This window comes from Mercenaria mercenaria, chromosome 17 (assembly GCF_021730395.1).
Source record: "Mercenaria mercenaria strain notata chromosome 17, MADL_Memer_1, whole genome shotgun sequence".
Classification (NCBI taxonomy): domain Eukaryota; kingdom Metazoa; phylum Mollusca; class Bivalvia; order Venerida; family Veneridae; genus Mercenaria; species Mercenaria mercenaria.
The window spans coordinates 25,508,442-25,580,530 of NC_069377.1; the positions used below are offsets into that span (position 1 = coordinate 25,508,442).

Below are 72,089 nucleotides of genomic sequence, written 5' to 3' on the forward strand. Positions count from 1 at the left end.
GTTTACAAGCACTGGCCATTATGTAAGGTGAGTTCTTGTGAAAAACAGTAACATTTATGGGTGACTGTTACCGCCAAAATAAGTAAATATGTTATTTAGTGCAGTTAAAACTATTTAAGTCGCCCTTTGATAATTTAATCAATAACTAGTTTGTGCTGACGCCGACACCTTCTAAAAGATTCTTTGTCCATCAGTCGCCATTATTCTGCTGACTAGTGCAGGTCAAGAAAATTTTGATGACCGAATTGTTGCTGCGCCGTCTGCATACAGGAAATACCATTTCTGTGAATCTGCGCTACTTCGATTAGTCAATGATCTTCTAAGTGGTATGGAGAAAAAGGATTTCACGGTCCTTATTGCGATTGACTTAAGTGCGGCATTTGACACTGTCGGCCACGACATTCTTCTAGATGTCCTAAAAGCACAATATGGCGTCTGTGATACAGCTCTTCAATGGGTAGACTCCTGTTTAAGGCCTCGTACTTGTAGGATTAATATCAACAATGTATATTCATTATACCGCCATCTTGAATGCAGTGTGCACTAGGGCAGTTGCCTTGGTCCTTGGCTGTATCTCACCTACGTTGGAACTCTTTTTGATGTCATTCCAAAATCCATATCAGTCTACGGTTTTATTAATGATCATATAGCAAATAAAAGGTTTCGTCCTACAGCTGTTTCCGTAGAATCACAAGCGATCGGAGACCTTGAAAGGTGCGCAGTTATAATCAATGACTGGATGAATAGAAACAAACTGAAAATGAACACTTCCAAATTTGAATTTATTATGTTTTGTAGCATACCTCAATTGAACAAGTGTTTTACAAATTCCATTAACTTTGCTGCTGATGATGTCAAACATGAAAGCACAATCAGATATCTCGGTGCATTTCTTGACGAAACCTTAAAGAACTTTAAAGATCATGTAAATCACAAATGTCCGAACATACTTAACAAAAGCAGCCAATGAAATTTTAGTTTTGTCTCTAGTTATTTCACATTTGGATTATTGCAATGTCATACTGTATGGTGTAGATAGCTTTGAGGTGCGTAAGATGCAACGTATTCAAAACATGTGCGTAAAACTTGTCCTTAACAAGAGGAAATTTGACAGTTCTAAACAAACATTGTACCACTTACATTGCTTGCCGGTGAAAGCAAGAATTGAGTTTAAGATACTTTCTTTCATGTATAGCTGTCACACTGGCAAAGCACCTCTGTACTTAAAAGAATTGCTTACAGAGTATATCCCAAGTAGACAAGGTTTGAGTTCGTCTGACAATTCTGAATGTCGTAATGTTGTTCCATACAACAAGTGCAAAACATTCAATGATAGAAGTTTCTGTATTTTTGGGCCAAAACTTTGGAATGAAATGCCGTTAGAACTACGTAAAAGTTAATCACTTGACACATTAAAAAAAATCTTAAGACACTGTATTTTAGAGATTTCGCGGCATTGTTTTAAATTTTTGATAACTGTTTTTCATGCGAACACAGCAGGTGATAGTTCTTAAATTTTTGTGAAAGGTTTTACATTTCAACATTTATATCTCCAAGGTTTGTTTAATAAACGCACTTGTTGCTAAGGCTCTATGGGTAGGGTAGTGAGTAGTATTTCTTTCTTAAATACTATATGATGGCACCATTAACTGGGGGGTTTGAACCTCTATATGCAGCTCGTCTGGGCGTAACAGATGCTTTAAGCACTGATATTGGCAATGGGGGTAAAATGACCTCAAGGGGAGGGGTGCGTTCATGACTGTTTATTAGAATAAGGCTGTTTTTATTATTTTTGTCATTATTAATATTTTTATAATAAATATTATTATTATGTACAACGCCATTTAATATATCGTATAAAAATAGGCGTTTAATCAAATTATTCAGTTTCATTTTTTTCGGCAAGTGGTAACGCTGAGAAAGACCAAATATTAAAGACAAACATTATTTTACACTGTTCAGTCTAGATATTATAGAGGAATATTACCAGTTCACATAGGATAGTGATGACAATAAATACAAAGTTGTTTAAGTGAATGAAAAATTAGAGCTATTTTGTAATCCTAGGAAAAATGAAATGCTAGAATCGTATCGTTTCTGGAACACGGACATTGAAGATTATGTCAATTTCAACCGAATTAAGAAAACGTTACAATTGTAATTTCACAGATAAAGACAGACAATTTCGTGACGAAATAGTGCTTTCAACCTACAAGAAGTTTTGCTGCCTGAAAATAAATAAGACTTGGCAAAATGTTTTTAGACTTGTAGAGCTTTCGAACAGTCGCACGAACAAGTTACAGAAATACGGGGTGAAGAAGCACCTAATATGAATAAGGTGAATAAATCAGACTCGCAGTAATCTAAACAACAACCTTAAATTATAGCCAAAACCTGAGAAACAAAAGCCAAAACAAGACTTATGTGTTCGACCAAAGCAAGTAAAACAGAGAAGACTAACAAATGCAGGAATATGTAAATTTGGTGGATACGGTCATGAAATGGGCTAAAACAACTGTCCTGCTTGGGTTCAAATATGCAAATTATGTGGAGATAAATCGTCTTAGTCAATGTACTGACACAGATGATAGTGTTGATATTTTTTGCTTCAAAAGGCAAAAGCACTGACAGCATCAAATATCAAAGCAACAATGATAGTGAATGACATTGACATCAATTTCAATATAGATGCTTGAGCAAATTTAAACACGATAAATAAAAATGTATAGAAATCACGGAGAATGTTTTTTTTCTAAATTGACAATGTGGAATAAATCAATTACAAGGTTTTTAGGAGAAACTGTACTAGAAGTGAAACATCCGAAGAATAGATAAAGTAAAATACCAGAGTAAAATTTGCAATGGATTCAAACAAATTTGAATGTTTGCTAGGTTGTGAAACAGTACAAGCACCGAACTTTGTAACAGTGAACACAGATAATTTCATCGGCGAAGTTGAGCACGACACTTTTCCATGACTTGGAGATCTTGGACAGTTTTTTTTTACAATAGAAAATGGTGCCGTTCCTATCAAATTAGCTGCTAGTTAATCAGCAATAAAAGACGACTTGAAACAAGAACTATAAAAACTTAGTGAAACGTGGAATTATTTGAGAAATCACAGCATCGACTCAAATGTCTGTGGTGAAGAAGAATGGAAATCTGAGAATTTGCATTGATCCACACAGTTTGAATAAAGTTTTAGTACGTGAAAGGTATAGATTTCCAACATTTAAGGACATATCGCCTAAACTTCATAACTCAAAGATCTTCACAAAACTGGACGTCAAGGAAACATTTTATCATGTTAAACTATTACCTCACCAAAATGATAACACCTTTTGGACGATATAGATGGACACGATTGCGTTTTGGACACAAAATGTCAAGTGAAATATTTCAGAGAAAGCCTCATGAATCATTGGAATGACTCCAGGGAGGTTTTACTATTGCAGATGATATCATTATTGCCGGGTGTAGTGAAACTGATGAAAATGCTAAAACTTAAAATGGTGAAAAACTGAAAAATTCTATGATATATGCAAAAAAGAGATCGTGTTGAATGATGAAAAGGATAGTGTAGATCACGAACTCAACAGTACTAGGCATTTGATCATAAATTAAGGAATTCTTCCTGACAAAAAAGAAAGTCGAAGCAGTCTTAAAAATGAAATATTTTGAAAATGTCACTGAAGTGAAACGGTTCTGTGAACTTGTGCAGTACATGTCAAGATTCCTTCCGTCTCTCTTAAAAACACTTGAACCATTGCGTCAACTGGCTAGAAAAAAATGCTGATTTTGAATGAACATCAGGATGTAATGCAACATTTGAAAAATTGAAAATCGAATTACTGAAGCATCAATATTACCTTACTTTAATACCGATGAATAATTAGTGCTACATAGTGACTCTTCGGGAACTTGTTTAGGTGCAGCGATATTTCAAAGAGGGGAACCTATTGAATATGCATCAAGCTCTTTATCTGATTGGAAAGAAAGTATGCAAAGATAGAAAAAGAAGCGATGAGTGTACATTAGAATGTTTCGATCAATTGTACATATGGGCGGAAAGGAATAGTCCGAAATGATCATAAACCGCTTTCAAGAGACAATTTGGAAAAAAAAAACTTTATCACAAGCGCCAAAGAGATTACAGGACATAATTTTCGCTAAACTATTGAATTTCAGATTGTGAAAGGCTCTGACTTAGTTGCAGCGGGCACTTTAAGTAGATCTGAAATCAAAGAAACAGAATAACCTCGTCTTATGAATGTGAATCGACTTGAAAGTTTCACAGATAAAAGAACTGAAGAAATTCAGAATGCCACAAACTGAAATTGAACTGAGGAAAGACTTCCCGCTGCGAGATACATTATCAGTTGAAAAAGGTGTAATTCTAGAAAAGGAAGCCTTATTCATCCCTCAATCTTTAAGAAAGGACATTATTTTACAAATTACATCGAAATAAACCAGCTAAGTACAACAACATTAAAACAAGTCATTGAAAAACTTAAAACAGTTCAGTCAATTTGGAATACCCAGGAAAACCACCAGTGATGGAGGTTCGCAGTACATTTCTTGCGAGTTCAAAGATTTTTGTGTGGAAAATCGAACATCATATTACATCACCGAACCGGAAAAAGCTGAAAGTGCTGTGAAAATAGCCGTATAAATGCTTAATAAATGTGTCAAAACTAATACAGATCCATACGAAGCACTACTTGAACTTAGAAACACACCGCGTTCAGATACTGGTCTCAGTCCTAAAGAAATGGTTTGGAAAACCAGTGCGAACAAGAATTCCAAGGCAAGATAAAATTTATGAGATTAGCCAACAACGAATAGCACGAAAGCACCAAGTGTAACACTCATATGATAAACGCGTGAAGTCGCTACCAAATTTTGAAAGACGAGAAAATTTATACTTTGAACATAATAAGAAGTATATTTGAAAAGCAGGAAAAGTGCTACAAAGAAATTCTGAAAGAAACTATGTGGTTATAAACGAGGATAACCTTGTTCACAACAGAAATTGAGAACATTTGAGAAAGACAAATGTGAAAAGTTATATCCGTGATACTTCGCCACTGAATATGCCAACGGAAACAAACGCTGATAAGGAAACACCAAATGTTCAAAACAATGAAAATAAATCAAGGAGAATGAGCTTAAGACCGAGAGACCAATTAAGAAAACCAATGTACTTGAACGACTATACAACATGACCAATGACTATGACTTTGAAATTTTAATATTGTCTGAATGGATGTATAAATGCATTATAAGATTATATGTCCTTTGAAATTACTACTACAACTGAGCATTATGCACGTTATATCAAGTTTAGGCTTCATAATAAGCCAATTTTTGATAATAGCAAATTTACAAAAAAATAATATCATTATCTTACTTTTAGCATATAAGATTACATTCAAGAAATTACTATGTTAGAGTAATTTACCAAGAGTATTGGTGTAATTGACAATGCTATATTATAAGCTTTCTTCCTTAAAGAAAAAGGGATGTTGATACAGTATTTATTTAGTACATTGCAACCTATGAGTGATGCTGATATGATATAGTGTACTATTACCAAGGGTGTGTGCATAATGGCTGAATAAATAAACGTTAGTACAACGTAGCTGTGTATTTTCGGTCCTGAAGACCCATCAACATTCTACAGATTTAATATGTTTTGATCTTTCATCCGCCCATAAATGTAAATATAAAGAAAAATTAAGATTTTTTTTTGTTCGCACACGGGAGGCAATGACCGTAATAGAACACCATAGAAAAACATATCCGTATAACTTGTCATAACTAATCTTCATTGACAATATGAACCTAATCTTTTCTAATAAGACATAATATTAAAACATTTAGTCTTCTCTAATGTAAGTATAAGGTACATCTTCCGTCGATCGGGGTGTTGATCAGGGAAGTTTTACGGAGGTGTCTCTTAGACCGATCGGGGTAATACAAGACAAATAAAAAATCAAACCAAAACTTTCAGCATTTCTTGAAAAATTCTAACATGTACATCTTTAATGTATTTAGAAAGAATTTAATGAAAAATATAAACTGAAAATTAGGCTAATTACAAAATTTAATGAAACAGTAGCAGACGCCATCGTCCTTTCCTTATATAGAGATTACCAAATATGGTATTAATGGTAAAATTATGTATAACACAATTAAACATGGAACTTAAATTTAATGCACCCTCACAAACACGCACTAGGTTTCATATCATATCAGGGGCCATAAAATATTTCTCTCAGCTGTTATTCACTGTTATTACATATATGGCATTGCCCATATAAAGAACTTGTTTCTGAGAATGATTATATCGGTTGCCGTTTCATTACATAAATGGTATTCAAATGGCTATAACATTTTTGTTCAGTGTTAATCTGTTTATGTTTCACCTAGTGCTTTCTAATAAGAAATATTGCTAAATGTTGCAGTTCCTTTTTAATACTTTAGTAGTATCTATTTATCATCCGTGAACAGTTTTATCTAGTTTGCTTTTTGTTAAAAATATCTCAGTTTTAATAATCGAAATTCGAAATAATTTTACTATATTGCTGAATCCATATCGTCGGTCTTCTCTGCTCTTAGTATAGTTAAACAGGCAGGGCTCATTTTTAGACGATCGGGGTGTTGTCAAAGTTAATATAAAAGTTACCCAGCCTTTTTTTGTTTTTCTGTTCTATTGTCCATATAGTGCCATGATATATACTCCGACCGAGGTTATACACACCGATTTGGTGATGTAATTATCAGACGATTTTTCAAAAATATAAAAGTGATTGAACGATCTATATATCATGTTGTTATGATGTAAAGATAAATCTGTATAAACATACATGTATACGACAATGTAGCAAACTAAGAAAATGAATTAACTTACAGTTACTTCAAAGATGTTCAAAAATTGTGATGAATTGACATGTATATATGCTGACGAATCCGTATTATGAAAGGATGTGTTTGGACAAATATTGCTAACCTATAATCATCACAATGTTTACCAAATGAAACGTGCACAGACTTTTCATGCAATACAGATGTTACGTCGCACATTTAAAGGTACGTAGAAAGCCGGGCATTTTTAGTACCCGACCATTTTAAGCACGTAGTGTTTTTCCCATTTTTATGTAATACTATTTTTTTTTTAATTATACTAAGTCTTACTTAAAACAAACGTTTAACAACCCGGAACCAACCTGGTCTGTTTAAAACAAAGGAGCATGTAGGTAAGTCGATTATTATTCTCGGATTAGGTGTTTATTGTGTTTATAAACCAGTGAAGTGATTTAAAAACACTCGCTCGGTTCACAAATCCCACTCACATGTCTATAAACACCAAGCACACCGCTCCGTATTATATAGTCCCAGTCCGTGACTCTAGTTACCTCCGCTGACGGTCAATCTGAAATGAACTGAAAGTGATAATCACGCAACCAGTTGAACTATAATATCAAACTGAAATGAAATGGAAGTGGTAATTACACAACGAGTTAGACTACGAATTAATTAATTATCTCCCCCACCCCTTATTATTTATTTTAGTTATTTCTAACTGGATTTGATTCAAACTTGAAATAATTGAGCAACTTCATCACTCATATCATATGACTCAAGGGTCATAATTCTTGGACCAATATTTCATGAACAATCCCCCTTTTTATATTAGAATTTCAGGTTAAAGTTTTGATACACATTCACTCTATCTCAGTTATTCCTAAATGGATTTGATTCAAACTTAAAATAGTTGATCCACATTATCACCCACATCATATGGCACAAGGTGCATAACTCTTGCTCCAATTGTTCATAAATTATACCCCCTATAATTAGAATTTAAGGTTAATTTTGATTCACTTTCACTATATATCAGTTATTACGAATTGCATTGATTCAGATTAGAAGAAGTTGTTTCACACCATCCCCCACATCATATGACACAAGGTGCATAACTCTTGCACCAATATTATATGAATTATGCCCCGTTTTGATTAGAATTATACTTATTTAGTGTTTTGATACACTGTATTTTTACCTTTCTTATTACGTAATATTTTTGACACAGACTCAAGCTATTGTGCAATATCTTCATCTACCATTGGACTCATTAAACACTCCAGTGATAGATCCAGTTTCCTCAGATGTGCCCAGTTTTACTATCTAGCATCGAAATAGTATCTTGTTTAACGTATCCTTTCATATTTAATTTGATGGAATGGAGTTTTGCATTAATCGGTAACTTAATACAATACAATAATGACTAGATGGCGTTAAAATGCACTGCACTGACAGACTTGTTAATGAATGGGTTGTACTATAGCTCATAATATTTAGACAGTCATTGTCGCATAGCAGGCCTATATCTTTAGTCCCGAGGTTGCATGATAACTATAATAATTAATGTGCATGCGCTGTCCAGAATAGTGGTATCTACCGGAATCAGGGCGTATTGACGCGTAAACTTAGGGAAACTGGCCTCTTCTCTCATACCATCGTGGCGATGGACTCCATCAGGAATGAGGTGTCGTGAGTGATTAATATAAGTTGTAGAACTTTCTTCACAACTTCTGTATAACATAAACTTTGAAAGTGGTTGAAGTATTATATGTGAGTCCATAGCATCATGTTGCCCAAGACGTTAATAAATACGTAAGATATATAAGTTGATTACTCAAGTAATTTGCGGATAGTTCTTCCAAAAATTCTCGATTGCTTTAAAACTATTACTTATTAGACCATATTTTTATAAACGCTTATCTTTTATTTCATGTGCGCCCTTCGTCATCTTGGTAAACAAACAATTCAAACATTTTCATAAGACAGAGCAAGAGCTCCGTCAAGCGGGGCAATATACGCCAGAAGTGTTACATCAGTGGATTGGAAATTAAAAGAACATCAAAGGACAGGAATAACGAAGGGAAGAAATTCCAAAAAAAAAAAAAATGAAATTCTGAGTCCACAAATTTTTATTTTCAAAGTCCACAAAAAATCCTTACCAGGTACAGGTATGTCAAAATACACTTAAAAACTGGAGGTACCATCCATGTTATACCACAGAAAAGTGGTCTCGGCTTTTCCCTGCGGCCAGTAATAAAAAAGTTTAAAAATAAGCTATTTATGGTGTAATTAAAAAAATTATCGTAAATGAAAAAAAGGGATCTGCCAAAAAAAACAAGAGCGTGCAATGCAGAGCAATATACACAAAGCAAATATTTGATCTTTGACCCCTAAGTGTGACCTTGACCTTGAAGCGAGTCATTCGAAACATGGGCTCTGCATGTCATCTTGGTGTGGTAAACATTTGTGCCAAGTTTCTCTGAAATCCCTCAAGCAGTTTACAGCGCGGACACGAAACAATACGACCTTTGACACTTAAGTGTGACCTTGATCTTAAAACGAGTCATCCGAAACATACACTCTGCACGTCGTCTCGGTGTGGTGAACATTTATGTCAAGTTTCTATGAAATCCTTGAAGGCGTTCAAGAGTTACAGAGCGTACACGGAATTGCTAACGGACGGACGGACAGATGGAAGGACAGAAAGACAGACGGACGGACGGACACCGGGGGTAAAACATAATACGTCCCTTCGGGCGTAAAAAAATGTATGAATGCAAATACCACATGCTAGATACAGAAAATGTCAAATATGTATCTGATTATATTCCATGTATTCAGGATTTACCGGCCGGATCGCCGCATGGTGCAATAGGTGGCGCGGGCTATAATAATTATTTTCCGCTATTTTTCAATCAGTTCATCGGTTATTCCAGCCTGTTGTAAAGCTTTGATATGCATTTGGTGATTATGAAATGACTTGTTTAAGGTATAGGTCCATGTTTCGGAGAAAAAAGTTCGAACGTCATCAAATCATAGAAAGAAAGCATTGTTTTACATGAAAATTTAACAGCGTATAAAACATTTATATTATTCTACAAAACCATTGTCAATTTACTGATATATGTATTGAATTCCGGAAAGGGACTACATGAAGGGGCCACACTTCTGGACAGTTCAGTGCCTTTAAAAACTCACCATTTTTAACAGCTGTTACACGTCTTCGTTTTGATGCATTTACAACATCGTGCGAGTGTTTAAACTTTACATAACTAGGTAAACATCGTTTTTGACAATTGTTTACATTTATTTCTTTACAAATGGTATTCTCATTTAAAGGGGGACAACTCATTAAGAATATTTTAAGTATCCAACTCTGTGGGACAGAACAGTAAACGTATTGGACAGATAAGTTGTGTGTCAAGATGTAGAGATAGGCCCTAAAATTTTCAATGATAGAATTACATTAAATAAAGTCTAGAAATTAATTTCCAAGTCCTTGAAATAACCAAAAATGATTTCACAAATGTGAAGTTTATGATAGTTTTGTTAATATCAATAACAGAAGTTTTAATTTTTAATTTAAAGTTGTGATCCACAAAGAATGACAACTCTTGCCTTGGGCTAGTACTTATAAGTAGAGATCTATTAGTTTACTTCCCTTGCAATTACACAATTGAGTGGAAAATGAAAACTGTTTAAGACACAATATCATATTTTTTTACACAACAAAATCATTAAGGATTTATTCATTTGTGTTTGATTTACCCCTCAAGACATGGTTCCTATGATTCTGTCAACTTACATATGGTAAAAAATTAACTTTTAACAAGCCAATAATAAAACGAAGTACCAGTAGCTAAATAATAGTGCAGATAATACAGTTTTGCTTGTATCAAAATGTCACAATAGATCCACTTTTGTAATACAGAACACCTGGTAGGATTAGTAAAGGTGCAATTATATTGATCTCTATTTCCTATGCCTACAAGATGTTGTTCATTCGTTAAAAAGTCTGTTGTTTTGTGATATACTGCTAAACCTTAAGATGAAAGTGAAAATGAAATATATTTGGGATTGCATAAAATTCGAACGAGTATTACATATGGCCCGTATCTAACTCCAAGATCACAATTACAGATGAAGTAAATAAATGTCTAAATTTATATTCTGTTTAACAAATCAGTATATTACTTGTCACAATTGATAATCACGAGTTAACTGCAATATTTGCAAACATGTTGACTGTTTGTCGGTTCATTTCATTTCTATAACAGCTTTTTCTTCGCCCGAGAGGGTCAGATAAGTACGCGGTGGTAGCTGCAGAATACATCAATATAACACAAATTTCCTTACAATTCGACTCGATTATATATTTACTGGCTCAATACCATTTCAAAACAGAGACAAAGAACCTTGTTCCAAGAACGCAGCTTAAAGTAAAACCCTGCAGTAGTACATGTGTTGTACCTGTGATTATTTTACTAGGCTGCCTTTTATGTTTCCTTTGTATCTTTGTGCATATTTATTCATTATCGCAATAGCAGTGTTGAATAAGTACCATGTTGAAGCCGTAAAAGTGGTAAAATTCTCCCCGTACTTGTACTCGGTGTTATATTTTCCGGCACTTTGGGATCATGAAGTCAATTCAATGTCACGTAGTACTAGTATTTGTAAATTGCCTGTTTTGGAACTAATGAATGTTCCAATCTGCTGCCTTTGTTTGTTTGTTTTTTCACCATAAAGAAAATAGCTAGGAAAAGGTCCATTGACAATGCTTCTATATATCAACCACTTTTATATAACTTATATGCTGAACTCAATGGTAAGCCATTTGGCTCGGAGCCATGATGATACAATGATATCGAAGGGCATAGGACACTATTTCGAGTTCATTCTGATTTGTTTTAGTATTTGATACAAATGTTTACCATTTTGAGACGAAGATGTACAATAAAATTCAATTTCAACAAAATTCAATTGAGCCGTGCCATGAGAAAACCAACATAGTGGCTTTGCGACCAGCATGGATCCAGACAAGCCTGCGCATCCGCGCAGTCTGGTCAGGATCCATGCTGTTCACTACCGGTTTCTCTAATTGCAATAGGCATTGAAAGCGAACAGCATGGATCCTGACCAGACTGCGCGGATCCATGCTGGTCGCAAAGCCACTATGTTGGTTTTCTTATGGCGCGGCTCAATTGTTAATTACCATAAGACACAATCTTATATCCCAATAAAAGTTAAGTTTTGAAATCGGTTGTTAATCTGTCATTAGATTGATTTCTTTTTATTCTAAAATCAAATCTTCACCACGAAAGTAAAGTTTAGAAATTTATTTACATATAGTTTAGTTCAAACAATAGTTATTTCAATAATAATATAAACATACAAAGAGAATCATTATAAAACGAACAATAATAAATAAGACAGATAAACGTTTGTTATATAAAGAATTGAAAGATATATGAAACTAACTCTAATGATTATATAAATACAGCTCTTAGGCGTAGGTTAAGATATTTATTTACTTCATCTACATGTAATTTGGAACAGTTAGCCAAACATGTTATCTCTCAGGCTAGATGTGAGTTTTAGTATCAAACTGCCAGCATCAAACTTTAGACATCAGCGTGTAATCCTTACCTTATCTTTTATGCCCAATTACGTTGAGATGTGCATTTTGCAACAATTTTAATCTCAGCGCGGGAAACAGACGTGCATAAACAGACATGACGTCAGACCTGTTGTAACGTTAGAAAGACGCACACAACATAAAGTTCCATTTCATTTTATTTTTTGCTGCATAACGTTATGAAATTCTCATTAAGTAAAATAATTTGAATCGAGAAATATACTATAAAGTACAAAGTGCGACTACAATTTTCATCCTGTTTTAAGCAAATAATTTAAGATTCATACACAATCATGTATGAGGGGGCGGAGCTATATCTCTCACAGTGTGAAAATATAGATTTCATATTTTCACAGTGTGAGTGATGATATATAAAAATATTTAACTGATAGAATACAGTATTTCATTAGTTAGCATAAAATAAATGACGTTATCTTCAAAAATTACAATGATATTACGTCAATTGCTATATCAAAAAAGCTCCATGTTGGTCAACACTAAACAAAATATGTCTCAAACTTACAACATAAGTTATTCATTCTTCTCATTCAGGCCAGTTAAAATGTAGTTTAAGTGATCAAAAACTTAGAATTTATAAATCTGAAGTAAAACATGTCGAGCATATGAAAACAAATTATGTTAGAGATCAAAGTAATTTTGATAAGTTACTTGACATTTTACATATGCTGATAATAATAGTTCAAAAGCCTTTTAAAAGAAGATTATCGAAACATGTTGATGATATTATTTTAAAATGAAAAACAAATGTTGGGTATTGTATTTGTGCATTTTAACCCTTATCATGATAGACACTCTTGATTCTGCCTTTGCGACCAGTGTAGATCATGATCAGCCTGCACATCCGTGCAGTCTGATCAAGATCAGCACTGTTTGCCATTCAGTCAGTATCTTTTTGGTAAGCATTACTTTTAACAGTTAATGGTACTGTCCAATTCGAAAGATGGACAAGTTCATTATAGAAATTAAGCAGGATAAGGGCTATCTTTTGGAGATGAAATAAAAGGGTGTCTTTCGTTGGGGTTTCATTTTGTAGATTGACGCAATCACGTTATCCCCCTCGAATATCTATGACTTCATAGTAAAGTTTAATGGTTTAATCTAGATCTATATCCATTTCGGTTTTTTTCTCTCTCTTGTCTTCTTTTCCTACCATCTCTCCAATTTTCTGTGAAGCTTCATTGAAAATCTTTTTTATCTCATCAGCTGGTCTGAATTTTTTGTCTTCATTTTTGATACTATTCTGTATTCCTTCGATGAATTTATCAAAGGAACTTACGACAACTGAAAATATTCCATTTGCCCCTCTGTCATCTTTTCCGTCAGATTCATCGCATGCTTTGTACTTTGACTCGAATTCTTTCTGTATAAGTTTTACAATTTCGTGTAAACTGGATAAACTATCTGATGTGTTTCCTGAGGATCCTTCGTTTTCTTGCGATATTTTACGAATTGGTAATACACTGCTAAAAAAATTTTCTAATCTTTGGGAAGCACGTTTTTCGAAATCGGAACCATTTTCAGTGTTAAGCACTTTTTGGAACAAGTCATGATATAATACAGATATTGCTTCTTCATCCCCATTTTTCATTGATTCAATTAGCTGTTCACATGTATCTAGAAACATTTTCGCTTGCAAACTGTTTGAATCTTTAACGTCTTTATAATCATATGATGACGTGTCATCTACTACAGACCGACCTATTTTCAGTAAGTGCGTACAGAAGTTATCAATCTTTTGAATTGCAGTTTTATCTTCTCCATGTCGTTTGATGAAATTTTCATATATTAAATCATAAAATATACAATTTATCCTTTCCTCTGAATTTCTGTCGATATTCTTTGCTTTTGTCTCTTCACTTAGTATGTCTTCAACCTTTTCAATATCAATAAAATGTGTTTCAGATTTTGGAGGTTTTGACATGAATCTTTTCAAAAATGCCAATGGCTCTCTGCGGATCAATTCGACTTGTTCTCTCAAGACATCGAATAACGTTTCATCACAGCCATTGAGAAGATTCATTCTTCTGACAAAATAAAATGGCAGGTTTCGCTTTTGTAGACAATCTGTCATAAAGTCTAAGCATTTAAGCACCGCAACCGGTACATTTTCATTTGTCCAGAATGATTCGTCTAAATCTTCATTCACCCAAAACATAACGTTTTTCCAATGATATGATGTAAGACATTTTGGTTTAGTCTCAAGAAAACATTTCTGGTAAGCTTTTAATACTCGCCAGCACAATAACTGTTGCTCTTTCATGCTATTTGCGAGTATTATTTCAGATAGGGCAAAAGACAGCCTGAAATACGGGTCTCTCTCTTCGACTACCGGTTTACTATACAAGGCTAAAGGTCGTTTTGCTACGACCTGACATCCTGATTCTAGAATATTTTTCAGAATTACTTTCGAAGGCCATTTTCTCGAACGAGTCAACCACTCAACTGCTACCCGTGGCCATCCTTCAAATTTAAATGCTGGGACGAAGTCTATCGACCTTAATTTTGAGAACGCCATTTCTTCATCTGCTTTTTCATATTTAGTTGTCTTTTTAATACATGCACCTACAGACCAACTTTCTTTTACTTCCCCGGGATCTGAACTCAAGAAGTTTTCGTTTTTATTCATAACGTCTAATTTAGAATTTGAGTCATTTTGTTTTGTTTTTGTTGCTGGATAATCTCGTGCGATTTTTTTCTTGTATGCATTTGCACACAATGATTCAGCTAAAAAAGTATCTCGTGGCGTTTTGTTGTCTCTTTTATCAAGGTATGTGGTACCTTGCATCGAATTACCTTTTCCATCATTGGTAACATCATTCTGACGGTCTCTATTCCTATCCGGAATATTTCTTGTTTCACCATCATCTGTTTCTTTGCCTTCGCCTATGTCAAGAATTTTATTTAACATCTCTAACAGTGAGGTGTTGTCATAGTCAGTTAACGATGGTCTGTTGTTAGTGTCAAACGAAGATGATTCATCTTCAGCATGTGATCTCTCAATTTGTTTTGGTAGATTGATCATTCCACCAAGCATGAATTTGGCATTTTTTTCAATTCTTGCCAATTTAAATTTTAATGTATCGGGTTTACCACTAGAATCAAAAGCATTTTGTCCAAACGGATATAATTGCATCTGTTCTTTTCCTACTGATGTCGATCTTGTTACTTTTAAGAACTTTCCGTCATCGGACAGGACATCCTGTGTATCGTACATCAGTAAAACTTTTGAAAACCTGGAAAATTTTTCAAGAAGTACTTTAAGAACTGCTGCTGGAAGGTACACTCCCTCGATCGGATCATTCACGGTTTGGAAGTACTTCTGGTGTTCATTGTTAACTCTTATATGCAGAAATGCTGGGAATGCTTTGTCGTAATCAAATAGATATTCTTTCAAAATTATCTTGTTGGAAAGCATCAAAACGTCCATATCGCCGCAATCGCCGGGTACGGAAACTTTTGAACCATCAATGCAACTTCCCACAGGAATAAGTTCTTCATTTCCAAATATTTCACGGATAAACATGTTCAGTCTTTCTATTCCCTTTAGAATTGTACCAAAGTATGGATCTATTATTGAGTCAATTTGTTTAGCAAGGATTGTGAAGTCAATGTCTTCTTCTCTCTGCTTAATATCTTCCATAATGCCCAGAATATGATGTTCTTGTTCTATGTTGATCTGCGGTAAAAAGATGATAATTTATTTCATGCTTTTGAAATACTAATACTGGAATATATGAATGGATTAAAACTAATATTTATGCTGTTTCAAACAGTGAAAATACCATAACTATTTTCACTGGTACGGAACTAAGTTTGAATGCAAAATAATAATACAAATGATGAAAACCCGATAAATCTATCTTTGCAAAACACACCTCATTAAAGATGGAAATATTTAGACAAATGTAAAAATTTACGCTCCATCCTATTGTGCCGCCACGACATTGTAACATTATGATGCAGTGCACCTTGAAAAAAAAATCATAAAATAGAAAATAGAAACTTTTTTGTCTTACACCTAGGATCGAAATATATTTCACTTGTGAGCACCTCTCGTAACAAGAGCACCGCCTTGCGGGTGCTGACGCTCATCTGATTTTTTTGTATAATAGAAATATTGTCCTACCCATGATTTTCTAAGTCTAAAAAAGGCCATCATTCTTGCAAAAAAAGCAGGATATAGTTATGTTTCTTGATGTACAGCGTCTGCTTATGATGGTGAAAAACTGTTGCAAGTTTTAAAGCAATAGCTTTGATAGTTTATGAGAAAAGCTGACTTAAACATAATACTCAACCAAGAAAACTGATTTTCTAAGTCCAAACAGGGCAATAATTTTTGCAAAAAGCAGGATGGAGTTATGTTTCTTGATGTACAGGGTCAGCTTATGATGGTGAACAAGTGTTGCAAGTTTCAAAGCAATGGCTTTGATAGTTAAAGAGAAAAAGTTGACCTAAACATAAAACTTAACCAAGAAATTTGATATTTTCTAAGTACAAAAGGGGCCATAAATCTTGCAAAAAGCAGGATGGAGTTATGTTTCTTGCTGTACAGGGTCAGCTTATGATGGTGAACAGGTGTTGCAAGTTTCAAAGCAATAGCTTAGATAGTTTAGGAGAAAAGCTGACCTAAACATAAAACTTAACCAGACAACGCCGACGCCGGCACCGATCAAGTGATTCATTTTTTTTTCAAAAAATCAGATGAGCTAAAATGGTGTTCTCTCGTGAAATATATTTCGATCTTACACCCAAAAAAAACCCCACACACTCTTCAATGAATATAAAACATTAGTCCTTAATAATTAAGTTAATAAAAATCTATATTGTTATTCAAATATAAATTCCAAGGAAATAATCGCAACTTATACACAAGAATAACCTGACAGACACAGAAACAGTTAAAAAACATAACTTACATTGATAATAGAACTGGAATTTATCTGCCAGTCTTACTTTTAGAATAACTGACTGACAAATGAAATGGCTCAAATCTAACAAAGATCCGACAGAACAATACATTAGTTTAATTTTGAGTTAATTAAAAAAGATAATATTCGACGTACCTATTCACACAATATAAACTCCTATTTCTGCAGCACACAAGGACAGGAATGCGAAAACTGCCGAAACGTTGATAGAATTTGTTGTTTCTCAGTCGACTTTAAGTTTATTCAGCACACGAATAATAAACATCCCAAACGCCAGCGCATTTTGAAATATGATGTCTATGACAGTAATTTTAATTCATCAGTTTGCTTTAGTAAAACTGGGGACTTTTCTAATTGCAATGTTAATTCACGTCGGTAGTTCTTTTGTTTCCTTATCTTTGGTAAAGAAAAGGTAAGAAATTAAGTTGAAATAAATTTCCTGATAAAATCAAAAGGTGCAGGACATCGAAACTACAACTTTGATACATGAAATGTATTGTTCTAAAAAGGAAATATTCTTCCGTACGAAACGAGTAGTTTTAGAAGAATCAAGTTTGAACCATTATACGCCGGTTTTATAAGGCCCTCCAGATCATACGAAAACAAAGTAAAAGGAAACTTTAAAGATATCAGGAAATTATTGCAATATTTCTTAACAAGAAGACTTTTAAACATAGTTACAGATTATGGGAACACATCAGAATTAGTTGTACTACTTTTCCAATTCAAAAGCGTTTGTCACTGGGTACCAAAGGTAAACTGCCTTATATAAAGGGTAGTTTAGTAACAATTCTCAGTGGTGTATTGGTAAGATGGTAGGAAAGATTTTATTGCCGAAGTATTACAGAATAAATGTTAATGGACGTGGTGTTAAAATCTCACTACCTATCAGATTCGTGCCGTGTTTGAAAAGTAAAACTGTCAGATTACTTAGAGATAATAGACTTACACAGGTGAAATATTACGAAGAAAAACTGAACATATTTAGTGCATGTGATAAAGTAAATATGCCAGACATACCGGAAGTGATTTCAATTTGAGGAGCCTATTTCTCCGTTTGTAGCAAAAACGCATCTAAATTCGCCAGTTGCCTTGACGTTACAAATTACCAACTTCATACAGCTTGCTTTGACTCTAAACTCAGTTTTGTCACAATACTTAAAACACAGATAAGTGCATTTCAAATAGTGCAGTCGGACATACTTGAAAATAGTTCAGTCAAACTTAAACGGGAAATATCGTTCAGGCCGTGGGATAAATACGTTTTTGGCACAGACAATTTCTGTAGTGATTTTTTAACATGAGCTAGAAAATGTAAAATATCTTTTATGTAAACTTAGCTTGTTCAATGAAAAACAAATTGAAAATGAAAAAAAAATGTGCTGAGTTGTTCAGTTCCCTTATACAAGCCAAGGAAAATGAAATCGAGATTTTGTCAAAAAATAATGAGTTGTTGATTAGTGAAATTTCCCTTAAAATTCAAATCAAAACACTTATGGCTGAAAATGCAAATCTTAGGTCAGATGGTAAGAATATCAAGACCGAAATGATTTAATTGAAGAAAAATGTGTTTTAAAAGAAAGAACAACCCCTCCTGGACAAGCAGAAACATATTTAATATAAAAATATTTTATTGCATAAAAAGCTCACTGAAACACCGGGATCTGCACATACTCCTAAATGGAGTCAGTGGCGCAGTGGTTAGCAGGTTGGTCTACAACGCCAGCTGTCTGGGTTCGATTCCCGGTCGCAGCTGATATCCCGACTAGTGTTCAGTGCTGGGTGATATGCTTAAATTGGTACTGTTTCCAGCAGTATCGGCCTAGACTGGATGCTGGGGAGGTAAATATGACATCTGCCGTGGGCTCGGCTGGAAATAAGTTATTCCATCCATTCCAGGTGGGGACTTTCGTCAACTACCCACGTTAAACAAGAACCTTTACCATATTTTAATGAAAAACAAAGTCATGTAGTAAATATACTCTCAGTAAATTTGGCAAAGATGTGACTCCCGCACTTTGGTTCGCGGATTTATATGGCTTGGCTCCTCATGTGTTAAAGTGTTAAAAGTCCAAAGGTTCTGTTAGCATCTCCCGCGGCAGTTACAATAATTTAAAATCAAATGACAAGGAGAGTAGAAATATACTCTTTGCACTGTTAGTGACCAGTCTTATCACGAGCTTACTGTTGTGTCTGATCTGCCCACATTAAATTCTGTCCGCCAAGAGAGATTAAAACTTAACTCTTATTTTTGAAATTTCACGTTGCCCGGGGAATGTTTCCGGTTATTATTATTATTATTATTATTATTATTATTATATTATTACTATTATACCAGATTTGTTGAGCGCCCTTTTCATATGAAATATACGTTATACAAGGGCGCTTTACAATTAAACATGTGACATATCGCAGATACGCAGGAAAATAACAAAACATGACATATGCAAGCATAAAACTGAAACTGAATAATTTAATTAAACGTTTTTTTATAGACGATATATTCGATGGCATAGTACATAATAATAAAAACATAATAGTTATTACATCAATATCAATAATGACAATGATAATAATTACAGCCTTACTGTAACAAACAACCATGACCGCATCCCCTTGAGGTCGTTTTACCCCTATTGCCAATACCAATGCTTAAAGCACCTGGTACGCCCAGACGGGCTGCGTATAGAGATTCAACCCCTATCATATACTGCATTAGATAGAAATACCACACACTTCAAGTGAAACTCAAGTCTTGCAAAAAAAAAAACACACATAGAACGTCATAACCCTTAAAATGTGACATGATGAAATAAAAGATGAATTGACAATTTAGTTAATTACATGATGCATTGTACAGTTAAGAGGTCTTCGTCAGCGACGAATGACTTGCCGTAGTTCTGTATCACAAAAATAACAATGGCATATTTATTATGTGTAGAAACAGTCACAGTTGGTATCTATGTGTTGTAGAAAAATTTGAAAAGGTGTGTTTTGAGAGCTCTTTGAATGAATTAAGTGATGAACATTTTCTGAGATTGTCAGGGAGAGAGTTACATAGTTTTGCGGCGGCAACTCTGAAACTTCTATCCCCGTAGGAGACCAGTCGACATTTTTGTGGCACAAGGGTTGTTGCTGCACTTGCTGACCTCAGATTTCTAGTTGGCACGTACACCTCCAGTTAGACATTCACATACACCGGCGACTGTCCGTGCAAGGTCTTGAATGTTTGAATGAGAATTTTGTATTTGATTATATCTTGTATTTGAAGCCAATGAAGATCTTTAAGGATTGGTGTTATATGTTCAAAACGGGTTGATTTCGTAATAAGACGTGCAGCTGTGTTTTGGACATTTTGCAGTTTGCTCGTTGTTGATCTGGGCACGCCGTACAAAAGAGCATTGCAGTAATCTAATCCTGAGGTCACAAGCGAGTTTATAAGGGTTTTGGTGGCATCAGTTGTCAAATATTGTCGAATACACTTCACCGTTAAAAGAAATCACGGAGTACATTAAGTCTCACCATATAGCTGATGGTCAAGCAATTCCAATTAAAATTTCTGGTGATGGAACAAAAGTCAGTCGGCTGTCAAGTTTTGTGACAATTTCGATAAGTATAGCGCGAGAAGTTGAAATTAAGCGGACTACCTTTAACTTTTTGACCAAGACTTTGATCGATATAATGTTCCAGGACGATTTTTACCGGGGTTTGATGTCTACACGCTAGTATTCGGTGTCTTGGCAAAATTGTGTATTATCACCGTTTTCATTTTCGAAATGTCTTTAGAAGACGATATTCGATATTATTTCATGCAGAATTATACATTATAATTTTTACCCTACCACAACAACTTGAAGTTAAGGTATCTAATGTCGCTTTGTCGCGGAAAAAGGAACTGACACGAAAAGAAAAAGTTAGGACTTAAAAACTACAAATTCAGTCGACAAGTTGACATTTGCACGACAAATGTCGCGTTACAAACTTCGACTTTGCAACTTTTCGAGGAAATATATTTGCTCGAGAAGTTGAAATTAGTGAGACGATTGTTGTGTTAAAAACTTCAAGATTTCGACTATTCACGGGATTTTTTTAGCGCGGCATGTTGAAATTAAATGCTTATATTCAAGTTGTCGCATAATTGTCTGGTCCAACGGTCGGTTGCGGAAACATGATTCTGTAGATATTGGCGTGATCAGGCCGGTAGATCTATATTACGCATTCTGGTTGGTACATACATATATCACATTGTATTTTCCACTACATCCAGATAGAGTAAATTAATTCTGTACGTGCATTCGTGCGTGCGTGTGTGTTTTCTCATATGCATACCCACTAGAAAAAATGTAATCTCTATGATAACAAATTAATAGAAATATTTCCTCAACAATATTTCAACCTTTAACGGTTCTTATCTAGGTACAAGCAATTTTCGAATCTGAAAATATCTAACTTCTATGTTACGTCCAAAATGAGATGATTAACGCTGCAATTTCAGTAGTTGTCCGACAGGGCCATGATGCAACATTCTTGCATACTTTTTACACTGGATCCGTCCATGCATTAACGGGAGAAAAATTGTGTGCAAACAAGGCAATTCACGTGATGCTAATACCAGATTTTTATATTTTAAATGCTTTCCCGGGGACGTTTATGTATTTCTGCGCATATTGACACCTGCATCTGCGTCTTGTTTCTTTTATGAAAACCTCTTCTTGTAGCATAAAAGATGCATTCTAAACCGTAGAATGATTTGCTGTATCAGTTACCAACGCAAATTCCGCTGCCCCCAACACTGTTCGTACTCGATTCTTCCCTTGTTTACTCCCCTTTTAGAACTCAGCGTCTTTTTAGTTTTTGTAGATAACTGTGAATGTTTAAGAATCGCGTGTAACTTGTGCGATTGATTGTTTTCAGGGATCATATTTATGATTTTGGTAAGTATCAGTCGGTATGTTTTTACCTAATTTCTCGGAGAATCTTTACACTACGTTTGTACTCATCTGTACTCCAAATGTGTTCATTCTCAATTTAAATCGAATGTAAAGTTATTATTCTTTAAACTGTGCTCCTGTTCACCGAATCGTGAAGTTATATGAACAATTATTGGTTATTTCATGTTTTTAATAACGAGAGATCAAAAAATCATTTAAAATAAACCCTTCAAAATGTACTCTTGATAGTGTTGTTTATTTCTGGGCCCTGCATGGATACGGATATTTAAAACATGTTTACCGTTTCCAAGAACAACAGAATGGTAAGTAAAAAATGTACCGGAATCGTAAAGTCATCACATATGAAAACAATACATTTAGTCGTCGTGTGATGTTTCTATGCAAGAATAGCGACAATACACGTTTGTTTTGTGTATTTACGTCTGCAGAAGCCCTTGGGACCTTCGGTCTCGGTCACAAACAATCCCGCGGGCTTCTGCTGTTCTTTTGTGGTGGTCTTAAAGAAAATACTGAGGCGGAATATTTAGATGTAGATAAACATATTTAAAAAGAGATCATTGGAAGAATGTTGCGAATAGAGAGATTGTCCCAGACTCTGTTGCTTGTAACAAATAAACCTTATTTGAATCATTCTCATCACCTTGGATAAGATGGGATAAATATACAGGTGAGCACCATGGAAGTGTGTAGGAATATTTTACTTATACTCGCAACAAAGTTGTCTTTACATTTCATTGTTGACGTATCCTTGAAATGTGTGTATAAAAATTTGCACATGCTGAAGTATCATCAGCAAAATGATATAATTGTGATATATAATGCTGATGACAGAACAGTCTCTCTACGAAGATAATGACTTTAACTTTTCTGTACTCTAGACCTTTGAACTACTGTCCAACAAAACAATGGGATTTATCATCTGACCACTTACAACCAACCTATGAATTTTGACGATTGTAGGTCAAATCAACCTTCAGTTACTGATCGGAAACCGAATTATTTCATCTTTAAGAAAACAGACCTCAAAATCAATAAGGGTCGGCTATTGCTAACGTCTAACCTGCCTACCCAGTTTTAGATTTGAGGTTCCTACGTCAAAATTCTATAGTTATCAAATGGAATCCAAAGTGTCAGACGGAGAGACGAACAGTTCAGCCACTAAAGATGCCGCCCTGTTCCACAAGGGGGTGGGGCGCATAAAATGTTACAAAGGTGGGTGTATATGATACAATTTAAGAGAAATAACAAATTGTATGTACATGTAACATAACGGTAAGACGCTTCGCTGAAAGTATTAATAAATTTCGGTACAGTGAATTAGAACAATGACAAGTAAATTTATCCTCTGTTCCAGTCAGTTGCACGGCGGTGAAAATGAAATAATTAGTTTGAGATTGTAAACAAAATGCAAGGAAAGCATAGGGATCATATCAAATTTAAGGTAAAAAAAATGACTATTAAGTACACAAAAGTCTGAATTAATGCCTTGTCTAACATGTCGGTATATATTGACACTACTTGTCGTCAATACTGATCGTCAATGCTCTGCTTCGTTTCGCTTTTTCAGTTATATAACATAACAAATGGGATATTTAGCATTTTAATAAAGATATGGGATTGACCACGCTCGTTGGCGATGTAAAGGCTTATCTAATCAATCAATTTTAGCATTGGCAGGTGTATTGACTGAAAATTTACTGAAAGAATAGCAAACAGTGCAGACCATGATCGGCATGCAAGGCAACAGGCTAAAGGTTAATCATATTTATCTTCTAGTCATCCATCCGCGTCTGTCTATCAGTTTAACAGTTTAACTGCATGTCATTTCGACTCATAGTCAAAATCGTACAGTAATTATCAATTGTCAAAAAACAATATTTCGTTTCCGCATCGCATCGTATCGTTTAAGGACTTAAAAACCTTGATACAAATAATTGCCTTATTAAATCGGCGGTGTGCAAAATCAGAAACTTCCAGCCTATTGTAAAAGGACCGGACAACAAACATGAGATGTGTCTCAAAACCTCTTAGAATAATTTTACAATTTTACCTGTTGACACAGGATATAACGAAGTAAAATATTCCTGTAAAAAGTAACGATTTGATAAACTTTGTCGCACATGTGACTTTAGACTACCGTTTAATTTCAAAATGAGATCTGAATTACAAAGGCAAACTTTAATAAACTAGTTGATTTAATTTAACAATATTTATTTCTATACATTCATGTACACACACAGTAAAACATTGTCAAGAAAACTATAATTGAAAATAAAGCCGAAAAGTAAAATAAAATAAGCATGGTTAATAAGCCTTTGAAAGAATACATCTTCTTACAGTACGCAGATTATGATAACGATTACCTTATTGAAGAAGTTTATGCGCAATATATTGAATAATATTATTGCAAGCATCAATATCACTACATACACCATTAAAGCGTATAAATGCATAAATATATATCCATTGCAAAGTTGCATAGGGTATATCGCTGTGTAATGTAGAGAAAGTCAAAAATTAAAGTCAGCTCTTTACCTTCTTGATTTACATTAACAAGATTTAAAGCTATATGGGTGTATCCCCATATCTAACTTAGAGAAATAAACAATATTAGAATTAAAGCTGACCTCTTTTACTTCCTTGTAAAAACATAAGATATAGAGCTGCATTGCGAAAAATGTCTTAAGACTCCCTTAACAGAATTTGACCGGTGGTAACGTCAAATATTAACGTTCATCTCTACACTCAGTTTGCCAAAGGAAACACATTATAATGATTATACCAAAGCTTTATTAGATTGAAGACTTGTCTCAGACTGGCATGCTGATGCCCCTATCACTTTAAAACCCTTAATTTGGAGCAGCCAAAAAACAAAAACAGTATCTAAACTGCCTGCATCAAGCTTGCATTCGGGGTCTGTTAACTTTTTTTATAAACTTTAACTTGAGGCAATTAGGAAAACTCATTATCTCTAGCTTGAAGTTAAAGTCTCAAACTGCCGACAACAAACTTCTAGTCTGAGACTTACATCCTATAGCTTTAAGAAGCTAGAAAACAAAACATCTCTCCTCCTTACAATAACATTCATTGCTGGACTCGTGTCCTTTTGAAACAATTAGAAATCACATTTACCATGTTTTGTTAAAAACTACTAATTAATGATATTGTTGAATAATGAATATGTCAATGTTGCTGCATGCTGTTATTGAATGATTGATTCACCTTTAGTTTTTGATCGTTGAAACTGGTCATGCAAGTCTAAGCATGAGTCCTATCTATGCTGTTTGTCTCCTAAAATATCAATCAATACTATGAAATGATTTAATATCTTGGTCATGCAAGTGCCTGGCTTTGACCAAAACGGTTACTTGGTTGAAATATAACTTTATGGCTTTAGTTTAGTTTAAAGTACTTATTCCCAAGAGTATACACTTATTGTTCGACTTGCCGATCCATTTTCAAAACTATTGCCCGATGTTTTTATATACTTCTTCTCCTTTAGTGGCAATAAGGTTTGCAGAAGATTAATGGAGAGCTTTATGTTATCCGTTGATTTTACTTTTGAAGAAAACTAAATGAGGCTTAAGTTTTGGTTGTGGATTTATCCCGCTACCAAAGTTACAAGTGTATTTCTATCAGCCATATAGCATCTTTATTTTATTCCGAATTACATCCAAATGATGTTCATGTGCTACACAAAATAGTCCCATTCATGAACAATGCGGATGAATTATCAATGAACAAGTAGTTCTTATTCAACCTGTATCCACTCACACTGACCATTTAGATTGTATTAGATCCATCACTGATAAGGTATTCCAGCACATGGTTACATCACAAGCTAGGTCAGGCAGAGTTCATGTTCGATATGAGGCACATTAAATTTGTATTTGTTTTTCATTCATGTATATTCATAGACTGGTATTTAAACAGAAAATAAATCTACCAAAAACCCGAAACCATCAGGCATTTCAGGCTTTGATTTTCATTGAGATTGTTTTTCGTGGATTGATGCTACCACTAAATGCGAACAAAATTGCCCCCATTCAATATACAGGATTTAACAGTAATAATCAATACTTTAATCAAGATCTATATCCATTTCGGCTTTCTTTTCTACCTTGGTTTACCTTCCTGTTATTGCTCCAATGTTCTGTACAGTTTCCTGTAGGATTTTCCTTATCTCATCAAATAGATTAAAAGTTTTGTTTTCATTTTTGGTACTCTTCTCTATTCCATCCATTAATTTTGCAAATGCACCGTTGGCAATTAAGTTAAAAGATATTCCATTTAGCTCTTTTCCGTCATGTTGGTGGAAACTGGAACAAACATTGCTTACGTTTTTCGAGAGTCCGTAGTCTTGCGGTCTCTTCACAACTGATGATACAGTACTTAACACATTTGCAAAGCTTTGCGATATAACTCTATCGGAATCTGTACCATCTTCGTTGTTAAGCACATTATCCATTACTGTTAGAAATAAGTCCATTGTTTCAAAAAATCCTTCTTTGCTGTAGTTTTTCATTGATTCCATTATATTTTCAGATGTATCTAGAAGCAATTTCTCTTGCGAACTGTTTGAATTCTGAACGTCTTTAGGGTCACATGATAACCTTTCATCTTCTTCAGACCGCCGTTTTTTAAGCAACTCTAAAATGGCTTTAGGAAACTGAAATCCAGATTTGTCGGATTCATACATAAATTTAAGCAAAAAGCAATTCGCGATGTCCTCTGAACGTCTGTCGATATTATTTGCTTTTGTCTCTTCACTTAGTATGCCCTCAATCTTTTCAATATCCATAAAATGTGTTTCAGCTTTTGGAGGTTCTGATATGAATCTTTTTAAATATGCCAATGGCTCTCTGCGGATCAAATCGACTTGTTCTCTCAAGATATCAAATATCGTTTCATCACAGCCATTGAGAAGATTCATTCTTCTGACAAAATAAAATGGCAGGTTTCGCTTTTGAAGACATTCTTTCATGAAGTCTAAGCATTTATACACCGCAACCAGTACATTTTCATCTGTCCAGAATGATTCGTCTAAATCTTCATTTACCCAAAACAAAACGTTTTTCCAATGATATGATTTAAGACATTTTGGTTCAGTCTCAAGGAAACATTTCTGGTAAGCTTTTAATACACGCCAGCACAATAGTTGTTGCTCTTTCATGTTTTGTGCGAGTATTACTTCAGATAGAGCAAAAGACAGTCTGAAATACGGGTCTCTCTCTTCGATTACCGGTTTGCTATACAAGGCCAAAGGTCGTTTTGCTACGACCTGACATCCTGAGCCAATAATCTTTTTCAGAATTTCTTTCGATGGCCATTTTCTCGAACGAGTCACCCATTCATCTGCTACCCGTGGCCATCCTTCAATTTTAAAGGCAGGTACGAAATCTATCGATTTTAATTTTGAAAAAGACGTTTCGCGTTTTGCTGTTCCAGACGTTTTAATGCATGCACCTACTGAATGACTTTCTTTTACTACTTCAGGGTCTGAACTCGTGGCGTTTTTGTTTTTATGCTTATTATTTATTCGTTTTGTTCTTGCCGCTGGACGATCTGTTGATAATTTTCTGTTATGTGCATTACCACGCAATAAATCAGTTGAAAACATATCTTGTGGCGTTTTGTTGTCTTTTTTGTCGAGGTATATTGTACCTTGCATCGCATTACTTTTTCCATCTTCAGCAGCATCTGTCTGACTGTCTTTATTCGTATCTTGAATATTTCTTGTTTTATCACTATCAGTGTTTTTGCGTCCGCACATGTCAAGAATTTCATTAAACATCTCTAACAGTGAGGTGTTGTCGTGTTCAGCTAACAGTGATCTGTTGTTAGTCGCAAACGTGGATGTTTCATCTACAGCATGTGTTCTTTTAGATTGTTTTGCCAGAGTTATAACTTTACCGAATGTGCATTTGCCAACCTTTTCCATTATTGTCAAATTACGTTCTATCATATCTGGTTTATCACTGAACTCAAAAGCGTTTTGATCATCTGGATATAACCGCATCTGTTCTTTTCCAACTGATGTTATTCTTATTACTTTCAAGAACTTTCCATCTTCGGACAGGTCATGTTGTATATTGTAATTAAGCAACATTTTTGATAAGAATGACGACTTTGTATGATGCTCTTTAAGAACAGCTGCTGGAAGGTACACTCCCTCGATCGGATCTTTCACGGTTTGGAAGTACTTCTGGTGTTCATTTTTAACTCTAATACGCAGAAATGCTGGGAACGCTTTGTCGTAATCAAATAAATGTTCTTTCAAAATATTCTTGTTGGAAAGCATCAAAACGTCCATATCACCACAGTCGCCGGGTACAGTAACTTTTGAACCATCTACGCAGCTTCCGACAGGAATAAGTTCTTCATTTCCAAATATATCGCAACTACATAGTATATTCCATGTTTCAATATCTCTTAACAATGTAACAAAGTCTGGATCTATTTTCGAGTCAATTTCTCTAGCACGTGTTGTGAAACCACGGTGTTCGTCGTTAGGCTTAGAATCAGTCATTATGTTTTGAATATGATGCTCCCGCTACATCAGTCTGTTGTACAAAGAAAATGAAATATTTTACAACCTTTATAACATGTATCATTGTTTAATGGAATAAACTACACGTGTGGATTTTTTAATGATAATTTTAACTAATTTCAATTTAGATCATAAGAATTTTGAAGAAAAGTATCATTTTTCTTGCGACATGTAAAGAGAAGGAAAACATAACAAAGAAAAGAAAGAAAAAAAACAAGAGCTGTCTATGATGAACAGTCGGATATTACTTATCAAATTCGTTTAGACTTATGACCCAATTGACTGACCGCAGGGTGTAGTGCTACTGTGTATTAAATCGTTAGGAAAAACGTTGTCAGCTACAGAGCAAGTACGACTTCTGTCATATTATAAAATAGGAGTAGGTAAAGTTTGTGTTTGTCAGCTACAGGGATGAATTTTCAAAATTATCTAGTGTTTTGATAATTTGCAAGGAGTTTCAGATGGTTCATGCCCGTATAAACACAAAAAAAATAGCATTTATTTCTTAAATATACAGATTTTGACCTTCTTTGTTTAACTTGCAATCAAATTGAGCCATGTTAGAATCTTATTGTCGAATGAAAATTGTCTTCATATCAATGCATATTCAGCTTAAAACTTTGCCTTGGAAAGGCTGTGTTATAGCTATTCCTGTTAGATTTTTGTCAATGAGTATATTTCAGTAGTTTTGTGCATAGAAATATACACGTTTATTAGTAAAATTTTCGTTTATTTAAAATTGATTTTAAGCATTTTAAATAGATAAAAAATAAGCCCGTCTCCGACAAAGCTATGTTACGCGAAGCTTCGTCTGGTGTTAATGCTTTTTTAGATAACATTGCTATTTATTATTGCACATTGTAAAAGCCTCGGTCAATCTTTGGAAAAACCTCTATAATGTATGTGTAATGATTACTGATGAAAATAATATGTAAAATAATATCTCTTATAACATTTACCTTGTGTTTAAAGAATAACTATAAAAGAATGACATTTTATAAAACTTACCTAATTCAACTCCAGCATCTGCCTGCAATTTTTTAACAAACGTTTTTTTAGAATTGTCGCGAATGCAAAAATTAATGAAAAGGTGAACAGACTTAAACAGTCGATATGTTTTATATAGAATATTAATGATATACATTCCATACGTCCATCTAATTACTCATGCTAAGTTGATTCATTTTCTAGTAAAATCTCAATGCACTTGACTACGCATACAATTTTCAGGAATAAAATGCTTTTTCACAAAGACACATTTCAATATTTTTTTATCAATGAAAATTTATCTTATTTATTTAACCTATGTTGGAGGCTTAGCATGACGTTAAACTGACTATTTATACGTTAGATCTGGTGTTTTAAATAGCAATGACTGACTGATTGTGTTTTTTTTTATTTCCTTATTTTTTTTGGTGAAAGAAAGATTAGAAAATCAAGAATAATAAATTTCCTTATACAATTCAAAGATACAGGATATTAAATATTTAACGTACAAAGTTTGATTAGATTTTAATCAAGCAAGTTTGAAAGAGATAATTACTTTTTTTTAAAACTCTTAATATTCTGAATTAAAATTCCGCAAAAGTTTCACTTTTGACCAATCTTTTACAAGATATTCATTGGCCATCGTTCACAAAAATATTTACCTTTAGATGTTTACTTCAGATTTAAAAAAAAAATCTTAATCACGTAATCATACTAAATATACATTTATTAGGGGTGTACTATTTTTAGCTCGTCTGATTTTTGAAAATAGTCTACGATAGACTTCTCTTGATCGTCGGCGTCGGCGTATAAGTTAAGATTTAGGTCCACTGTAAAAGCAGTAGTTTTGAAACTTTGCACACTTGTTTAATATCATCATTAGGCCAGTAAGTAGATCAAGAACAATTACTCGCACATGCAGTTTGGCGGAATTATGGCCCTTTTATGTTAAGAAAATCTGGATTCTTGGCTGGATATTTTGTTTTACTTTTTTTTCATAAATACTGTAAGAGATATATAGATTCTTGTTTATTGTCATTAGTTTACTAAGTAGGTACAGAACCATAACTACCTCTTGCATTTATCAGAATTGTTGCCCTTTTTAACTTAGAAATTTGACATCTCTTTGCTATTTTTGTCTAGATTCACTTTATATAAAAACTGTAAGAGATATAACTAATATAAACTTTGTATATTTGTTTATTAGCATTTGGTTACTAAGAAGGTCAGTCAAGAGCCATAATTAGCTATTGCCTTTGTCAAAATTATGGTCCTATATGTAACTTAGAAAATTGCTATTTCTTTCTTGGTTATTTTGTTCAGGCTTACTTTTTTAATACTATTGTAGTGCCCCTAGCGGTGCTGTACTTTGGGTGGGGGTAAAATTGTAAATGAACAGACCAAGGGCAAAGGGCCAACAGTCAGGGGACAAAGTCCTCCAATTCCTATACTATAATGGGTTACTCGTTTTATTTATATGGGGGTAATCAATAAGTTGAATAAACTAGGGTCTGGTCGCGACCCCTTTAGGCTGGTATCGCCTAAGGCAAGGCTGGTAGCGCCCGAGTATAAAGGCTGGTAGCGCCCGAGTTCAAAATTATTTCAAAGTTCAAATGAACTGTTAAATAAACTACTGACAATGTTCCTTTCGGCTTCAAACAACTTTTTATTTTGAGGAGCCTTAACAATAATTATTAATCAAGACACAAATAAAAAAAAGTCAATATGAACAATCGGCAAAAGTCGCGAAGCAGACGGACCGAAACACTAGAATTTACAGAGTTTTTCTAAGAGAAAAACAGCCACATACAGCTAATAAATATAACTGTATAATTTACTAGTAATAAGTACCTTGATGTTTCAAAGTTAGAACAATTTTGTTACAAGTTTTGAAGTAAAATAATTTAAAGATCTGAGAGAGACCGAAAATACAGCCTGTGTGTACAAGAGACGGAGGCAAAGTGATAATTTCAGCGTTCTACTAATTAACCTTTTGGTATGCAATGGTATGCAAATGAGGATGAATACCTGAATCTAAATTAGTCTGAATAAGGTCAAAGTCGGAAATACCCGGACAGGTCCGTAACCGAGTTGATGCTACGAACTTACTTCGGCCGACCATGACGTCATTCGGGATACGAACGTTTCCTTATATGCAAATAAGGCGGAGCTTAACCTCTAAGCAAAACAAAACAGCTAAAGTCGGACAATTTGTAAAAATGAAACAACCTAGAACGCTGGGAATCATCACTACATGCCAAGTATTTAATATCAAATACTTGACAATAAAAACCTAATTATTACTGCAGAAAATGAAGCGATTTCGGTCCGTCTAAACAGAGATTTAGTTACCCGGTGCATACTTACAAAAATCCAAGATGGCTGACAACTGTCAAAATTTCAACTGACATAAACTTTTATGAAGCTTTACAAAGTCAACAATGGACATTACATGAAAACATCGATTTAATTTAATACAGCAGGTACTTGTTGATTGAACTGTTGAATAATTCAGACTGACATTGCGTACTTTTACAGAAAATCCCTGCGAAAGCTACAGTTAAAATGTTTCACTACTGATACAAACACCTGACTTGAATATTTTGGAATGTAGTTTAGTAAACAACAATTTAATAATGCATCTGGTTATCTGTCAATGCCTAGAAAGGTTACAGAACAATAAACTGTGATTAAAGTGTAGTTGACAGATAGCCTAACAATTTTTGAAATAAAAATGAAAAACTACAGATAGGCCGTAAAAGCAGTGCCAAACCATTGCCTGAAACGAGGTCGTGAGGCATCATGCCTCACAATACCCTCCCTACTAACAAAATTTCGTCCTCGAAATTGAAAAAAATACAACCTATGACATGAAGTACAAAAATAATAATTACTTTGCGGCAATAATGATGAGAATCATACTAATTAGCAACATACATTAAATACAATTAACAAGTATGCACCGGTAACCTATAGATACAGCAATATAATTATTTACATTAAACAGTGTGGTTCGAAATATTTGTACTGCCCTTACCAAGTACTGGTTTCAATAACTTTTATACATTTGCACTAGAATTACTTTTAGACAGAAGGTAGAACACACATGTACAGATTGCATTTACATATTTCCAATTAATTAATTCTGAAATATATATAAATTATAATCAATTTGATAAAATTTCATAGATGCTACATTTATGCTTTACATTTAAAATTTTTCATATGTACCATTAACAACATTCACCAGTACTGAAATAATTTATATAGACACATAAATTGGAACCTATAACAAACATTGCATCCCATATTATACATGTTACAGGCAGTACTATACTTAGTAATAAACAACATTTCGGACAAGTACATAGGAGTTTGCCTGAGTAACAATTGAGCAATTTGTCCTTTGAGCAATAAAATGTATAACAATAATAACATTATAACAGCCTTCTTAACAATAAACAACAATTGTAATAGTACTTAATTTTATATTCCAGGGCTCCGTGATACTCAACAGTTGAACTTGAAATGTACTAAATGTTTATTTTTGAATGGAATAACCATTAAGTTATAAATGATTACTTAATCATTGGCTGACCGTACTAAGTACTAAATGAAGTGACAGAGTAAAAAAAAAATCTACTTTCAAGTTATAAAAGTTAAAATACCGGAGTTAATCTATTACTTTATTATCTCGAAGGTAACATTTACCAAAAAAAAAAAATTCTACCATAAACCAATTGTTACCGTACAGAATATTGATACCAAAAGGGTTTACAAAAATTGTGCTAATAATGGCATTTCTTGAAAACACTAGTATACTATTTAAAGAGTTAAGTCCTACAAAAAAATATGTCTGAGAAAAATAACAACAACCCAGAGCCACAAATTAAAATACACTTAAAAATTGTCTAACAGACCCTCTAAGTCCTGTAATATCGGTAAAGTACTGTCCAAGTCTATGTCCTCTGTCTGTACCTCAGTCCCAGACTGTTCTGTCGTCTGTGTCCGTGCTGTCCTGCTAACCCGCAGCTCATCTGACAGAGTACATGTCGTACGTAATGTCAGTGTGCGTCCGTCTGGTAGTGTAACCTTTTCCAGTCTGGTGACCGTCAAGTCCTGTGCCTCAAAGGACACGTCCACGTCGTCTGGCCCAGCACGTCTAAGTCCGTCAAGTCTGTGCTGTGCCGCAAGTCTGGCCATAGCTCCCGTTAAGAAGTCTGAGGGTGCATCCCTAAACAGAAGTCTAGGGTCAAGTGCGGACCTAGCTTGCACCCTCACCTTCTTAGGCGGAAACTCTGTTCTCTGTCGTACGTCCATTCCGTCTATGACCGTAGTCTCGTCAGGTCTCGGTCTAGGGAACGTATGAAACTCTGACGTCTGTCCGTCATGTCGAGGGTCAAGTGGTATATCTTTTAAAATAGAATTACAAACTAAACTAACACCTGCTGCTGAGGGAATGTCTGGCGTCGTCGGCTGGTTCTCCTAGTATTTCTGGTCCGTCGGTGTTGTAGTAACGTCCTCATACCTAACCGGCCTGGACAGTCTTGGGTTAGGAAATGTCCAGTCCAGCGCCAGGTTAGGTAGAGTGTCATGTTGTTCTGTCGGTGTCGTCTTTAGTGGTGCCGGAGTCTCTGGTGGGTCCATCCCGGACAGGAATTCTTCAATGTCCTCTGGTATTGTCGTCTGGTCCTCCAACGCGTCGAATTGGTCCGTGGGTCTTGTCCGGTCGGTCGTCGGTTGTTCTGGTAAGGTGACTGGCTGGTCTGGGTTGCCAGTAATGTCTGCGGTAGCAACCGAATGTTCTGTAGGTGGCACCCTGAAACCCGCATGTTGTAAATCTTCCAAGGGTGTTGGCCTGTAAATGGTGGACCTTACAGAAACATTCGGTGCAGGCGTCTCAGCCTCCTCGAAGTATGGTAGGAAGACCTTCCTTACCACCTCCAAAGTAACTCCCTGCTCATACTTGTGTTTCGTCACCAGGTGCCTCCTCTGGACATCAGATCTCTTTTTGGGGATTACAAAGTTACAACCTGTAATCGTACAAACCACTTGGGGTCCATGTCTGTCGTCTCTATGTCTAACCAGCTGGTCTATGGTGTCATATGTAATTCGGCACTGTTTACAGCGAAGGACTGATCCACATGCTGACCTTTTAGACATTCTGGAAATACAGGAAAAAATGGGAAAACCCATTAAGTGCATGTAATTTTAACTATTAAAGCACATAAATTTATTTATCAAAAATCATAAATATTGTATTTACTATATTGACTGGTTCGAGTTTCAGACATATTTATACTCCTCCATTACTTTATCATTAATTTTTTTAGGAATTTCTGTTTATTTATACAATTCTGCTGGTTAGTCTGTATTTTACAAAAATTCTACAGCTCAACCGTTAATGTAAACATCCATACAAAAATATAAATAAAGCTGTATTTGGCTGTGTAGGTACGACACGGTAAATCGGTATGGTATAGCACGGTAACTCAACGTGGTATGGTACGGTATGTCTGCATAATACATCAGTACGGTATGGTTATCCTTTAACTAAGCCTGATAATCAATAATCTTGTGGAAATATTCAGTATATGCGGTAGGTGTGGAATTTCCTTCTTTTTTTTCTTCTTTCTTGGAGCCCCGTACAAAAAAAAAAATGGCACTTGTTATGTGTCACCTCAAATGTGGTCATTTGTATAATGAGGCAGTTTGGTCTACATCAGCTTGGTTTGTGGTTTATGCCTCTGGTAGCGAGACATTACTATGGTAATACTGGTTTATTTAACACATTGTCTCTGGAAGCGAGACACTATTTTTTTTTCGGCTTCATGGTTTGTCATACTTGCTATAATAATAGAATCATTATAATTTTTATACAACAATGAAATATGGTAAAAACACATAATAATAATAAGGCTTACAAAAGAACAGTAGGTCTCCAAATTGTATACAACATACAGTAATACAGATTTTGAAGACAACATGCAAAGGTGAAACCACCTTAAAAAAAATAGTCATTTCTGTACTGTTTATTTATTTATTCATTACATCTTACTCATTGTAAGGTTTTAACCGATTGTGATGAACATTTAATAATTTGCCAGTCTTTACATTTTTTATTTGTAAAACTAAGGTGGAAATGACTTTCATCACTTTGAAAGGACCTGTCCAACGGAAACTTAGTTTTGGGGAACGGCCTTTGTGTTTTGTAAATACTTTTGCCCAAACAAGGTCATCTTGTTTGTATGGAATCAAATTCAGTCAAGTATCATATGTATTTTTCTGTTGTTTTGCTGCTAATAGCATGCTATGGCGAGCTTGGTCATGGCATTTTCTTAAATACTCTTGGAGGTGTCTTAGTTATTGTTGATTTCAGTGGCGCCTTGGCAGCTCTAGAAGGCATTTTTCTGCATTGGCACTGTACACATGATCTACAGTGATGAACTACATCGTCTTTACAGTTTACCCAGTAAAAATTACGTTTTAATCTCTGGTAAGATAGTTTTTCGCCCATGTGGCCTGATGTCTTGTGATCATGTATGTGTCTCAGTACGGTTTCTCTGGCACAATATGGAACTATTATCTGTGCCTGTTCCTCTCCTAATTTATTGGTGTGTAACCTATACACAACATTGTTGTGTAACTGTAAACTGGACCACTGTGAGTAATATGTTTTAAATTCACTACTTAAATGAGAAATGTCTTCACTAGTTGGCCTTTCTTGTTTAGCTAGAAAGGACTTTAAAGGACCTATGTTGGGATCTTCCTGTTGGATTGTCGACCAATCCACCCCTTGTGTATCCTCCAGCGGTCTTACAGTATTCCTCAGGGGATCAGAATTCTTATTGAAACCTTCAATTTGCATCTCGGTAACATTTATCAACAGATCACCTTCCAGGGCCCTTGGTTGGTCATCTGTAACTTCACTCTGATTCTTTCCTGTTAAACCATTCCGTTCTCTCTCATGCAAACTCTGAATACATTCAAGGTAAGGTTGACTGGCAATCCCAGAAACACGAGATCCGATACATTGATTTGAATCTTGCTCTGTTTCCTTATCCAAGTGTTCCTGTTTTTCACAGTGTTTGCAAGTACCACATGGTCTCCTGGACAATGCATCTGCATTTCCATGACGAATTCCACTTCTGTGTTCCACTTCAAAATCATAAAGACTAAGTGCGTTTATCCACCTACTCATCTGTCCCATAGGTGTTCTGAATTTCAAGGCCCATGACAGAGCCGAATGATCTGTACGTATCAAAAAATGTACACCGTACAAGTAATTCTGGAAATGGTTAACTGAGTCAGCAATGGCTAAAAGTTCTCTGCGGGTCACGCAATATTGACGCTCTGCGCGATTTAAGGTACGACTGTAATATGCAATGACGCGAATAGAATCGCCTTGCTTCTGTTGTAGTACACTACCTAAACAATATGAACTACAATCTGTATTTAGTATATATGGGTCATTGGAGTTTGGGTAACCCAGAACCGGTGCCTCTGTCAGTGCTCTCTTCAATTTGCCAAAAGCCTGCTGACAGTCTTCAGTCCAAATGAATGTTCTGTCTTTACCGGTTAACTGGTGTAAAGGATGGGCAATATTTGCAAAACCCTTTATTAGTCTACGGTAGTACGAAACAATCCCTAAAAATGAGGAAACTTGTTTAGCACTCTTTGGTACAGGCCAATCTTGAACGGCCTTGACTTTTTCATCATTAGGAGATATTCCATTTTGATCTACTATATGGCCAAGAAAATGTAATTTTATCTGAAATAGGTGAACCTTCTTAGGCATTATTTTTAACTTGGCCTTTTCAAGTCTTCTGAATACTTCCTCTAATTCAGTAATATGTGTCTAAAAGTCAGTTGTGAAAACCAAAATATCGTCAACATATATGAGTACAGTCTGATACTGAAGGCCTGACATTTTGCATTCCATTAATCGCTGAAAAGTAGCTACTGCATTGGTAAGGCCGAAACTTAAAACTTTGAAACGGTATTGGCCTTTCTGGCACACGAAACTGGTTTTATTCATGTCATCGGGATCCATCTGTACTTGATGGAAACCGAAAGAGCAGTCTAAAGAACTATAATATTTTGCGCCTTTAAGGCAGTCTAAACAATCTTGTATTCTTGGCAGTGGGTAGCTGTCCTTAAGGGTCACAGAGTTCAACCTCCTATAATCAATAGCCAGTCTAATTGAGTTATCTGCCTTGCGAACCGGTACAATGGGTGCTGCCCAAGGGCCATTACTCTCTTCAATTAGCCCGGCTTCAAGTAATCTGTCTACTTCACTATTAACCTCCTCCTGTACCTTTTGTGGTAGTCGTCTTGGCTGCTGCTTTATTGATGGTGCCAGACCCGTATTTATCTTGTGTTTAACTAGGTCTGTATTTCCTAAATCTGATTTAGATTTGCTAAATATGTGTTGATATTTGACCAATAATTCCTCAACACGCTTTGGCTCCATAGGTTTAAGGTTTGACCTGCATTCGTCCATTACAGGTTTTATGTGCTCTGGTAAAATCATGTTCTCTGTGAGACCAACACTGACTCTGTTTATTCTCCCAGTTTCTCCAGGGTGATTTACAGGTAATACAGGTGAATAAGTAGCAATATTCATTGATTTCCATATAGTGACTGGTTTTTCATTTAAATTTATCAGCCACAGAGGTACATTTCCATTCCCTGTATCTACAAGGGCTTTGGCTACCATAACACCTTCCTGGAGTAGTCTCTCTTCATAATTGTCAGTTAACCCTGTTTGAAAATGTGGCAATTCTTTTCCAAAGGTACCCTGTATAACAGTTTCACTGTATGGCGGTAATTTCATGGTCTCAATGGCTCTAATTCTGTAAACCACTGGTAGATTTTGTTCTTCTATACATTCTATAATTTGGCCTTTACACTGGACTTCACCATTTCCCATATTCAAGGTCAAACTATGTTTGTGCATAAAGTCCCAACCAATAATACGTGGGGCATTAACATCTGCAACCAAAAAATCATGTTCAAATTTTTGCCATCAATACTAAGATTTAATGTCACAAAGCCATAACTGGATATTTTTCCCCCATCTGCACCTCTGAAAACAGAAATTGTAGTAAGGAGAGGTGGTCTCTTATCTGGTGGTATCAATTTCCAATTCTCAAGTCTTAATATGGTCACTGAACTCCCAGTGTCTAAAAGTGCATATAATGAAAAATCATTAATTTTCAAGGGCATGAAATATGTACCTAATTGTCTACTTTGAATTGGAGGGTTTAAGTTTATAGGATTTGCCTCCCTTAGTCCACTCATAGTATTTGTAGGGTTTAAGGTCGACGGAATTGTCTCCCTTGGTCTATCAATTGATCCTTGTGAAAAATTAAATATAGCTGAAGGCCGGATCTCTCCCTCAGCTAATAACCGTTTCCCTGATTCTGAGGTCTAGTATCTTGACTACTTTTGTTCTTGTATTGATTTCTATACTCTTGGGTACCTCTATATTGTGGGTTGTGGAATTTGTTATAAGGAAGATTCCTGGAATCCTTTAACTGAGGGCAATCGCTTTTATAGTGACCTGGTAGTCCACAACCAAAGCATACACCGGTGGCGGTATTCTGCTACCAGGGTTATCTGACCTGTTATTTCTGGTTTCCTTCTTACCCTGTTCGTTTTCAGTTTGGGCTATTCTCTGATACATTTGAGTTTCTGAACGTCTCTCCAACTCATCTACTCTCCGCAATATGCCATCTAATGGTTCATTTTGGACCATTCGGGAATAAGAACTTCGTCTTGTATAATTTAATTCAGATTCTACTGCTAATCTTAGGGCCTCAGACATTGTTTTGGGGCCTCCTACTATGTCATTTGCTAGGTCATCTAAAGACTCATTGCACTTTCGAATGCGTGCCCTTAATTTAGCTACATGTAACTTTCTCTGATTTTGTGGCTGGAACCGTTCTACTAGATGTGATACTATATGGTCATAGTCTCTCCTTCTGTGCAAGGGGATATCATTTAATATTTCAGTGGCATTGCCACGTAGACTCACAGCTAACTGGAGGGCCTTCTTATCACGGGTCCAATTATTTAGGTCACTTGTCATTTCAAACTGTGTCAAATAAGAACTAAGGTCAGAAGTACCATCGTAAGTGGGTGGTTTAATGTTGCTTGATGGCTTAGTAGTCATACTTGTCATAATTGGGGTTTGTACTGGGTACTGTAAAGGTTCGAGTGGCATGTTTAAAGACAATGGCCTTCCAACATCTGTATTCCTAGGTAAAAAAGCATTGAAGCATCAACACGAGTATCACGGGGACCAAGGAGCCGTTCTGTACTGGCCCCTACAGTAACTCGACTCCTCACACCCTGATATCCCGTCAAAGGTTCATCCAGCAGGCCAGCCTCTGAGTGCTCATCAGAGTGAAACTTTTCCCTTTGTTCCTGACCCCCGGGGCCCTGGCTTCTCCACTGGATATGATGCAGGACTTGCCAGGATGGATAAAACCCTGGTCTTCTGAAACTCGTTCCTCCCCTGTGCGCCTGCGCCAGGTCACTTCACCGGAAGGCGTGCCAAATACCACCGACTGTCTGCCGGCTGGTACCCAGTTGTCTTCATACATATCACCGCAGTCCATCGACCGTAATCTCGACCTTGACGTTGCCTCCGTCTCCCGGGCGTTCGATAGAGTACTGTCGGTGGTAGAAGCCTGGGTAGATAAGGTATATCTGGTTCGGTTTTGAACCTGGGTACTGGGTAGGTAATCATGGTCTATGACATGCTGTGCTTCAGTCGATGGTATATCAGCTGGGTCCATGGTAAGTTCACTAAGTGTTTCCATCATGGACTGTAACTAAGTCTATTTTATTTAACAACACACACACACACAAAAATATGTTTACTCTTACTTTTTTTTCTAGAACAGTAAATATAGAATATTTACAGAATTTAAATATTGCATGTTTTAGCGCTTTATTATATCACAAATACATATGTGCACAAATGTATTTGTATAAGTCAAGTTTAACAATGTTCTTTAAAGCTAACTTGGTAGCAGTCAGCAATTTAACTGGCTCTAAGGACTGGTTTTCTTAACAGCCTGGAAACAGCTGTCTCACACTTAGGTTAGGATGGTATAGTTACTGTAACTAGTATTAATGAAATAAGTTTGTTACCTAAATCTTGTAATGGCTTTAGCGCTATACCCTGACCTGGTACCGGTCACAATACTAGCCTGGAGACGGCTACAATATATAATAGAATGGTTGTTTAGATATTTAATAAGCGGCAGGGCGCGGCTCTATGAAATGTACCAAGAACAAAGTACACCAAGCTCAACGCGCCAACAAAACAACACAAAAAAAATCTTACTAAAGTCTGGTAACGACTTTACCAAGGCAAGGTCTGGTAATGACCCTTACAAAGTCTGGAGGCGACTTTCACAACAAAACAAGTCACTGGTGGTTATACTAGCTTTGTACTAAATTTTTAACAAAGGCTAAACTACTCCTATATCTACTGACTTTCTTACTCACCCAGGCTTCGAAACAGCCTTAAGTTGCTATCTATTACTTAAACCTGGACTGAAATCTAAATTTTATTTTAGATTAAACATATACAATATTTTATTAAAAAAAGAATAAGGGTGCAGTCTCCACAAATAAATCAGCACTGGCTTTTGTAAATAAAGTCCTAGACTCCTAAGTATACTATGGTGGTTTAACAATCAATACACTCTTCACTGTACTGTAGTAAATATCTAGGTCAAGTTTACAAATGTTTACAAAATGTCACGCTCGCTTATCGATTGATACCGGTAGTAAATAAGGTCACTGGTTATGTCGATGTGTGGTCCTTTATCCTGCTAAGCTGCCACCAAATTCTGTAGTGCCCCTAGCGGTGCTGTACTTTGGGTGGGGGGTAAAATTGTAAATGAACAGACCAAGGGCAAAGGGCCTACAGTCAGGGGACAAAGTCCTCCAATTCCTATACTATAATGGGTTACTCGTTTTATTTATTTGGGGGTAATCAATAAGTTGAATAAACTAGGGTCTGGTCGCGACCCCTTTAGGCTGGTAGCGCCTAAGGCAAGGCTGGTAGCGCCCGAGTATAAAGGCTGGTAGCGCCCGAGTTCAAAATTATTTCAAAGTTCAAATGAACTGTTAAATAAACTACTGACAATGTTCCTTTCGGCTTCAAACAACTTTTTATTTTGAGGAGCCTTAACAATAATTATTAATTAAGACACAAATAAAAAAAGTCAATATGAACTATCGGCAAAAGTCGCGAAGCAGACGGACCGAAACTCTAGAATTTACAGAGTTTTTCTAAGAGAAAAAAAACAGCCAAATACAGCTAATAAATATAACTGTATAATTTACTAGTAATAAGTACCTTGATGTTTCAAAGTTAGAACAATTTTGTTACAAGTTTTGAAGTAAAATAATTTAAAGATCTGAGAGAGACCGAAAATACAGCCTGTGTGTACAAGAGACGGAGGCAAAGTGATGATTTCAGCGTTCTACTAATTAACCTTTTGGTATGCAATGGTATGCAAATGAGGATGAATACCTGAATCTAAATTAGTCTGAATAAGGTCAAAGTCGGAAATACCCGGACAGGTCCGTAACCGAGTTGATGCTACGAACTTAAACCGGCCGACCATGACGTCATTCGGGATACGAACGTTTCCTTATATGCAAATAAGGCGGAGCTTAACCTCTAAGCAAAACAAAACAGCTAAAGTCGGACAATTTGTAAAAATGAAACAACCTAGAACGCTGGGAATCATCACTACATGCCAAGTATTAAATATCAAATACTTGACAATAAAAACCTAATTATTACTGCAGAAAATGAAGCGATTTCGGTCCGTCTAAACAGAGATTTAGTTACCCGGTGCATACTTACAAAAATCCAAGATGGCTGACAACTGTCAAAATTTCAACTGACATAAACTTTTATGAAGCTTTACAAAGTCAACCATGGACATTACATGAAAACATCGATTTAATTTAATACAGCAGGTAATTGTTGATTGAACTGTTGAATAATTCAGACTGACATTGCGTACTTTTACCGAAAATCCCTGCGAAAGCTACAGTTAAAATGTTTCACTACTGAAACAAACACCTGACTTGAATATTTTGGAATGTAGTTTAGTAAACAACAATTTAATAATGCATCTGGTTATCTGTCAATGCCTAGAAAGGTTACAGAACAATAAACTGTGATTAAAGTGTAGTTGACAGATAGTCTAACAATTTTTGAAATAAAAATAAAAAACTACAGATAGGCCGTAAAAGCAGTGCCAAACCATTGCCTGAAACGAGGTCGTGAGGCATCAATCCTCACACTATGTACAGCGTTGAAACTTTACATATATTTTGTCATCGCTAAGTTAGAAAGAAAGCCAAGAACCATAATTCTTTCCTTGCATATTGCCTTTCGTCAAGCACTTACAAGCAATCGTTGGCTTCCGCAGGCGATGTTCTTGTAAACCTAATGCATAGCACTCTTAATACACATACACATGTTTTTATATTTAGGGATATATATCAAATAAGTCCGGAACTGCATTTTCATCGGAATGCGAATTACAGTTTAACATACCCTCAAGCAGTTCTCAAGACATTGAGCAAAAACCGTTTGCTCTACTGACAGACGAACATACCTACAGATCAACGCGACCGGTTTGTGCAAAGCAATGTGCCCCTGCTTTTTTGAAAGGGGCAAAAAATATGACGACCAACAGCAGCTTATAAATCCTGATATTTGGTTGGTGACTGGTCATATAGGGGTCCGTAGAAAGTGATATTAACTGTAAAAAAGTGATATTCTTGTAAAACAAACTTTATCAATATTTGTCTTGTTATTATTTTAAATGCAATTGGTTTAAATACAATATTACAGCGTCATATTCTGTACATTTTCGTTTCAACTTCTCTAAAATAAAAAATCTATATGTCATAGAATACTAAAGGCGGTTGACTAAATATTGTTTTCTTATGAACAAGAGTATAACATTAGCTTTATTTAATACTAGCCACAAACAGCCTTTCCCAGTGTAGTCATAATATTAAGATAAAGTATTATGATACCGGTGTATATGCAAAACTTGGATATTTGCTTCATAATATTTTTAATGGCAAGATTAGTGCAAAAAGCTACGAAGACTGATTATATTGCTAACCATTAAGGGGAACATCTCAGCAGATCTTGAATATTAAGTAGAACGTGGTAATAGTCTTGTGCTAAAATCACTGGACAACCGCTATAGATTTGCAGCTATAGAATCTTAAACATAGTAGTTTTGAACTTAGCTAAGTAGACAAGAATGTGTCTGTAGGACACAAGGTGTGCCCCCACTGGTACATTTGTCACAAATAAGGGGAATAATTCAAATATTTAAAGTCTTAAGGGGGTATAGCCTCAACAAACAATTTATATGATTCATTATTCAAGGCTATATACTTTTTTAGCTATGAACATCATAAACAAACAAAACTCACTTTTTTGCTGTTTCAAGGGCCCTAACTCTGTAATTAGAGCTAAAATCTCAAGACGAATGTCTAGTGCGCAAGGTCACATAATGATAAAGACTCAAGCAAGGTTTCATGAATTTACATTAAATGCTTTTTGAGGTAGGCACGTCATATTTTTTTTGGACAGACGGACAAGACCAAATCTATATGCCCCCTTAATTGAGCGTTGGCGGCACAAAAATCTTAAGAATTGCATCAACTATGATGACATCAAAAGTCGACAAGAAATGCTTTCCTATTCTAATTTTAAGGCAACCATGTACATACTATCTTAAACAGATTTTGTTTTTCTATCTATCTCTGTATTTGTATTTTATGTATTAGAACTTCTGTTGCATAGACTCTACGGGACTGATTGTCTAGTTTGTTTGTTTGTTTGTTTTTTGTTGTTTTCTTTTTTGGAAGTCACACACACATAATTTTTCGGTGAAATGGAGAATTGCGAATTTCCATTATTACAATTAATCCAGCTGAATTGTATCCTCACATGAAATATTTGAACACCCAAAGCAAGGTTTTGTTTCGGTAAGGGGCAAGTGAGCGACCTTAACTACTGGTACCACCCCAATTCCAGCAGTTCTACTAATTCAATAGGACAATATCATCTAATGTACATAAGCAGGCAATTCCTTGTTACACTGGCCTTGTATCTGAAAAGCCATCGGACCAGTACATCACCTAGTATGCCAATACCGCATTAAGGCCCACCGGCCCTGTTTTATAACCTTGCATATGTTCCACTGAAATCTTAAATTGGAATTAAGATTAAAATAATTTTATGTTGTGCAGCGCCATTGAATGTTCATGCAGTTCGCGTGAACGTCAACGTTGTCTGATGACACGAACAATAATAGCAGCCTTATGCTGTTCATATATGTTTAAATTCATTGCAAATCTGTTACTATAGTTAGTAAAATAATGAAAAAATGTAGATATATCCAATGGTCCGAGAGCTCACGGACTTTTATTGCAACAATTGAGGCCAAAAGAAGTTTTTACTTTTTTGGAAACAATATTTCATATCCTCCATGAAAACCCATTTCTTAAGTGTCAAAGCCGTGCCTATCTATATTTTGTTTACTTATGTTTGTGATAGGAGAGGTAAAACTCACTTGCTAAAATTTAGGGGGTAGGGTAAAGTTTACGTCTACCAGTTTTTTCACTGTTTAATTACAGTAACTATCTTATTGTCAGTAACTGTATATATGTCAACCAATGTCAGCAAAAAGAAATTCATCAAAAAGGAATGAAGGGCAAACTTGATATTTAAGGTCAAAGGTCAAATTCATGTACAAATCACAAAAATTGGCATATTTGAAATTTATTTTCATTCTTAAAAATTAGTTTGTTATCATAAGTCACTCAGTTTTACTTATGTAATGTGTATATATCAGCCAAAGTCAGAAATGCAAGTCTTATTGCAAAACGTCAAAGTCAGCCCTTTCAAGTTCATTTTCATGCAAAAATGTGAAAAATGTTACATTTACTTTTTTAATCTGTTTAAAATGTATTCACATTATTAGTCACTGAAGATAATTTGTTTTAATGTCTGTATGCCAGGCAAAGTCAGCAGTGCAGATGTAACCCCAAAACTGCCAAGGGTAAAGCTTATATCAAAGGTCAAAGGTCAAATTTGTGTGAAAAATTGCCTGAATAGCTTCCTGTTTGAAATATAAATGCTATTTCTAATCGTTATTAGTAATTGCTCGTGATTTATTTTAATGTATATATGTCCCACAATGTCAGTAATAAAGATATCGTCTGTAATTAGAAAAGTTCAAATGTGATATTAAGGGTCAAAGGTCATTTTCATGTAAAGAAAATAAAAAATTGCTCTTTCACTTTTCTTTTTGTTGATAGTATTTTGTCGATATTAGTCAACGATATCAGGTCATTTTAATGTATAAATGTTAGGCAATGTCTAGTAGGCACATATAATTTCAAAACATCCAAGGTCAACCATAGTATCAAAGGTCAAAGTTCAAAAAAGTGAGTAAAATGTTTCAAAAATATCACCTATTTGTAATAATTTTTTTTGTATAAAAGTATTTGTTTTGTCATTTTAATAACTAATCATTGTTCATTTTACTGTATATAAATCAGACAATGTCATGGAAGAGAAAATAAGTCAAGGTCAAACCTGGTATTGGAGGTCAGGGGTCACTTTTGTATAAAAAATCACAACCTTTACCATACTTACTCATTACTTTGATCAAAAATAGCTTGTTGTTATAATTCACTGTTAGCAATTTACTTTAATGTATACATATCAAGCAAGGTCAGCAATGTAGGTCTTATCCTTATAAGTCAAAGGCAAACCTATTATCAAAGGTCAAAGGTCAAATTTGTGTAAGAATTCGCAAAATAACACGAATAATGCAAAGATTCTTGGTTGCGGGTTTATCCCGCTACCAAAGTTAAAGTGTATTCTGACAATCATAGCATCTTTATTTTATTCCGAATCTCATCCAAAAGATGTTCATGTGCTACACAAAATAGTCCCATTCATGAACAGTGCGGATAAATTATCAATGAACAAGCAGTTCTTATTCAACCTGTATCCACTCACACTGACCATTTAGATTATATAAGATCTATCAATGATAAGGTATTCCAGCCCATGGTTACATCACAAGCTGGGTCAGGCAAAGTTCATCTTAGATATGAGGCACATTAAATTTGTATTTGTTTCTCATTCATGTATATTCATAGACTCGCATTTAAACAGAAAATAAATCTACCAAAAACCTGCAACCATCAGACATTTCAAGGCTTTGATTCTTTATTGTGTAGGTTATTTGTGTCACTACTAGTAAAACTGATCATTTTAAAGTATATACAACTGACAATATCACTGTTGAAATAATAATGAAAAAAAGTCAAGGTCAAACCTGACATTAAAGGTCAAAGGTCATTTTCATGTAAAAATTCATAATACAGCATTTTTAATTTCTTCTTCGTTACAAATTATCTTGTCATTTTGTTCATTGAAAATAATTCTGTCTTATGTTTATTTGTAAATCAATGTCAGCAATGCAGATCTAATTTCAAAAACAGTGATTGGTATAGCTTATATCAAAGGTAAAAGATGAAATTTGCGTGAAAGATCGCAAAAAAAAAAATAGCATTTTTGCAATACTTTTCATTGTTTAAAGGTATTTTGTCATTATTAATATCTTATGGTTATTCCTTGAAGTTTCATACATGTATATATATGGGTCAATGTCAACAATGGAGATATCATAAGACATGAGTCTAGATCAGCCCAGATGTTAAAGTTTAAAATTCATTTTCGGGTAATAAATTCAAAAGATAGCACTGTTATTTTATCTCTTTGTTCAAACATATCTTGTTATAACTTGATGTTAATTCATTTTAATGTTAGCCTTTACTTACTTACTTCCTTACTGCCTTCCATCTTCTTATGGCCGTTTTATGTTTTATGATTAGATGCGGCAATGTACTGCACCGTATTCTGCAGGCCGCTGATATCTCTCCACGGCTTGGTCTCAAATGGGATGTCTGTTGGCTAAACGTTCTGGCTTGCTTCTTCCAGATAGGAACAGCTCTGCAGAATGTGAAACGGTGTTTGTTCCTCTGATCCGCACTGACATTTAGCTTTCTCTGCAACTCACAGCTTCTTCATATGTTTTCTCAGGCCACAGTCTTCAGTGCGCAGACAGAAGACAGTTAATTGCCTGTTTAGCTTGTGTAGACAGTCCTGATTTGGCAGGAACCTCCATTTATGTTCTTCCAGTCTGACGCAAAGCTATTCTCCCACAGAGTCTGGGCTTCTCTGTATGAAGTTGGAGGTTAGGGCTGTATTTGCCTGATTGCTGTCTTTGCAAGTTTGTGCGCAGCTTCATTTCCAGCTATGCCCACATGTGCAGGAATCTATCGAAATGCTACATTGTTGTTCTCAGACAGGAGATTGATGTTTTTCAACAGCTGTCTGATTAAGTTGACTGATGGACCTGCTGAGAGAGCCTGAAGAGCTGACTTGGGGTCTGTTAGGAATATATTATCCCTTTTCTCCTCGCTCATACTGTTCGAGTGTCGCCGATGTGAGGGCTTGCATCTGGATCTGTAGTTGGAGCATCTCTTCCCCACTGTATGAGAGAGTATGAAGGAGGAGCTGTCTGAAAATTTGATGTAGGCACCTGCCCAAGCTTTCTGAACTGCCTTTTCCACTGATCCACTGGTATATTCTTGGGTCCAAGAGTGTGCTGGATAGCGGTTATTGATCATTTCTAGCGTAAGAGATTGTTGGTAAACCTGGTGTTGCTTTCCCTTTTCTTCTGCTCCTGGCACCTCCAATCTGATCTTTGGAGCACATTGTCTGGGAACCTATTCATTGGGCTCGAGCGGCTCTGCCTCTGTGTCCAGTGCTGCTGCTTTCCCTTTTTGCAGTTTTTTGACGATGTGGTTAAGACTCTGTCTTTTCAGTCTGTTCTTGGTTCTGCTCTCAAATTTTGAGTGGAGTGGGTGGGATGGTAGTCTCTTTGCCTTCTCTGCATGGACAAAAGCTTTGTACTCTCGTCTTGTCTCTAATGGTTCAGGGTTGGCTGTCTTTTCTATTTATTTTATTTGAGTTGTTTTCATTGCCCCGGGATTATCCTTAGACCTGAAATTTAACTTTGTCCAGTTTATCTTTACAGGTTTTGGAAGCAGGTACTTGGACTTGCAGAGGATCTTTGCATTTACTCCCTAACTTGTTCCAGCCATTTTTTTCATAATGGCGAGTTTTTTGAAGGCCCTCTCCTTCGACATTTAATGTTAGATTTGACCTTGACTAATTTTTCATTATTATTTCAAGAATGATATCATCTGTTATATATACTTTAAAATGAATAATAATTAGTTAATAGTTTTTAAATACCCTCAAAACATAAAGAAAAATTATTGCAAAAATACTGGGTTTTTTGGCTAATTTTCACGCAAAGTTGACCTTTGACCTTTGATAATAGGTTTGGCTTTGCCTTATATGGATAAGACCTACATTCCTGACCTTGCTTGACATGTCTACATTAAAATAAATTGCTAACAGAAAATTCTAACAAGAGCTATTATTTTTTAACAAAGTAATGAGTAAGTATGCTACAATTTGATCTTTTACACAAAAATGACCCCTGACCTTTAATAACAGGTTCGACCGTGACTTATTTTCTCTTCCATGACATCGTCTGACATATATACAGTAAAATGAAAAACGATCAGTTACTAAATTGACAAAACAAATACTTTTAAACAATAAAAATCATTACAAACAGGTGATATTATTGCAACATTTTATTCACTTTTTTGACCTTTGTCCTTTGAAATTATGGTTGACCTTGAATGTTTTGAAATAATATGTGCATACCAGACATCGCCTACTTTTTATACATTAAAATGAACTGATATTTTTGATTAATATCGACAAAATATCATTAACAAGAAGAAAAGTTAAAGAGCTATTTTTTCAATCTTTTACTTGGAAATGACCTTTGACCCTTAATATCACATTTGAACTTGTCTGATTTTAGACGATATCTTTATTACTGACATTGTCGGACATATATACATAAAAACAAATTACGAGCAATTACAAATAATGATCAGAAATGCTGTTATATTTCAAACAGGAAACTATTCATGCAGTTTTTCCCAAAATTTTGACCTTTGATCTTTGATATAAGCTTTACCCTTGGCAGTTTTGGGGTAAACTTTGCACTGCTGACTTTGCCTGACATACAGACATTAAAACGAATTAACTTCAGTGACTAACAATGTGAATACATATTAAAAACGTTAGAAAAAGTAAATGTAACATTTTTCATATTTTTGCATGAAAATGAACTTTGACCTTCAATTATCAGAGTTGACCTTGACATTTTGCAATAAGATTTGCATTTCTGACTTTGACTGATATACACACATTACATATATAAAGCTGAGTGACTTATGATAACAAACTAATTTTTAAGAATAAAAATAAATTTCAAATATGCCATTTTTTGTGATTTGTACATAAATTTGACCTTTAACCTTAAATATCAAGTTTGCCCTTCATTCCTTTTTGATGAATTTCTTTTTGCTGACATTGGTTGACATATATACAGTTACTGACAATAAGATAGCTACTGTAATTAAACAGTGAAAAAACTGGTAGACGTAAACTTTACCCTACCCCCTAAATTTTTACAAGTGAGTTTTACCTCCCCTATCACAAACATAAGTGAACAAAATATAGATAGGCACGGCTTTGACACTTAAGAAATGGGTTTTCATGGAGGATATGAAATATTGTTTCCAAAAATGTATAAACTTCTTTTGGCCTCAATTGTTGCAATAAAAGTCCGTGAGCTCTCGGACTACAACATCTATTATTCTAATTGGTTGACAAACCAAGATCGAGCCCTTTTAGTAAAAGAAAAATTCTGTAAACTTTAAAATTCTATGGATTATAAAAAGAGCTGTCACAGGAGAAAGTGAGGGTGAGAATTTTGATGCTGGATAGTGAAATAGACATATCTGTGGAAGCTAAAGCTATCACCGGAGCGATTAAGGTAGCTCTGCACGTTTGATAAACCGGACGTGACGGCGTAACGTCATTTATCCGGAAAACGTAGAATAATGCCTGGATTCGGAGTAGTCGGAAACGAAAATCAGTTTATGAATTAATGGCAATCAGTAAGTAAATTTATTAAGATGGCACTGTTACTATCTTTCTTCAGTTAAAATACGATATAAAAACATTTGACACTTGATATAATTCAAAATAATGTCTTAAAATTAGCTCGAAATAGGCGGTTCACTTTAATCATAGCCAACTATCTCAACAACAAGCACATGGACCTTTACATTTCATTTCACCATATTATAGGCCATTTATCTATTTACGACAGTGAAAAGTTTCATTAAAATCTACATTTTAGAAAAACTTCTGTTCGCAAAAATGTTATGAAAGTTGCGATTTTCCCATAGACTCCCATTATGAAAACATGCGTGAGGTCGAATTTTTTTACATCAGTCTAGCAAAAAATGAAGCACATGACCCTATCTTTTTATTCGCTGAATGTTCTTACTGTGTTCCGAAGTTTTGAAAAATCGGAGTTTAATCAAAGTCTACACTGTAGAAGATATTTCGATCCTAACGTGCAGAACTACCTTAATGCCTGATGCAGGTCCAAGTCAGACCTATTTTAGTAATAATAGAGATAGAGTGGAAGTGTATCAAAACATTAACGAAGTATAAATTGGACATAATTCATGGAATATTTCAGCAAGTGTCATATGATGTGGGTGATAATGTGGAACAAATACTTCGGTATGAATAAAATTTAGTAATAACCGAGATGATAATAAAAACGATACAGAGCATAAAATGTTTATATAAAAGTCAAAATTAAAATAGAGCATTTTTCATGGAATTTTTGAGCCAGAGCTATGTAACTTGTATGATGTGATTTCTGTTATATCAAATGCATTAATAATAATAAGGAGAGATTGAATGTGCATCACAACTTCTGAAATTCTAAGTAAAAGGGCATAATTAATAAAATATTAGTGCCACAGTTATGGACCTTGTGTCATACATTGATGTAGGTGATAATGGATCAACTATTTTAAATTTGAACCAAATACATTTAGTTACAACAGAGATAAAGTGAAAAAAACATGAAAATTAAAATGAATGTAGAATCTACACAAAAAGGAGGAAATAATTTATGAGTTATGGACCTTAAGTTATATAAAGTGGGTAACGATGTCGAGTTTGAATCAAAACCATTTAATTATAACAATAATATAGTGCCATTGATTCAAAATTATCCTGAAATTCTTGTATAGTAAAATTGTGGCATAATTCAGGACGTATTGGACCAGAATTATGACCCTTGTGTCAACAAGTGGAACAACTTCTTTAAGTTTGAAGCAAGTAATAACAGATATCATGGAAAAGCATTAAAACAAAAACCAAGATGTGGATACGGAAACTGGAGCGAGTAGTATAGCCCAATAATTTTATTACTTTATCAAGAATTTGCATCGAAAATTTATGCATGCAGCAGCAGTTCAATAAGAAGTCATACTCTTGAACTTTTTTTTTCTTTCTCTTGGTTGATTTCTTACAATACAAATTATCAATGTTGCTGAAATGTGAACAGCCACCTTAAAGCATAGATAAAATGTACATGTCTAATAAGCTTATTTTGACAAGAATGAATGATATAAGCATGACGAACAGTAACAAAATATAGTTGTTTCTACAGTCTATTACAAAATTATTACAAATAACAATATTAATTGGTACATCTGGCAAATTCTATGCATAAAACCGTGATTCAATATAATAACTAAATAATATTATACATATTTAAGCAATTCATATCATGCTTTATTACAATTTTAATTAAGAAGGTGTAAAAACTACTTTCAGCTCAACGGTTATGTAAATATTATGTATTTGTATTGTAATGTTCAAAGGCCATTGAAATTGTAAAATACATTGAAGAGGCAAACCTGTGATTATTTTATTATCCAACAATTCAAGCAAATGGTTGGTCTGTACACAGTATATTGCAAAAATAAGTCTACAGAAAAAAAACCAAACAGGTTTTTAGGTAAAATGATAAAAAATATATTATTGAACATTAAGAATTATCAGGTTTAAGTTTGCTTGCAACAGGAACACTCATGGAATGTAGCAGTATAAAAATATTTGCTACCCCATTGAGGTAGCATTAGAAAGAAAAAAACTATAATTTTGTCAAAATATGAAATATACAACATTGCAACAACATATAATGAGAATTTGACAAAAATATGAAAACAAGATTCTTTGGACAACAATTTTTCAAACAATGGCCAATGACTCCATGAATGCATACAACCCATATGGAGTGTTTAAACTAATCAAAACATGCTTCTGCTGTTTTGTTTTAATTCAATTTTTCAATTCTAATAAATGTCTTACATAGAAAGTTGTAGATCAAATATAACGGTACTGTTTCTTTAAGTCCCTGAAAGTTACTCAACTTGACATCACAGGACTGGTAGCATGTATTATCAGAATAAACACGATATGTCCTTTAAGAATTAATGACATGGTAACCTGGTATTGCACAAGCAGATCTAATGTAGTTGCTTTCATTTGTACTTGTAACTTCTTTTAGAAAAACTATATTCCTTAACAGTGTATCAATTTTTACAATATACCAGTATCGTTACAATTTTTCAGATATACAAATATGTTAACTATAAGGCAAATTCATAGCTTTTAAGACTTTTTGGGCATATTCATGTACTGCCGAAAAAAAATCGTTCATTGAACTAATAAATTTCAAAACAGTATATTGCCAGTCAGGTATAGAAATAACTCATTTTCTCGTTCAAAACACATGTCCGCAGCAGTTCATTTTTTCCGGAGCATATTCAAACTACACTTTCAGTAAAACATTATCCTCATCCGCTATGCCCTTGTTAATTGGAACATGAAAGTATTTCCTTGTACAGGGTTACATGATATGAGCAAAGCTATTTACCCTTGCATGAATTATTTGTTTCCAAAGTAACACAAAATTTCTTTTCGTGAGAATATTATTTTCAAGGCACACTCAATGAAATAAAATTATACTACATCAGTAAATACAGCTAAAAGCAACACGAGAATCACGGGCTAACAAAAGTCTAATATAACAAAGGTGAGGACCAAATGAGAAAAAGAGCAATCGTGCATTAACGGCAAAATGTGCAAAATGTGCGTAAAATGGTTATGAGTATCCACAGAGTACTTAATGGTTTAAGTTTATTTCTCCATAGGTTATATCACAAAACAATAAAAGGGAAATATACAACAATTGACAATGTTTATATTTAGAAAGTGTTTTATCAAAGGTATAATCTAGCGAAAACATTATGAAAATCGGACTTCAAACAAAAAAGATATTGTCAATTTAATATAACGGCAGCCATTTTGGACACAGTGACGTCGTAGTTCTTGCTTTATAAAAGGCATTTATATACCAAATATGGGTATTAATGGTAAAACTATACATGTATGAAAAACAACCAAATAAGTAGCTTGAATTTAAGGTATCCACTTTTACACACGAACTAAGGTTCATGTTATGTTATGGCTCTCAAAAAAGATTTTATTAGTTGTAATTCGCTAATTTACCATATAAGAAAAGCATGGTGATGTCACTGTGTCCAAAATGGCTGCCGTTTTATTATATAGATGATATTCAAATGGCTATATCTTTTACGTCTGTAGTAAAATACCGTTTTCGTCACTTTTAATGTTTCACTTAGTTCTTACTAGTAAGTTTCACTTAGTTCTTACTAGTAAGTTTCACTTAGTTCTTACTAGTAAGCAATGTTGCTAAATGTTGAACATTTTCCCCTTTGTAAGATATAAGCCGGGGGGTGTACATAAAATGTTTCAAAGTTGGATGCATATGATACAATTTAAGAGAAATAACAAAATGTATGTACATGTTACTTAGCGGTATGATGACAAGTAAATTTATCCGCAGTTCCAGTCACAGTCACTCCTTCCCAATCGACCCCTGTCAACCTGTACAGCCAATATATTTTCGCTTTTTTAAACAAACTGAGCACGTGTTTCGATCATACAACAACTTCTGTTGCAATTTCAATATGTTTAAAAACAAGAGGGTCATGATGACCCTAGATCGCTCGCCTGAGTAATATGAGCTACATGTTTTAAATATCAAACTGATGCTAAATATTAAGAAAGTAGGTCAGTAGGTCACATTCATGGTCACTGAAAGTCAGTTTTAAGATCGGTGTGCAAAACTGTACATGTCATCCAAATTTCAAGCCTGTATCTTAAACAAGAAATATCTTTAAAAATGATGGTCGGCGAATTGTAATAAGGAAAGAAGTTTATGAATTTTTCATCTAACATTCATCTTTCATCTTACAGTTTTCAAATTGCAAAACTAAACACCGCACTTTAACAATTTAAATGGTTCTCTTTTAATTTTTCGCAAAGGTTTCGTAGGATTGCAATTTTGTTTCGTTTATCCTTAGACGAATAATTACAGCAGTAGTTTGATGAAAATTCATGAAGCGGTTCATGAGAAGAGGTCATTAAACGTATTTATATTTTTAACTAAATTGGTCCCTATCCCCATTTGTAACAAAATAGCAGGAGACCTTACGATATTGTTACACATCGGGTTTGATAAAAATCCATTACATTTTAGTGGTTAATGCGAAGAAAGGCATATCTACTTTTAGCTATAGTGGTCCCTAATAGGGCCCAAGTTCCTATTTGAATAAATTTGGAAGAGGACCTTATAATGATGCTCCAGACCAAGTATGACAAAGATCCACCAAGCTGTTCATGAGACGCTGTATAAAGGCATTTCTAGTTTTAGCTCTAGCAGCCCCTAAAAGGGGTCAAATGTCCCAGCTGAACAAAGTTGGCTGCGGGCCTAATAAAGATGCTACAAATCAAGTTTGATTAGAATACATGAGAAAAAAAATCAATTAAAGGATTTTTTTTATTTAATATTTTTATTTATTTCTAAAATAGGCCAACTGATCCCGCTTTAACAAATGCATATTCGCTATTCATGAATCTTTGGACAATGACGTCACACCTATAAAAAAGTGAAGGTCAAGCAAAACATACACTTGTAATAATTTCAATATTTCTGTTTCATAAGCAAAGTTTGACCGTAGTCATATCACATAGATAAGCTGTATGCAGCGTACCTTCATTTCAGTGTAATGAGATTCAGTCATTATATAGCATATACATAATAAAACAAATTTCAACTGAGTTAAATATTTGCATACCATACTAAAGAAAAATATTCATATATAATAAATCAGTTAAATAATTTATAACAAATATATCAAAGCAAACAAGTACTCAGTTTAATATACAATCTGAATAAGTCACAAAAGCAAGAAACCTTTTCATATACAGACGACAATTGTAACAAGAAAAATCTTTTAAAAAGCACTTCTCTACATAAAAGACTCTTATCACACCCTTATTCATGTGATACGCAGACCGTATTCAGCTCTTTCTTTAATTTGATATATGTTGGTATTTGAACAGGTTTTTATCATATTTATTAAACTTACTTATCATTTTGAGATATATCAATATTCTTGCTAAATATACTGAGCCAAAGTTAGCTTTAAAACTTTGAACAGCGTCGTTTAGGATAAACGCTTTGTCTACATTTCACTCAGCGTAGCACAATCAACAGAGTGAAAGAAATTGACACTCTCGTCCAATCAGGCATAGTGTTGCATAAATCTTCCATTTTGATAAATTATCTATAATGCGTTATCAAGTAGTTTGATCTGCAACTGAAGTCACGTGGCATAGGTAACAAATTCGTTCTTAGACGGCGTTCGCCGAAAAACAACAGGTCAGTAGGTCAAGGTCACAGTCGAGTGACCTCTTATCACTTGGAGTCATCAGGTAATTATAACTTAACAGTCTAGGAAATATGATCTGATAGTTTTTGAAGTATTTTTCCTAAATAACTGATATAAAAAGTGACCCCAAGGGCGGGGCCTCTTTTCACCCCAGGGGTATAATTTGAACAATCTTGTTAGAGATCCACTAGGCAGTGCTACATACTAAATATCAAAGGCCTAGGCCTTAGACTTTCAAACAAGAAGATTTTGATTTTAAAAAAATCCTATATAAATCTATGTTAAACTTGGGACCCAAAGGCATGGTCTCTTTTCATCCCAGGGGCAAAATTTGAACAATTTTGGTAGTGAGGAACATAAAGCAATGTAAACATACCAAATATCAAAACCTATGCCATGCACTTTCAGGCAAGAAGATTTTTAAAGTATATGTAAAACTAGTCAATCTTGGTAGAGGACCACAAGGCAATGCTTCATACCAAATATCAAACGCCTAGGACTTGTGGTTTCAGACAAGAAGATTTTTAAAGTTTTTTCCTATACAATTCTATGTAAATTTGGGACCCCCGGTGCGGGACCTCTTTTCACCCCAGGGGCACAATTTGAACAATCTTCATAGAGGACCATTAAATGATGTAACATGCCAAATAACAAGGCTCTACGCCTTGCGGTATTTGACAAGAAGATTTTTAAAGAGTTTCCTTTCGGTTGCCATGGCAACAACATATAATGAGAATTTGACAAAAATATGAAAACAAGATTCTTTGGACAACAATTTTTCAAACAATGGCCAATGACTCCATGAATGCATACAACCCATATGGAGTGTTTAAACTAATCAAAACATGCTTCTGCTGTTTTGTTTTAATTCAATTTTTCAATTCTAATAAATGTCTTACATAGAAAGTTGTAGATCAAATATAACGGTACTGTTTCTTTAAGTCCCTGAAAGTTACTCAACTTGACATCACAGGACTGGTAGCATGTATTATCAGAATAAACACGATATGTCCTTTAAGAATTAATGACATGGTAACCTGGTATTGCACAAGCAGATCTAAAGTAGTTGCTTTCATTTGTACTTGTAACTTCTTTTAGAAAAACTATATTCCTTAACAGTGTATCAATTTTTACAATATACCAGTATCGTTACAATTTTTCAGATATACAAATATGTTAACTATAAGGCAAATTCATAGCTTTTAAGACTTTTTGGGCATATTCATGTACTGCCGAAAAAAATCGTTCATTGAACTAATAAATTTCAAAACAGTATATTGCCAGTCAGGTATAGAAATAACTCATTTTCTCGTTCAAACACATGTCCGCAGCAGTTCATTTTTTCCGGAGCATATTCAAACTACACTTTCAGTAAAACATTATCCTCATCCGCTATGCCCTTGTTAATTGGAACATGAAAGTATTTCCTTGTACAGGGTTACATGATATGAGCAAAGCTATTTACCCTTGCATGAATTATTTGTTTCCAAAGTAACACAAAATTTCTTTTCGTGAGAATATTATTTTCAAGGCACACTCAATGAAATAAAATTATACTACATCAGTAAATACAGCTAAAAGCAACACGAGAATCACGGGCTAACAAAAGTCTAATATAACAAAGGTGAGGACCAAATGAGAAAAAGAGCAATCGTGCATTAACGGCAAAATGTGCAAAATGTGCGTAAAATGGTTATGAGTATCCACAGAGTACTTAATGGTTTAAGTTTATTTCTCCATAGGTTATATCACAAAACAATAAAAGGGAAATATACAACAATTGACAATGTTTATATTTAGAAAGTGTTTTATCAAAGGTATAATCTAGCGAAAACATTATGAAAATCGGACTTCAAACAAAAAAGATATTGTCAATTTAATATAACGGCAGCCATTTTGGACACAGTGACGTCGTAGTTCTTGCTTTATAAAAGGCATTTATATACCAAATATGGGTATTAATGGTAAAACTATACATGTATGAAAAACAACCAAATAAGTAGCTTGAATTTAAGGTATCCACTTTTACACACGAACTAAGGTTCATGTTATGTTATGGCTCTCAAAAAAGATTTTATTAGTTGTAATTCGCTAATTTACCATATAAGAAAAGCATGGTGATGTCACTGTGTCCAAAATGGCTGCCGTTTTATTATATAGATGATATTCAAATGGCTATATCTTTTACGTCTGTAGTAAAATACCGTTTTCGTCACTTTTAATGTTTCACTTAGTTCTTACTAGTAAGTTTCACTTAGTTCTTACTAGTAAGTTTCACTTAGTTCTTACTAGTAAGCAATGTTGCTAAATGTTTAACATTTTCCCCTTTGTAAGATATAAGCCGGGGGGTGTACATAAAATGTTTCAAAGTTGGATGCATATGATACAATTTAAGAGAAATAACAAAATGTATGTACATGTTACTTAGCGGTATGATGACAAGTAAATTTATCCGCAGTTCCAGTCACAGTCACTCCTTCCCAATCGACCCCTGTCAACCTGTACAGCCAATATATTTTCGCTTTTTTAAACAAACTGAGCACGTGTTTCGATCATACAACAACTTCTGTTGCAATTTCAATATGTTTAAAAACAAGAGGGTCATGATGACCCTAGATCGCTCACCTGAGTAATATGAGCTACATGTTTTAAATATCAAACTGATGCTAAATATTAAGAAAGTAGGTCAGTAGGTCACATTCATGGTCACTGAAAGTCAGTTTTAAGATCGGTGTGCAAAACTGTACATGTCATCCAAATTTCAAGCCTGTATCTTAAACAAGAAATATCTTTAAAAATGATGGTCGGCGAATTGTAATAAGGAAAGAAGTTTATGAATTTTTCATCTAACATTCATCTTTCATCTAACAGTTTTCAAATTGCAAAACTAAACACCGCACTTTAACAATTTAAATGGTTCTCTTTTAATTTTTCGCAAAGGTTTCGTAGGGTTGCAATTTTGTTTCGTTTACCCTTAGACGAATAATTACAGCAGTAGTTTGATGAAAATTCATGAAGCGGTTCATGAGAAGAGGTCATTAAACGTATTTATATTTTTAGCTAAATTGGTCCCTATCCCCATTTGTAACAAAATAGCAGGAGACCTTACGATATTGTTACACATCGGGTTTGATAAAAATCCATTACATTTTAGTGGTTAATGCGAAGAAAGGCATATCTACTTTTAGCTATAGTGGTCCCTAATAGGGCCCAAGTTCCTATTTGAATAAATTTGGAAGAGGACCTTATAATGATGCTCCAGACCAAGTATGACAAAGATCCACCAAGCTGTTCATGAGACGCTGTATAAAGGCATTTCTAGTTTTAGCTCTAGCAGCCCCTAAAGGGGTCAAATGTCCCAGCTGAACAAAGTTGGCTGCGGGCCTAATAAAGATGCTACAAATCAAGTTTGATTAGAATACATGAGAAAAAAATCAATTAAAGGATTTTTTTTATTTAATATTTTTATTTATTTCTAAAATAGGCCAACTGATCCCGCTTTAACAAATGCATATTCGCTATTCATGAATCTTTGGACAATGACGTCACACCTATAAAAAAGTGAAGGTCAAGCAAAACATACCCTTGTAATTATTTCAATATTTCTGTTTCATAAGCAAAGTTTGACCGTAGTCATATCACATAGATAAGCTGTATGCAGCGTACCTTCATTTCAGTGTAATGAGATTCAGTCATTATATAGCATATACATAATAAAACAAATTTCAACTGAGTTAAATATTTGCATACCATACTAAAGAAAAATATTCATATATAATAAATCAGTTAAATAATTTATAACAAATATATCAAAGCAAACAAGTACTCAGTTTAATATACAATCTGAATAAGTCACAAAAGCAAGAAACCTTTTCATATACAGACGACAATTGTAACAAGAAAAATCTTTTAAAAAGCACTTCTCTACATAAAAGACTCTTATCACACCCTTATTCATGTGATACGCAGACCGTATTCAGCTCTTTCTTTAATTTGATATATGTTGGTATTTGAACAGGTTTTTATCATATTTATTAAACTTACTTATCATTTTGAGATATATCAATATTCTTGCTAAATATACTGAGCCAAAGTTAGCTTTAAAACTTTGAACAGCGTCGTTTAGGATAAACGCTTTGTCTACATTTCACTCAGCGTAGCACAATCAACAGAGTGAAAGAAATTGACACTCTCGTCCAATCAGGCATAGTGTTGCATAAATCTTCCATTTTGATAAATTATCTATAATGCGTTATCAAGTAGTTTGATCTGCAACTGAAATCACGTGGCATAGGTAACAAATTCGTTCTTAGACGGCGTTCGCCGAAAAACAACAGGTCAGTAGGTCAAGGTCACAGTCGAGTGACCTCTTATCACTTGGAGTCATCAGGTAATTATAACTTAACAGTCTAGGAAATATGATCTGATAGTTTTTGAAGTATTTTTCCTAAATAACTGATATAAAAAGTGACCCCAAGGGCGGGGCCTCTTTTCACCCCAGGGGTATAATTTGAACAATCTTGTTAGAGATCCACTAGGCAGTGCTACATACTAAATATCAAAGGCCTAGGCCTTAGACTTTCAAACAAGAAGATTTTGATTTTAAAAAAATCCTATATAAATCTATGTTAAACTTGGGACCCAAAGGCATGGTCTCTTTTCATCCCAGGGGCAAAATTTGAACAATTTTGGTAGTGAGGAACATAAAGCAATGTAAACATACCAAATATCAAAACCTATGCCATGCACTTTCAGGCAAGAAGATTTTTAAAGTATATGTAAAACTAGTCAATCTTGGTAGAGGACCACAAGGCAATGCTTCATACCAAATATCAAAGGCCTAGGACTTGTGGTTTCAGACAAGAAGATTTTTAAAGTTTTTTCCTATACAATTCTATGTAAATTTGGGACCCCCGGTGCGGGACCTCTTTTCACCCCAGGGGCACAATTTGAACAATCTTCATAGAGGACCATTAAATGATGTAACATGCCAAATAACAAGGCTCTACGCCTTGCGGTATTTGACAAGAAGATTTTTAAAGAGTTTCCTTTCGGTTGCCATGGCAACAAGAGTTCTGCAAAGAATTCAGTTCTTTGAATAATTTTGAAAGGGGGCTACCCAAGGATCATTCTTTTGGAGTTCCATTAAAATTGAACCGGTGGTTTAGGAGGAGATGTTGTTTAAATGAAAGTGTGGGCGGACGGATGACGGACGCCGTACGACGGACGCCGGACGATGAGCGATCACAAAAGCTCACCCTGAGCCTTTGGCTCAGAGGCTCAGGCGAGCTAAAAGCAAAAAAGTATTTCAGTAGGTCAAGGTTACAGTCAAGTGATCCCTAAGTACTTACGGTCATCAGGTAATTATAATTAAACAGTCCAGGAAATATGATCTGATAATTTTTGATGTATTTCTTCCTATATAACTCATATAACAAGTGACCCCTGTGGTGAGTCCTCTTTTAACCCAAAGGACATAGTTTGAACAATCTTGTGAGAGATTCATGAGGCAATGCTACATACCAAATAACATAGACCAAGGCCTTGAACTTTCAGACAAGAAGATTTTAAAAAATGTTTTCTATATAAGTCTATGTAAAACTTGGCACCCCCAGGGTAGGGCCTCCTTTAACCCCAGGGGCATAATTTAGATATTTTTGGTAGAGGACCACAAGGCTATGCAACATACTAAATAGCAAATGCCGAGGCCTTGCAGTTTTAGGCAAGAAGATTATTGAAGCTTGTTTCTATATAACTCTACAAAGGTTGGCCCAGAAAATCGTAGACTTTTTTTATTATTTCGAAAATAAGCGACGCATAAAACAATTATTTTAGCTGATGTTTTTTCATTGTATACTCTACAGGACTATAGAGCTTAAAATTATATATCTATCATATTATTTGAGTATTTTTGGAATAATGGACAGTCATCAGTGCTGATAAGCGCACGCTCAATTTTCCCACTATAAAAAGAAGTGGCTTCCTTTTAAATTCGTGTAACTTACCCGATATACATCTCACAGGATTAAAATTTACATCGTCGTTAACGGCAATGTGTGGCGCGTAATTATCTTGCATTTCAAATCTTTGACTTTACCAACATTAAAACAATGACATAATTTTGAAAGTAATGATTGCACACCATTTCAGATATTGTGACGTCAGATAATTTCGCGGCGCAGAAAATATTGATAAAATTTTGCGTATATCGCGGTACATGTATGACCCATTCACTAGTAAAACGGGGAATGGAAAATTTGGGAAGCTTGGCAAATGTTAGCAGGACACTTGTCTTTACGTGACAAAATCATTTTAAGGAAGGTTAGACGAGTGATTCAAAGATCAACTTTAATACTTTCTGCGCCGCAAACTTATCTGACGTCGCCATTTCTGAAATGGCATGCGACCATTACTTTAAAATTTACGTCACTATTTTAACAAAAGTGATGTCAAAGTCTTGAAACGCAACATAATTACACACCACACGTTGCTCTTAACAATGATATTAATTTTTATCTTGTGAGATGTATATTGGGTAAGTTACATTAATTTAAAACGAAGCTGTTTAATGGAGTGGGAAAATTGAGCGTGCGCTAAACTAGAACTGACTGCCGAACATTATTTAAAATGTACTCAAATAATATGACATGGTATGATATTTAATTTTAAACTCTATAGTCCTGTAGAGTATACAATGAAATAACATCAGTTAAAATAATTATTTTACGCGACGCTTATTTTCGAAATAATTAAAAAGTCTACGATTTTCTGGGACAATCCTCGTATGTAAAACTTTGGACCCCTTGGTGGGACCTCTGGGTAGAGGACCACTAGGCAATACAACGTACCAGATATCAAAAGCCTAAGCCTTGCAGTTTCAGACAAGAAGATTTTTATTTATTTTTTTCCTATATAAGTCTATGTAAGAATTGGGACAGGGCCTCGTTTTACCCCAGGGTAATAATTTGAACAACCTTGGCAGAGGACCTCAAGACAATTCTACATACCAAATATCAAAGGCCATTTGTCTTGTGGTTTCAGACAAGAAGAGTTTTACAATTGTTTGCTATGTATGTCTATGTAAAACTTGGGAACCACTGGGTGGGACCTCTTTTCACCTCAGGGGTATGATTTGAATAATCTTGGTAGAGAACCACAAGGCAATGCAACCTACCAAATATCAACGCCTAGGTCTTGCAGTTTCAGACAAGAAGAGTTTTAAAGTTTTTTTCCTATATAAGTCTATGTAAAACTTGGAACCCCCGGGGCAGAGCCTCTTTTCATCCAATGGTAATAATTTGAACAATCTTGGTAGAATACCACAAGGCAATGCTACAAGCCAAATATCAAAGGCCATTTGTCTTGTGGTTTGAGACAAGAAGATTTATAAAGATGTTTTCCTATATAATTCTATGTATACTTGGGAACCCCTGGTTGAGGCCTCTTTTCATCTCAGGGGTATGATTTGAATAATCTTGGTGGAGAACCACTAGGCACTGCAACCTACCAAATATTAAAAGCCTAGGCCTTGCAATTTCTGACAAGAAGATTTTTAAGGTTTTTCCTATATAAGTCTATGTAAAACTTAGGACCCCCGGGGCAGGGCCTTTTTTCACCCAATGGTAATAATTTGAACAATCTTGATAGAAGATCACAAGGTAATGCTACATGCTAAATATCAAAGGCCTAGATCTTGTGGTCTCAGACAAGAAGATTTATAAAGTTGTTTTCTTACATAACTCTATGTAAAACTTGGGACCCACAGGATGGGATCACCTTTCACCCCAGTGGCATAATTTGAGCAATCTTCATAGAGGTCTTTTAGATGATGTTACATGCCAAATATCAAGACTCTGTGCCTTGCGGTTTTGGACAAGAAGATTTTTAAAAAAAAATTTCCTTTCTGTTGCCATGGCAGCTAGAGTTCTGTGTGAAATTCAATTCTTTGAAAAATTTGAAAGGGGGCTATCCAAGTATCATTCCTGGGAAGTTTCATCAAAATTGAACTGGTGTTTTAGGGGGATATGTTGTTTAAAGGAAAGTGTGGACGGACGGTCGGACGCCGGGCGTCAAACGGGCGGACGCCGTACGGTGAGCGATCATAACTCCCATATATAATTAATGCTGATTTTTTATTGCCTTGATGGTAAATGGTATTTTTTAAACATGCTGAATTTGTAACAAAACATATTCAATGCTTGAGATATGTGCTCATTGTTTTTTAAAAGACTAAAAATATTGGCTGATATCTGGCAGGGGCGTAGAGGGGAGGTGGGCTTGACCTCCAAGTGTATGTGGTTTCAGTCAGTTGCACGGCGGTGAAAGTTAAATAACTAGTTAGAGATTGTAAAACAACTGCAAGGAAAGAATAGGGCTCATATCAATGCCAAGGTCACAAATTGACTGTTAAGTATACAAAGGTCTAAATTAATGTCCTGTCTAACATACCAGTATCTTGCCACTACTTGTCATCACTACCGATCCTCATTGTACTGCTTCCTTTTGCTTTTTCGTCGGCGATGTAAACTTATTTAGAGGAGGTTAGTGTCACAGTAAACCTTTACCTTACTAAATTTAAAAAATGGACTTGTCTATCAATCCATATTGGCAGTTCCATTTATTATTCAAAGGTGTGTTCACTGAAAATTTACTGACTGAATAGCAATCTGAGTGCAGACAATGATCAGCATGCACGGCAGTAGGCTAATGGTTAATCATATTAATCTTCTAGTCCGTAAGACATAAGACAGTCATAACCCCCAATACCTTAGCACAAGGCAGATATCGATGTGCTGACCGAAACATTTTAACTGCATGCCATTTTGACTTATGGTCAAACTCGTACAGTGATATCAAAGGTCAAAAGACAAAATTTCGTGTCCGCATCGCATCGTTTAGGATTTTAAAAAGCTTGATACAAATCCTTGCCTTATTGAATCGGCGGTGTGCAAAATCAGAACTTCCACCCTATTGTAAAAGGACAGAGCAACAAACATGACATGTGTCTCAAAACTTCTTTGAATAATTTTGCAATTTTACCAATTGACACAGGATATTCCAGTAAAAAGTAAGATTTGATATACTACGTCGCACATGTGACTTTAGACTATCATTTAATTTCCAAATGAGATCTGAATCACAAAATTAAAACTTAATAAACTAGTTCGTTAAGTTTAACAATATCCATGTACACACAAAGTGAAACATTTTCAAACAAACCATAATTGAAAACAAACCAAAAAAATAAAATTATGAAATAATACAGATCCTTGGGCCTATACGAATACATTACGCAGATTATGATCACGGTAACCCTTAGAAACAAGTTTTTTTGAAACATATTGATTAGTTTTATTACAAGAATCAACATGCTTCAAACACTATTAGATATTTTAATGCATAAATATTCATTACATAAGAAGTTGCAAGGGGTATATCCCCGTGTTACAATGTCAAAATTCAACATTTTTACTTTAGTGTTTAAGATAATAAGATAAGACATAAAGCTATATGGGAATATCCCTATATTTAACTTAGAGAAGTTTACAATATCAGAATTAAAGGTCAACTCTTTTACTTTCTTTTAAAATCATAATAAGATACAAAGAAGCCTTAGTACCCCTCAAAAGAGTATGACCGGTGGTAACGTTAAATATTAACGTTCATCTTTACACTCAGTTTGCCCAAGGAAACACATTATAATGATTATACCAAGCATTGCAAAAGTTTCATTAGATTTAAGACTTGTCTCAAACTGGCATGCTGATGCATTTATCCCATTAGATCCTTGGAGCAGGTAGAAAACACATTTCCTCCGTCTTGAAATTAGCTTGTGTCTCAAGCTTGCATTTTAAGTTTTTTTATAAATCTTAACTTGAAGCATTTAGGAAAACTCATTATCTCTGGCTTGAAGTTTAAGTCTCAAACTGACGACATCAAACTTGTATTCCGAGGCTGTCGTTCTTTAACTTGGAGATAGTAGAAAACACAATATTTCTCCAGCTTATAATAACATTCATTGCGAGACTCCTGGCCTTTAGAAACATTTAGAAATTAGATTTACTCTGTTTTGTCAAGAAATACTAATTTCTAATTGTTGAATTGTTTGACCAAAACGGTTACTTGGTTGAAATAGGACTTCATAGCTTTAGTTTAGTTTAAAAGTACTTATTCCCTAGAGTATACACTAATTGTTTGACTTGCCGATCCATTTTCAAAACTATTGCCCAATGTTTCATATAGTACTTATCCTTTAGTGGAAATAAGGTTTGTAGAAGATTAATGGAGAGCGTTATGTTATCCGTTGATTTTCCTTTGGAAAAAATTAAATGAGGCTTTAATTTTTTCATTTAGATTGTTTTTCGTGGATTGATGCTACCACTAAATGCAAACAAAATTGTCCCCCACCAATATACAGGATTTAACAGTAATCATCAATACTTTAATCAAGATCTATATCCATTTCGGCTTTCCTTTCTGCCTTGGTTTTCCTTCCTGTTATTGTTCCAATTTTCTGTGCAGCTTCCTTTAGGATTTTCCTTATCTCATCAATTAGACTAAAAGATTTGTTTTCATTTTTGGTACTCTTCTGTATTCCTTCCATTAATTTTGCAACTGCACCGTTGGCAATTAATTTAAAAGATATTCCATTTAGCTCCTCGCTTTCTTTTCCGTCAGATTCCCCGATCGTTTTATACTGTGACTCGAATTTTTCTTGCATAAGCATTACATATTGGTGGAAACTTGAACAAATATTGCTTATGTTTTCCGAGGATCCGTTGTCTTGCGTTCTCTTGACAGCTGATGATACTGTACTTAACACATTTGCGAAGCTTTGGCTTATTGCTCTATCGGAATCTGTACCATCTTCGTTGTTTGACAAATTACCCATAGCTGCTGTTAGAATTAAGTCAACTGTTGTAAACAATCCTTCTTTGCTGTTGTTTTTCATTGATTCCATTATCTTTTCAAATGTATCTAGAGACAATTTCTCTTTCGAGCTGTTTGAATTCTGAGTGTCTTTGGGATCATATGATGACCTCTCATCTACTTTAGACCTCCATTTTATAAGCGAATCTGTAATGCCTTTGTGAATCTCAAATGGAAGTTTATCTCGACTTTTTTCGGATTCAGACATACATATAAGCAAAAAGCAATTTGCAATTTCCTCTGAACCTCTGTCGATATTATTTGCTTTTGTTTCTTCACTCAGTATGCCCTCAATCTTTTCAATATCCATTAAATGTGTTTCAGCTTTAGGAGGTTCTGATATGAATCTTTTCAAATATGCCAATGGCTCTCTACAGATCAATTCGACCTGTTCTCTTACGATATCAAATAATGTTTCATCACAACCATGGAGAAGATTCATTCTTCCGACAAAATAAAATGGCAGGTTTTGTTTTTGAAGACATTCAGTCATGAATTCTAAGCATTTATTCACCGCAACCGGTACATTTTCATCTGTCCAGAATGATTCGTCTTAATCTTCATTTACCCTAAACAAAACGTTTTTCCAATGATATGATTTAAGACATTTTGGTTTAGTCTCAAGAAAACATTTCTGGTAGGCTTTTAATACTCGTCAGCACAATAGTTGTTGCTCTTTCATGTTTTGTGCGAGTATTACTTTAGATAGAGCAAAAGACAGTCTGAAATACGGGTCTCTCTCTTCGACTACCGGTTTGCTATACAAGGCTAAAGGTCGTTTGGCTACGACTTGACATCCTGTTTCAAGAATCTTTTTCAGAATTACTTTCGATGGCCATTTTCTCGAACGAGTCACCCACTCTTCAGCTACCCGTGGCCATCCTTCAAATTTAAAGGCAGGGACGAAATCTATGGATTTTAATTTTGAGAAAGACGTTTCGCGTTTTGCTCTTACAGATGTAGTCGACTTTTTCATGCATGCACCTGAACGATTTTCTTTTACTCCTTCGGGGTCTGAACTCATGACGTTTTTGTTTTTATGCTTATTATTTATTCGTTTTGTTCTTGTCGCTGGACGATGTGTTGATAACGTTCTCTTGTGTGCATTACCACGGAATGAATCAGCTGAAAACGTATCTTGTGGCGTTTTGTTGTCTTTTTTGTCAAAGTTTGTTGTACCTTCCATCGAACTACTTTTTCCATCGTTAGCAGCATCTGTCTGTCTGTCTTTATTCATATCTTGTATATTTCTTGTTTTGTCATAATCAGTGTTTTTGCGTTCGCACATGTCAAGAATTTTATTAAACATCTCTAAAAGTGAGGTGTTGTCGTGTTCAGCTAACAGTGATCTGTTGTTAGTCGCAAACGTGGATTTTTCATCTACAACATTTGTTCTTTTAGATTGTTTTGCCAGATTCATAAATTCACCTAATGCGCATTTGGAAACCTTTTCCATTCTTGTCAAATTAAGTTTTAACACATCTGGTTTATCACTGGAATCAAAAGCGTTTTGATCATCTGGATATAACCGCATCTGTTCTTTTCCAACTGATGTTGATGTTGTTACTTTCAAGAACTTTCCAGCTTCGGACAGGTCATCTTGTATATCGTGCTTAAGCAACAGTTTTGATAAAACAAATGATTTTTTATGATGTTCTTTAAGAACAGCTGCTGGAAGGTACACTCCCTCGATCGGATCATTCACGCTTTGGAAGTACTTCTGGTGTTCATTTTAACTCTAATACGCAGAAATGCTGGGAACGCTTTGTCGTAATCAAATAAATATTGTTTCAAAATATTCTTGTTGGAAAACATCAAAACATCCATATCTCCACAGTCGCCGGGTACGGTAACTTTTGAACCATCTACGCAACTTCCGACAGGAATAAGTTCTTCATTTCCAAATAAATCGCAACTACATAGTATATTCCAAGTTTCAATTTCTGTAAACAATGTAACAAAGTCCGGATCTATTTTCGATCAATTTCTCTAGCACGTGTTGTGAAACCACGGTGTTCGTCGTTAGGCTTAGAATCAGTCATTATGTTTTGAATATGATGCCTCTGCTACGTCAGTCTGTTGTACAAAGAAAATGACAACCGTATTAACATGTATCATTGTTTAATGGAATAAACTACTCGTGTGGATTTTGTATTATTACAGAGTAGATTATTTCATTTAATACTCGTTAAGTTTAGATCAATAGAATTTTGAAGAAATTACCATTTTCCTTGTGACATTTAAAGGGAAGGAAAACATAACAAGAAAAGAAAAAAGCGCTGTTCGTAAAACACATGTTCCTACGATGGCATGATGGACATAAATTACTAAATACGTTTAGACCTTTGACCTAACTCAATGACCAAAGGTGACATCCTATAACATTTTGCTACCGTGTATTCAATCGTTAGGAAAATGTTCTCAGCTACAGAGTTCATATGACTTGAAAACTCTTATACAATAGGAATAGATAAAAAGTGTATGGAGTTTATCAGTCACAGGCACGAACGTTCTCTAGTTTCTTGGATAATTTACAAGGGGTTCCAATGCGGTTCATGCCCGTATAAACGCACAAAAAAATAGCATTTGTTTAACTGGCAATCAAATTGTTAGAATCTTGTTTGAATGACAATTGTTTACATATCTATGCATACTCAGCTTTATATTTAAGTACTTTAGTGCATAGAAATATACACTTTTGTTAGTAAGCATTTCGTTTGCGTAGATTTGATTTTAAACGATTTTAAGTAGATAAAACATTAGCTCGTCTTCGACAAAGCCATGTTACGTGAAGCTTCGCCTAATATATTTTCTGTGACTCGAATTTGGTTCTAAGCTCTCTTTGTTGCTTTTTTAAATGAACATGGCTACTTATTATTGTAAGAAAAAAAATAGCATAAATGATAGAAGCAGATAAAACAGCCAGATCAAATAACTCTCTGTGTCAGTCTTTGCAAAAAGCTCTATGTATCTGTACTTTTAAAAGAAAACGACTCATCTGAAAATACTGAAATAAAATTCCGCAACAGGTTTCACATTTGACCAATCTTTTCAAAGATATCTAACGGCATTCGTTCACTAAAATATTCATCTTTGAATATTTACTTCAGATGTAAATAACCCTAATCACATGTAACTTTACTAAACATATGAGAAGAAGTACACATTTATTATGTATATACTATTTTTAGCTCGTCTGATTTTTTGAAAAAAGTCTTTGAGGTAATGACGTCGCTTAGTCGTCAGCGTCGGCGAAAGTTAAGATTTTCGTTTAGGTCCACTTTTTCTCAAAAAACTGCAAGAGCAGTAGCTTTGAAACTTTGCACACGCTTATCATCATTAGGCAAGTAAGTAGGTCAAGAACCATCACTCGCATAGGTATTTTGTCGGAATTGTGGCCCTTTTTTTGTCAAGAAAAATTGGAATTTCTTGGTAAGATATCTTTTTATCTAGGTCGACTTTTCATCAATACTATAAGAGATATATAGATTATTGTTTATTATCATTAGATTACTAAGTAGATACAGAACCATAACTATCTCTTGCATTTGTCAGAATTGTGGCCTGGGCCTCCGTGGCTGAGTGGTTAAGGTTGCTGACTTCAAATCACTTGCCCCTCATCGATGTGGGTTCGAGCCTCACTCGGGGAGTTGAATTCTTCATGTGAGGAAGCCATCCAGCTGGCTTACGGAAGGTCGGTGGTTCTACCCAGGTGCCTGCTCGTGATGAAATAATGCACGGAGGGGCACCTGGGGTCTTCCTCCACCATTAAAGCTGGAATGTCGCCATATGACCTATCATGTGTCGGTGCGACGTTAAATCCAACCAAAAAATAAAAAGAATTGTGGCCTATGTAACTAAGAAATTTGATATTTTTTTGTTTCTTTACATTCACTTTTCATAGAAACTGTAAGAGATATAACTTGGAAACTTTGTATGTTTGTTTTATATCACTAGATAACTAAGTAGCTCGGTCAAGAATAGCTCATGTCTTTGTCAGAATTATGGTCCTATGTGTAACTTAAAAAAAAATGATATTTCTTGGTTATTTTTGTTCAGGCTTACTATTTGGAATACTACAGCGTTGAAACTTTACACATTTCTTGTCATCGCTAGGTGAGAAGGAAGGCCAAGAACCATAATTCTTTCCTTGCATATTGCCTTTCACCAAGCACTTACAGGCGAGTGTTGGCTTCCGTAGGCGATGCTCTTGTAAACCTAATGCATAGCAATCTTAATACACATAAACATGTTAATTTTATGTTTAAATTACATAAACT

General features: G+C 34.8%; 2 protein-coding genes across 2 annotated transcripts; both read right to left on the reverse strand.

Moving 5' to 3' along the window:
* Positions 1 to 12,230: 12,230 nt before the first annotated feature.
* On the reverse strand, positions 12,231 to 17,788 carry LOC128550367 (uncharacterized). The gene is made up of 2 exons (XM_053529293.1): positions 17,587 to 17,788; positions 12,231 to 16,199 (listed from the first exon to the last, which is right to left on the reverse strand). Exon 2 carries the CDS (start codon positions 16,161 to 16,163, stop codon positions 13,617 to 13,619), a length of 2,547 nt encoding a protein of 848 aa, XP_053385268.1. The 5' UTR covers positions 16,164 to 16,199; positions 17,587 to 17,788; the 3' UTR covers positions 12,231 to 13,616.
* A 6,784-nt stretch (positions 17,789 to 24,572) lies between these two features.
* Positions 24,573 to 30,308, reverse strand: LOC123536715 (uncharacterized). Its single transcript, XM_045320094.2, has 2 exons — positions 29,962 to 30,308; positions 24,573 to 28,966 (listed from the first exon to the last, which is right to left on the reverse strand). Exon 2 carries the CDS (start codon positions 28,930 to 28,932, stop codon positions 26,530 to 26,532), a length of 2,403 nt encoding a protein of 800 aa, XP_045176029.2. The 5' UTR covers positions 28,933 to 28,966; positions 29,962 to 30,308; the 3' UTR covers positions 24,573 to 26,529.
* Positions 30,309 to 72,089: the final 41,781 nt, after the last annotated feature.

Bases quoted from the DNA above. Each gene is read 5' to 3' on its own strand.
- LOC128550367 (XM_053529293.1), bottom strand. From the start codon at position 16,163: ATGGAAGATATTAAGCAGAGAGAAGAAGACATTGACTTCACAATCCTT.
- LOC123536715 (XM_045320094.2), bottom strand. From the start codon at position 28,932: ATGACTGATTCTAAGCCTAACGACGAACACCGTGGTTTCACAACACGT.